The sequence below is a fragment of the Oncorhynchus tshawytscha genome, linkage group LG20, assembly GCF_018296145.1.
Source record: "Oncorhynchus tshawytscha isolate Ot180627B linkage group LG20, Otsh_v2.0, whole genome shotgun sequence".
Taxonomy (NCBI): Eukaryota; Metazoa; Chordata; class Actinopteri; order Salmoniformes; family Salmonidae; genus Oncorhynchus; species Oncorhynchus tshawytscha.
In genome coordinates this window covers 8,285,194-8,344,582 of record NC_056448.1, presented here as the reverse complement: position 1 = coordinate 8,344,582, position 59,389 = coordinate 8,285,194, and the positions used below count along the sequence as shown (strand labels likewise).

Sequence of the window (59,389 nt, the reverse complement as noted above, 5' to 3'; positions counted from 1 at the left end):
CAAGGCTATGTACTTGGTACTCTCTTATTCACTATTTATATAAATGATTTAGAAAAAAAATGTCCAAAATGCGCAACTTCATTTTTATGCTGATGATACTGTTATTTACTGTTGTGCCTCGTCTCTTACAAAAGCTTTCCAGAACTTGCAAACTGCTTTTTATACTGTTCAACATACCTTGTGTCAATTGAAGCTTATCCTCAATACTGACAAAACTAAACTAATGGTGTTTTCTAAAGCAAGAAATAGACCTCTGAACCTTTCACCTATTACTACCTATCAGGGCAAGGAGATTGAGGTTGTAACCTCATATAAATATCTTGGAATTTTAATTGATGACGGCCTCTCTTTTAAATTGCATATTCAACATCTTACAAAAAATTGATGCTGAAATTGTGATTTTATTTTAGGAATAAGGCCTGTTTTTCTTTTGAAGCCAGAAGGAGGCTAGTATCAGCTACATTTATGCCTTCCGCTCAGTGTTTGAGATCAATTGACACCCTTTACCATGGCACTTTGAGATTCATTTTAAACTGCAAAACCCTTATGCACTACTGCACTTTGTATACCAGGGTTGGCTGGCCTTCTCTAGTCACTCGTAGGCTCAGTCACTGGTATACTTTTATTTATAAAGCCATTTTGGGTTTACTACCTTTTTATTTAGGCATTTTTATTGTTCAGAAATGTGGTGGGTACTCTCTTCATTCGCTGGACTTTATCCTGCTAACTGTTCCAAGTGTCCGAACTGAATTTGGTAAAAGGGCTTTTATGAACTCTGCGCCATCGTCTTGGAACGCCTTACAAAATACTTTTAAACTGGAAGAACTTGTCCCGATGGGTATTTTTAAATTACTGATGAATGACCTTGAGACTGATTCCCTGACCTGTCAATGTTTTTAATTTGCTGTTTTTTATTTTGTTATACTCTTGTGAATTCTATGGTTTTTACTAGATTACTTGTAGTTTTTCATGTTGTTTGTCTGTAATTTTTGTAATGACTTGGCGCTGCCTATCTTGGCCAGGACGCTCTTGAAAATGAGATTTTAAATCTCAATGAGCCCTTTCTGGTTAAATAAAAATAAATCAAATGAGAAATCATAATGCAGTGGCTGGCGGTCTAAGAATATATTGACGTCTCACCATGGACTTCTCAACCACGACTTGGTTCAGTGAGAACCACCACTCATGCTTCTTTATCTTGTGTGCTGTTGACCGCTCCGTAGCTCCCATCCCCTGTCCTTAGTTTCCTGGACTGTATTGTTTCCACGGAGGCTTTCTTGCGGTTGCTGGCCAGGCCCATCCAGCACATGAGATCGATAAAACAGGTGGTGGGGTTGAAGCGCAGGCCGAACTCACTGGTAGAGTAGTCAAAGGGGAACGTGTGGTGGAAGTTATGGAAACCCTCACCTAGGAGTATGTGTATAGGGGATAGGTAGGGAGTGGAAGTACAAATGTTATATGCATTATTTTGCATACAGTTCCAGTCATTTCAGTCCATTCATCTGAATCATACGATATCAGACAAGTCAAAGCAGTAATGAAGAGTGACCCTAGATACAGCAACGTTATCGGTCACTACAGTATAAGACATTGTATAGGAGTTATAACATGTTATAACAGGTCATAGCCAGACTCACCGATGGCTCCGAAGGTGACCCAGCGGTTCTCGCGGGGGCTGATGTTCTGGTCGTACGGCCGGTTCCCGTACATGTGGGCGGCGCTGTTCACCAGCCAGGTGACGTTGAGCGAGACCGTGTAACGCAAGATGGATGCCAGGAAGTAGGAGTTCCACAGTGTCTCACCCCAAAAGTACCAGGGAACCACAGTGGGAACCAGGAAGCACATGATCAGGACTGAGGTCTTATAATACCTGGGATGAAATAGTAGAAAGGGAGAGGAGGTGAGAGGGAAGAGAGGAGAGGAGGAGAGGAGAGAGGGAGGAGAGGAGAGGAGGGGTGACGAGAGGAGAAGAGTAGAGGACAGTATATCTTAGCTCTTATTCAGAGTAACTTGTGATATATGTATTCAACTTACAGTAAAACAAGCGCAGAGTTAGGGTGTCGTGTTCTGGTCAATCAAACGGGGCTAGAGCTAGGGCTAAGGGTCCATGTGAAATGGGGCAGTGGACCCACCTTCTCTGGAACTGGACCACGGGGTCAGCCAAGAGATCAGTGACGTCCAGCTTTCTTCCCTTCTCGATGACATCGCTGTGTTTACGCACAAACAGCCAGCCAATGTGAGCGAAGAAAAAGCCTCGTGTTGCATTGTGGGGGTCTGCATCTGTCTCTGAGTACTTGTGGTGCACACGGTGGTCTCTAGCCCACTCATAGATGTCATTCTGGGGAAGAGAGGAGGAAAACGATGTGTGAAAATGTGCGAAGTGAACATTTTGAATCCTGCATTCAGGTAAGTTTTACATAAAGAGGATATTCAGTTTCTGGTGGACATTCATGATTTATTTGTGGAAGAGAGACATGACATCATCTACAGTTTTCTATTCTAGAAAAGTCTCTTAGTGCACCTGGGTAATCATGACGACACCACTATTCTTTCTGTCCAGGAGACTTCCCACAGCAGTCATTGTTTCCCTGCTTTAGAAACCAGTGCTGTAATATACACTGCTCAAAAAAATAAAGGGAACACTTAAACAACACAATGCAACTCCAAGTCAATCACACTTCTGTGAAATCAAACTGTCCAAATAGGAAGCAACACTGATTGACAATAAATGTCACATGCTGTTGTGCAAATGGAATAGACAACAGGTGGAAATTATAGGCAATTAGCAAGACACCCCCAATAAAGGAGTGGTTTTGCAGGTGGTGACCACAGACCACTTCTCAGTTCCTATGCTTCCTGGCTGATGTTTTGGTCACTTTTGAATGCTGGCGGTGCTTTCACTCTAGTGGTAGCATGAGACGGAGTCTACAACCCACACAAGTGGCTCAGGTAGTGCAGCTCATCCAGGATGGCACATCAATGCGAGCTGTGGCAAGAAGATCTGCTGTGTCTGTCAGCGTAGTGTCCAGAGCATGGAGGCGCTACCAGGAGACAGGCCAGTACATCAGGAGACGTGGAGGAGGCCGTAGGAGGGCAACAACCCAGCAGCAGGACCGCTACCTCCGCCTTTGTGCAAGGAGGAGCAGGAGGAGCACTGCCAGAGCCCTGCAAAATGACCTCCAGCAGGCCACAAATGTGCATGTGTCTGCTTAAACGGTCAGAAACAGACTCCATGAGGGTGGTATGAGGGCCCGACGTACACAGGTGGGGGTTGTGCTTACAGCCCAACACCGTGCAGGACGTTTGGCATTTGCCAGAGAACACCAAGATTGGCAAATTCGCCACTGGCGCCCTGTGCTCTTCACAGATGAAAGCAGGTTCACACTGAGCACATGTGACAGAGTCTGGAGACGCCGTGGAGAACATTCTGCTGCCTGCAACATCCTCCAGCATGACCGGTTTGGCGGTGGGTCAGTCATGGTGTGGGGTGGCATTTCTTTGGGGGGCCGCACAGCTCTCCATGTGCTCGCCAGAGGTAGCCTGACTGCCATTAGGTACCGAGATGAGATCCTCAGACCCCTTGTGAGACCATATGCTGGTGAGGTTTGCCTTGGGTTCCTCCCAATGCAAGAAAATGCTAGACCTCATGTGGCTGGAGTGTGTCAGCAGTTCCTGCAAGAGGAAGGCATTGATGCTATGGACTGGCCCGCCCGTTCCCCAGACCTGAATCCAATTGAGCACATCTGGGACATCATGTCTCGCTCCATCCACCAACGCCACGTTGCACCACAGACTGTCCAGGAGTTGGCGGATGCTTTAGTCCAGGTCTGGGAGGAGATCCCTCAGGAGACCATCCGCCACCTCATCAGGAGCATGCCCAGGCGTTGTAGGGAGGTCATACAGGCACGTGAAGGCCACACACACTACTGAGCCTCATTTTGACTTGTTTTAAGGACATTATATCAAAGTTGGATCGGCCTGTAGTGTGGTTTTCCACTTTAAGTTTGAGTGTGACTCCAAATCCAGACCTCCATGGGTTGATAAATTTGATTTCCATTGATAATATTTGTGTGATTTTGTTGTCAGCACATTCAACTATGTAAAGAAAAAAGTATTTCATAAGAATATTTCATTCATTCAGATCTAGGATGTGTTATTTTACTGTTCCCTTTATTTTTTTGAGCAGTGTATTTCAGGTGCTGGGAGGAGACAGAGCACAACGGTCAGCCACTTAATTAGATTCATTAAGCTGAAACTCAGATCAAATGGGGTCATGGGTTCCAGAGGGATGAAACTCAGCTCAGGTTTATAGCTGCCAGTTTGTCTGTTGGGTTGTGTTTTGGTCCTTTCCTCAGAGGTAATGCTGACATGACGCAGCAGAGCCTCAGAGAGACTTCGGAAGAAATAGCTTTTGATTTGTACAAGTAGATATTAAACAATTAATATCTACCTGTTTTAGAAATGTCTACATAAACTCTGACGTATTTTATGTGTCTGAAAGGGCATAAAGACCAGCAATACGATACTACATTGAAGTTGTATATTTATCCCCTGTGCTTTATGAAGGTTCTCCAATGAGTGACTCCCACCTGAACTAATTAACAAATATCTTCAGGGGATGTCAACAGTTTGGAGGGAGAGAGAGAGGAATGGAGGACATGAACTAACCTGGAAGGCCATGGAGTTGGCGGCTGCGAGGAAGACTCTGAGAGGAAGCTTGGCCCTGTAGGAGCGGTGGCTCCACAGCCGATGGGCCCCTGCTGTCACCCCCAGGGCTGTCACGATGAAACACATGTAGGCTGCAACAACACACCAGAAGAGACGACAGTCTTTTTTTTTTTTATGAATAAACATATAGGTGAATACCCTCCTGTTACACACCTGAGCACACAACAGTTTCATCTTTAAAAAACACATTCCTCTCTTTTATTTGACATTCATCTATCTGGGTTATTCTCAGTGAGATGAAATCTCTTTTGCAAGAGAGGCCTGGTCCAGGATAGCAGCAGGTTAGTAACTGTTACAGGTGGATACCAGGCTGAGAGTTTATTCTCATCCAAATCTCCCTGTTTGGCACCCAGTTCACAAAAAAAAGGTGCTTTTGAATAATGAGGGCTCATAGTCCGGAGGCTGTGCAGCTATAAATAGTGTGTGTGTGTCCCCCCCTTGTTCAAATTATTAATTACTAGACTAATGAAAAGGGTTCCACTTGGGAGAGCTGTGCTGTCTGACATCTCTGTGGAATTGATTCCAGGAACAGTGGATCACTCTGATGACTGACTGGGGCATGGTAAACACCCACCCAGAGTGGCACAGACACTGTCCATACAGGGCTGGACACACTGTGACTGGATGTGGTTCAGCTTCAAAGTTTTCCAAGAAAATAAACAAATAACAGATTATGGTTATCCCTCAATTCATATCTTAATAGCTCAAAATGATGTAGCTAATAATTATAACATGGTAATTTGGTAGATGACAACACTTGATTTTAAATGATTCTTTTTAATTTGTTTCGGATATTACCGACCATATATTCATGTTTTAGGTCATCAATACACTTTCTCACTTAACCTTTAAACAGGTTTAATTTAGAAACCCTTATAAAACACGAAGCCTGCTGTTTCTGACATGGCGCGTACTTGACGCCACTACATTTTGAAGGAACAATCTGTTCAAGATGTTCAATTGTCATCTCAATTATCTCAATGAAAGCTCTCACAGCAAAAAAATATGTACTCTAAAAAAATCTACATATTAGCTGGCGTGAATTAAACGTCTATTAAGACAATACCTTTCCAGTTATGAAATCAGAGGAATTACTCTCTCTAAAATAGTTGGTTACAGAGTAAGAAGACAGGTTACTCTGCTCTATAATACTGAAAAAACACAATGCCTTTTTTTTTAGGTCAAATTAAATTCACAGAAGCATTAAGGAGTAATTCAATTCACACGCGCAATACTAATCATTATTTATAGGGCTGGCATCTCCTTTGTTTACGCATAAATGTGTTAACATCAATAGCATACACTTTGGGAGTCGGGTAGGCTACATATAACATGCATCTCATCACGTATTCAGTGGCATCTGCTTGCACCGACCGACTGCAATGGTAATTTCCAGAAGTTGCACAAGCACGCTATGAGTGGTAGCCTCCACACGGCAAGTTATCTCCGGCAGATAAGACTTACACCAGACCCAGGTAAGGGGCTTCGCTCTGGGGATAACAAGGATGGAATACACCGCCCCGATGTGCAGAAGGGCCATGAGGATAACGTTTCTCCATACGATTCCCAGAGACCGCCACCGGTCAGCCTTCTCATCTCCAGCCCGACACCGAGCTTCCATCACCATCTCGCTGCAGTCCTCAGGTCCCATTTGCTCCTTGACTACAGTCTCCCCATCGTGAAGAACTGCGTCCGGAACACTCACCATCTCCACTGCGCAATGTGGGAATATGGTCTATGATCAGTCCGACTAGGCTAAAACGAATTTACCCCAATGGAAAATATAAAGTCACAAACTATGTAGCAAAAACGCATACATTTCCAGGTAAAAGCTCTCACACTGAATCTCTCGCCTTCCTCTGCTCTGATCTCAATGCCAGTGAGGATGAGGTGCGCTGGCTGAGAGCGTTGAAACCCCTACTGTGGCGCGCACGGGAGCTGCAGTGGCGCAGCCAATAGCGTGCCGCAGCTGAGGTGGTCCTGATGTCAGAACACTTGGAATCAGGACCAGCTGAGTGCAAGGATGATGATCTAGGAAAATAACTTATCTTGTACAGTTGAGCTTTTTACCGAAAGGTTTTCAAGCAACAGGACTGTCTGTAGAAGAGCATATTTGCCACAAGACGATCAAAGTAGGTGTTGTGTGAAAATATGTGAGTGAAAGTCCATTTCTACAGCTCAATACCTTACAGTAGCCTAATGTATCATGATAGAATATTGGAGAGCTGAGGAAAAATAGACTGCACATGATTTGTGAAAGCATTTATTATTATTTTTACAAGTTACATAGTTAAATCTAATGTACATACATATTAGGCCTAGTACATATGAGGGAGGGCAGGCAGAGATTGTTATAAAAGCTAATAGGGACTCTATTTTGTAAATACATAACATTACAAATTCAAGATACTAAAAACGCCAAGGTCAAGGCTGAAGATGGAGCTAGACAATCAAGACACATACGTTTCATTCTCCGTTCCAACACACTCGCATTGCATTCAGACACTGCATCCAGTATCAGATTAGTTAAATGTCCAGTACCAACTAATTGGCCAGTATTTGTAAACGGAAAGACAATTAGTCTATTAAAACATGACATCCAAGCTGTTTATGACAAACATTAATTAGTAACATCTGAAAGCAACTGATATTAAAACAATGAAGCAGCAGGTTTTAAATAAATACTATTTATTGAAAATATTGCATGTTGTCAATTTTAAAAAATTTCCCATTTGCAACGTAAGTGTATTTCTGATCTTACCAGGATGGAGACAAATAGACTGTTTAATCAAAAGCCTAAATCATACTGAAGACAAGAACTGAGGGAAAGAAAATGGACGCTGTCGCGTGAAATTCATGGCATGACGGACCATTATAAAAAGCTAGTTCCCTCGTTATTAAACCTGACAATAATACCCAATTAAAACAGTCTGATGATGATCCCTGGCATATTATCTTAGCATGGATTCCTCCTGTGTTTTAAAGTACAGTCTCTGGTTAAAAGGGGAGTAACCCCCATTGCACTCTGCTCTGTTTGAAAATCATGATTACACTAAAAATGAACAAGAAAACAAAAATATGATCCTCAAAACTGGGTTGTTTGGCTTTTTAACATATTATCCCAGTGACAACGATAAGACTGGCAATATCAATACATCTTGGTCCTAGGTCCCGCATGTGTATACTGTAGTGATACTGGTGGCATGGCTTGTGTTTGAGTTGTAAAAGAGAAGGGGGAGGGGTCTCTTGAGTCCAGAATCTGATGAAGAAGTTGATCGGACAGTTATGTCATAAAATCTCATGATTCTACAGGAAGTATAATATCTGCACTGGGAGCCACATGGAATTCCCACTGATTAAAACACCTGGCTCCCTACGTCTACTTCCTGGCCTCTCATGACATCTCTGACCAATCCTTCTCCATCTCACCTCAGACTGAGGAGTGGGGGAGGGTCTCTCCTGCTCAGACCCCCAGTTTGTTGGCTTGTGTCAGCACCACCTTGAGCACAGGCATGAAGGCAGACGTCTCGCTGAAGTTGCTGCTGCTCACTATATGTGTGTGGATGTTGAGGCTCTCCACGTAGGATCGAGACTCGATGCACTGCACCATGTTGTGCAGGCCCCCTATGATGGCTGGGGAGAGCTAGAAGGAAACAGAGAGAGACGAGAGAGAAAGTGTGAGAAAGAGAAATCGAGAGGGATGTGCGGTGTAAGCGCAACATTAACACGGAATTTTTGAATTGTTCCAACTCACGGTCTGCTCTCGTAGCTTGTCATAGAGGGCCTCAAGGCGTTTGTTGGCGTCATCCAGCTTCCTCTTGGTTTGCTGTGGGGAGAGAGAAATATGATGAGACACGCATATCAACAGCCCTAAGCTGAGGGAGTGTTTGAAGAGGAAGTGTGAACAATTTTACACTAATGATATAACTTGAGGAAAAGTAGTTGTACGTGACGATTTATGAACTCCAGAGATAATCTGACTCGATAGACACGCCGCACTCACAGGATCGGTGGCAGCAGCCAAGCACTTGTGGATGAGGCCCTCAAAGGTGTTTTTCAGGACCAGGTGCTCATCGGGGATGGGCTTCATGGTTATCTTCTCAGCAGGGATGGACTGCAGCGGCTGGAAGGTTAACAGAAACACAGCACATGGGTTTTAGACTAACTCTTAGGAATTGTTGTGGAGCTTTCTAAGTTGCAAATTGTACCACGTTAAGAGCTTTGAGGCCATATTGCACTACCAGTAATGTAATCCACTAGCAATATGTTTATCATAATTTCAATGAGGAATACACCAAATGTATGTAGGACTAGACCAGCACCTGTATGGTATCTCCAGTCGGGGCTCCGGGCGCTCCCTCCACACTTCCTCCACGCGTCTTGAGCATGCCAGGGTTCATGGGTGGGGGGGCCATCTGCTGCTGCATGCCCTGGTAGGGGGCCTGGTTCTGGGCCTGGCGTGGAGGCATGTAGGGGGGCTGCTGGGGGTCCCCAGCACCAAGGGGAGAAAAGATGGGGGCCATGATGGGGGAAGGAGGCGTGTAGTTCTCTGGAACCTGCAACAGTGGAAAGAGTGTGTAAAGTACACTGAACTAAAATATAAACATGTAAAGTTTTGGTCCTATGTTTCATGAGCTGAAATCAAAAGATAGCAGAAATGTTCCATACGCACAAAATGCTTCTCTCATGTTTTGTGCACACATTTGTTTACATCTGTGTTAGAGAGGAATTTCTCCTTTGCCAAGATAAGGCAGAGCCCCACCTGTTTGAGCCCCACATTTAATTGTTTTGTGGGTTTGATTACAGGCTGTAATAAAAATATACACAGTGGGGCAAAAAAGTATTTAGTCAGCCACCAATTGTGCAAGTTCTCCCACTTAAAAAGATGAGAGGCCTGTAACTTTCATCATAGGTACACTTCAACTATGACAGACAAAACAAGGGGGAAAAAATCCAGAAAAATCACCTTGTAGGATTTTTAATTTATTTATTTGCAAATTATGGTGGAAAATAAGTATTTGGTCACCTACAAACAAGCAAGATTTCTGGCTCTCACAGACCTGTAACAACTTCTTTAAGAGGCTCCTCTGTCCTCCACTCGTTACCTGTATTAAATGGCACCCGTTTGAACTTGTTATCAGTATAAAAGACACCTGTCCACAACCTCAAACAGTCACACTCCAAACTCCACTATGGCCAAGACCAAAGAGCTGTCAAAGGACACCAGAAACAAAATTGTAGGCCTGCACCAGGCTGGGAATACTGAATCTGCAATAGGCAAGCAGCTTGGTTGGAATAAATCAACTGTGGGAACAATTATTAGGAAATGAAAGACATACAAGACCACTGATAATCTCCCTCGATCTGGGGCTCCACGCTAGATCTCACCCCGTGGGGTCAAAATGATCACAAGAACGGTGAGCAAAAATCCCAGAACCACACGGGGGGACCTAGTGAATGACCTGCAGAGAGCTGGGACCAAAGTAACAAAGCCTACCATCAGTAACACACTACGCCACCAGGGACTCAAATCTTGCAGTGCCAGACGTGTCCCCCTGCTTAAGCCAGTACATGTCCAGGCCCGTCTGAAGTTTGCTAGAGAGCATTTGGATGATCCAGAAGAAGATTGGGAGAATGCCATATGGTCAGATGAAACCAAAACTTTTTGGTAAAAACTCAACTCATCGTGTTTGGAGGACAAAGAATGCTGAGTTGCATCCAAAGAACACCATACCTACTGTGAAGCATGGGGGTGGAAACATCATGCTTTGGGGCTGTTTTTCTGCAAAGGGACCAGGACGACTGATCCGTGTAAAGGAAAGAATGAATGGGGCCATGTATCGTGAGATTTTGAGTGAAAACCTCCTTCCATCAGCAAGGGCAAAGATGAAACGTGGCTGGATCTTTCAGCATGACAATGATGCCAAACACACCACCTGGGCAACGAAGGAGTGGCTTCGTAAGAAGCATTTCAAGGTCCTGGAGTGGCCTAGCCAGTCTCCAGATCTCAACCCCATAGAAAATATTTGGAGGGAGTTTAAAGTCCGTGTTGCCCAGCAACAGCCCCAAAACATCACTGCTCTAGAGGAGATCTGCATGGAGGAATGGGCCAAAATACCAGCAACAGTGTGTGAAAACCTTGAAGACTTACAGAAAACGTTTGACCTCTGTTATATACCCTTTGTTGGCAATGACAAAGTATTGAGATAAACTTGTTATTGACCAAATACTTATTTTCCACCATAATTTGCAAATAAATTCATAAAAAATCCTACAATTTGATTTCTGGATTTTTTTCTCTCTCATTTTGTCTGTCATAGTTGAAGTGTACCTATGATGAAAATTACAGGCCTCATCTTTTTAAGTGGAAGAACTTGCACAATTGGTGGCTGACTAAATAGTTTTATATACAGTGGGGCAAAAAAGTATTTACTTTTTCATGTTATTTTGTCATTAATACGTGTCACATCAGTTTGCAAACTATGTAAATAAAACTGTATATCATTGAATTAATAAAGATGCATACAAACAGTCTCTTTGTTTTCTTGAGTAAGGCAGCTCCAAAATGCAGCCTAGCTAAGTGCTTTCTGTGGTGGTGTGTACTACTCCCTTCACAGAACAGCGCAAACTGGCACTAACCAGAATAGAAAGAGGTGGGAGACCCCGGTGCACAACTGAGCAAGAGGACAAGTACATTAGAGTGTCTAGTTTGAGAAACAGACACCTCACAAGTCCTCAACTGGCAGCTTCATTAAATAGTACCCGCAAAACACCAGTCTCAACGTCAACAGTGACGAGGCGACTCCGGGATCTTCAGTTTCTTGGCAATTTCTCCCATGGAATAGCCTTAATTTCTCAGAACAAGAATAGACTGACGAGGTACGGAAGAACGTTCTTTGTTTCTGGCCATTTTGAGCCTGTAATCGAACCCACAAATGCTGATGCCCCAGATACTCAAGTCTAGAGAAGGCCAGTTTTATTGCTTCTTTAATCAGAACAGTTTTCAGCTGTGCAAATATAATTGCAAAAGGGTTTTCTAATGATCAATTAGCCTTTTAAAAAATGATAAACTTGGATTAGTTAACACAACGTGCCATTGGAACACTGGATTGATGGTTGCTGATAATTGGCGTCTGTACGCCTATGTAGATATTCCATTAAAATTATTATTATAATATACACTGCTCAAAAAAATTAAAGGGAACACTTAAACAACACAATGTAACTCCAAGTCAATCACACTTCTGTGAAATCAAACTGTCCACTTAGGAAGCAACACTGATTGACAATAAATTTCACATGCTGTTGCGCAAATGGAATAGACAACAGGTGGAAATTATAGGCAATTAGCAAGACACCCCCAATAAAGGAGTGGTTCTGCAGGTGGTGACAACAGACCACTTCTCAGTTCCTATGCTTCCTGGCTGATGTTTTGGTCACTTTTGAATGCTGGCAGGCCACAAATGTGCATGTGTCTGCTCAACCGGTCAGAAACAGACTCCATGAGGGTGGTATGAGGGCCCAACGTCCACAGGTGGGGGTTGTGCTTACATCCCAACACCGTGCAGGACGTTTGGCATTTGCCAGAGAATACCAAGATTGGCAAATTCGCCACTGGTGCCCTGTGCTCTTCACAGATGAAAGCAGGTTCACACTGAGCACATGTGACAGACGTGACAGAGTCTGGAGACGCCGTGGAGAACGTTCTTCTGCCTGCAACATCCTCCAGCATGAACGGTTTGGTGGTGGGTCAGTCATGGTGTGGGGTGGCATTTCTTTGGAGGGCCGCACAACCCTCCATGTGCTCGCCAGAGGTAGCCTGACCCATTAGGTACCAAGATGAGGAACTCAGACCCCTTGTGAGACCATAACTTGTTTTAAGGACATTACATTAAAGTTGGATCAGCCTGTAGTGTGGTTTTCCACTAATTTTGAGTGTCACTCCAAATCCAGACCTCCATGGGTTGATAAATTTGATTTCCATTGATAATTTGTGTGATTGTTGTCAGCAAGTTCAACTATGTAAAGAAAGTATTTAATACAAATATTTAATTCATTCAGATCTAGGATGTGTTATTTTAGTGTTCCCGTTATTTTTGAGCAGTGTATATACATTTTTTTTTAAATCAGACATTTCCAGCTACAATAGTCATTTACAACATTAACAATGTCTACACTATTTCTGATCAATTTGATGTTATTTAAATGGACAATTGTTTGTTTTTTTAATCATGTGTCCTGGAGAGCTATAGAGCAAGGTTCAGTGACCACAGCATGACAAAGTATAATTGATTGTGTGATTGGTCTCACCTTCTTCTTCTTTGGCACTCTGTTCAGGGTAGGCGGGTCGTTCCAGCCATTCTGTGGGCCTGTTGACAAGCAGAGAGAAAACCATCACACACACCTGTCTCTTCACTACAGTCTGGGTGCCACGGGCCCTGTACTCACACGTGCTACATTGTTAGCTAGCCTTGCTAACGCTAGTTGGGCAAGAAACAACCACAGTTCGACTGGCACCTAGGCTACTCACAGCACAACACTACATATTTCATACTGCATCAGCAAGACAATGAGCAAAGAATGTTTTATTTTTGTCATTTAGCAGACCATCTTATCCAGAGGTACTTACAGGGGCAATTAGGGCACAATATATTTTTCACCTAGTCGGCCTGGTGATTCGAACCAACCTTTCGGTTCCTGGCCCAACGCTCTTAACCGCTAGGCTACCTGCCACAGTTGGATACATTTCTTGCCATTTGTGCAAATTACCAAAAACAGCTCTTTCAGGCTAAATGTATTGGTATTTGAGTGCAGCGTAGCCTGGGCTGACCCCTAAATATAATCACCATGATCCCCCCCCTGCCTGTCATTTTCATCAGGATATTGCCTGCCCTAGATAGCCAAGCAAAGCTCCGAATCAGACCAATCTGACTAACTTACCAACCCAATCATTCTCGCTTTACGCTCCTGCCCAGAGCACCACACATCTGGGTGAACCAACTGACTCTCATATCCATGTTTACCTTTCTATCAACAGCAACAATGACGATTATGTCCTTGGTACTTCAGGTCCATGAAAAAGTTGATTATGTGATAGCGCCCGTTAAAAATTAGCTGGTTAAAAAAAAATTGCTACAGATTCCTTGATTGAACATTCACCAGAAAACAGAATTGGCAGCGCAACAGAAGCGGCAACGCATCACATTGTTGATCATCGGGGATATTGGCGAGCGCTTTTGATTAAATTGATTGGTATAATCTGGTCAGGCCGGTCATTTACAGGCAGTAATTGCATAAGGTAGCAGAGCGGTCTTTCAATTCACCTTCACCTTCCATGAAACAGGTAGTGTCTGGATTATATCCCTCTGTGGACGAAAAAAAAAAACACTCTAGAACAGTTCACCGAGCCAACAGAGCATAGGTGAGAGATGCTAATGGAGTTGATAGCTAGGGAACTAATAGCATACTCAAAATGTGTCGTTAGTGAGTGTTACTGTACCTGTAAATGTTTACAACTAATAAAGTCCCATTTCATTTAACAATGCGCTAATGCTAACAACATTAACACCCCTCACACAATTCGGACGTGACCATGTTAATAAGGACCCGCCATATTTCAGAGGAGTAACAGTGTCTCAGTTGAGAATTGTTACCTCCGCTTTCCCCACCCAGGGAGAGAGAGAGAGGTGCGAGAAATAGGCACGGAACAGCAGCAGCCATTGACAAATCTGAAGGCCGTCTGTGCTCGGCTACACTGTGCTCACTAAGCAGATAGCTAGCACACACACACACACTCCTGGCTCCGCTATGCCCTTACAGTTGGACACCGTCTAAACAGCCGCTTTCGGTCACTTACTCCATTCAGACTAGTTTAATATCCGCCATTAGCTTCCTATGCTGGTCTCTGACCCGACACTTGACATTCCCTGTCCACATTTGGCCCGGCCATTCAAACAGAACTATGGCTATGTTCCAACACCCACACTAGCATACCACTTTAGAATACAGGTCCAATACACTGCTTCTTTCTGAGGGGTATTGTAGTGTGGATCCTTCGAACAGATCCAGTCACACCTGTTCTCCCAGAGGCCGGATCAGGCTGTGTACCTGAGGATCCGGTTGGTGGGAGCGGCGGCATGTACGAGGCAGGCGAACCCGGTCCGCCATGTTGGAAAGACGCTCCAGATGACAGAGGAGGAGGAGAGAAAGGAGGAGCGGAGGACACAGGCTGGCCCATGGAAGGAGGTGGGTAGAGGGGTTGTTGGGTGTATTGGGGCATGAAGCCTGGGGCTGGGGCTTGGGGTGAGGAGGAAGAGAAGGAGGGAGGAGGAGGAGCAGAGTACTGGAGAGGTGAATAGATAGCTGGGCCACCAGTGCCAAGGTTGTACTGGCTGGCCGGAGGGTAGGCTGGGGCTTCACAGGAAAGAGAACAGCATGCATTAGTCACACTGTTACGTTAAAGACTAACTGGAACAGTGCTCTCTGGGGTCCTTTAGCAGTAGTAACAAGCATTCTAATTCTTAGCAGTTCAGGAAATGTGAAACGGAAACATTTCCTCTTAATAATTACAATCTGGTAACATTACAGAAAAATGCTTCAACTTTGTTAGAACTTCATTCAAAAGTGTGTAGACGTTTATAGATAGACTATCAGGCATGAAAGATTTGTTATTCAGAACAGGACATCATGCAGAGAGCGAGAGAGTTAACAGCCAAACATTCTCATTCTCAATTAGAAAACATGGCCATAGAAGGCTCAAGGCCGAGCTAATTAGCAAAGAACTTTCGAAAGAGAGAACACTGGGCAAACATTCTCCGCCAGAAAATGCTTGGTTTAAATGTAGAAAAACGGGGCATCGAAGTCAGACTATCTGTATGTAGAATACCCAAGGCTAGCACCTGTACCTGATTCAGAGGGGTTGGGTTAAATGCGGAAGACACATTTCAGTGGTACAACTGACTAGGTATCCCCCTTTCCCATCTGTATGTGCGAAGCCACGATTAGCTCTTGGCGCTACGCAGTGTATCCTCCAAACCGGTTGGTGGTGGCAGACACACACACACTTCTAGGTGTTCAGGCTGCCATTTCCCTCCTACACGAAGAAGAGAGTACCTATAACCTGAAAGTGGTAGTGATGTTCGAGACACTTACGCTGGTACTGATGTGAGTACATGGGGGGGTATGCAGCAGACGAGGATGCTGGGGGAGCAGCTGACCCAGAGGGAGGCATCCCATACATGGGGGGTGTCGGCTGAACCTGCAATGATCGACAGGACAGACACAAAAGATGACATCACAGACTCAAGGGCTGCCTTCCAAATGGCAGCCTAATCCCTATATATTGCACTACTCTTTAACAGAGCCTTATTCCCTGGCCTATAAAGTGCATTATATAAGGAATAAGCTTCCATTTGGGAAGCAGCTAGGATCATAACCACGACTAGGGCTGGGTTTCATTCCAGAGAGAATCTCCCTCGTCAGGTCTTGTTCACTCCCCTTCACAGATCTTAAAGTAACTGCCCAGTAATAATATATGAATATGAACTTTAACTCATATCCAAATACTGTTTTTGTATTTATACTCGTGTGGCCAAAGCATAAATTGGAGGGGGAAAAAAAGGCAAAAACACTTAAAAACCCCACCTCAGAACGTTCCAGAAATGCTTGCCATTTCCTCATAGAACATGTCATCTCCCCAAGGGGGATGAACTGGCCAATCATTGGTCTAGAGCAGAATTATCTGGCCAATCAGCAGTCTACTAGCACAAATATTTTTTGTGACCGATATATGCCCACACCTTCCAAAAAAAGAAAAGCTGCATTTTAACATAATTAGTCAGGGGGAAAATATTTCACTCATATTGTAAGTAATATTTCATAGAAAAATCAGGAAACACTGGGCAGTTATATTCAAGACAACTAGATAGATGCACAAAATAGTTTAACACAAGAGCAGTGAGTGAATCAGAAACAAGAGAAGCGGGACGCGGACTGGAGAAAGAGACATGTTTTAGAGCAGTGCCTCTTAAATCCGGTCCTGGGGACACAAAGGGATGCACTCCATTGTTTTTGCAATACACACCTAATTTAAAAATCATTAAAGCTTGACGATGGGCTGATCATTTGAATTAGCTGTGTAGTACTAGGGCAAAAACACAAAGCCCTTTGGGTCTCCAGGACCAGAGTTAAGAAACACGGTTGGATCAGGTGCTCCACACGGACGTGCATGACAAACCACACATAGAGCCAGAGTGGGTTGGGGTATGAACAGGGTGTCATGCATTACTACAGCATCCGCAGTAAGTGACCAGCTGGTGTGGGGACCATGGGAACAGGGTGGAGATTTGTCTTCCAACAGACGGGAGTCATGATGCGACACGTGTTGCAAGGAGCGGCGCAGAAAGCCGTCGCACTGTCTGGAGTACGACAACGGGGGTTGGAGCTGTGTGTGGGGGTCAGGTAGAGAGACAGACTAGGGTCATGCAGTTATGGGGAGGGGGGGGGTCAGTGGCCCTGAGGTGAGAGGTCAGGGGGTACATGGTTGTGACCCTGTGCTTGGTATACATGCCAGGTCTACGTCGTACCACAATAGCAAGAGCAGCGCTTGCAACACAAGAGAGTAGCAACGTATTGACCCATAGTAGAACCACAGCATGTCCCCCCCCCAAATTTTTATTTATTTAGCTGTTACAATTAGATTTCAGAGTTAGTCAAGATTGAGGAATATTGAACATAAGCCCAAAAAGCTGAAGCACAGTTGCTGGTGTGGTACACGTGTGTGTGTGTGTGTGGTCACAGCCATCGTCAGGGCTAGTGTGTGTGTGTGTGTACCTGGGGCTCTGTGGTGGCAGGGCCTAGATGAGGAGGAGGGACACTGGGGAGAGCTGTGGGAGTTTGGTTACTCCAGGAGGTAACTGTAGAGGCAGACCTCACCTGGAGAACACACACATACACACAGTCCGCATGGTACACACACACACACACCAATGATGAACACACAATGGAGGAGCCCCGATAAAAACAACCCCAGCTCAACACTAGAGGTCGACCGATTAATCTGAATGGCCGATTGATTTTCATAATCGCTAATCGGCATTTTTGGACACAGATTGTGGCCGATATAAAAAAATTTTTTTAAAGGTTTTACCTTTATTTAACTAGGCAAGTCAGTTAAGAACACATTCTTATTTTCAATGACGGCCTAGGAAAGGTGGGTTAACTGCCTTGTTCAGGGGCAGAACGACAGATTTTTACAGTGTCAGCTCAGGGATTCGATCTTGCAACCTTCTGGTTATCACCTGCCTTACATTGCACTCCACGAGGAGCCTGTGTGGCAGGCTGACCACCTGTTACACGAGTGCAGCAAGGAGCCAAGTTAAGTTGCTAGCTAGCATTAAAGTTCTTTTAAAAAACAATCTTAACATAAATCGCTAGTTAACTACACATGGTTGATGATATTACTAGTTTATCTAGCTTGTCCTGCGTTGCATATAATCGATGCGGTGCCTGTTAATTTATCATTGAATCATAGCCTACTTCGCCAAATGGGTGATTTAACAAGCGCGTTCGCGTTGCACCAATGTGTACCAAACCACAAACATCAATGCCTTTCTTTAAAATCAATACAAGTATATATTTTTAAACCTGCATATTTAGTTAATATTGCCTGCTAACATTACTTTCTTATAACTAGGGAAATTGTGTCACTTCTCTTGCGTTCAGTGCAAGCAGTAAATGCAGCAGTTTGGGCCACCTGGCTCGTTGCGAACTGTGTGAAGACTATTTCTTCCTAACAAAGACAGTAATTAATTTGCCAGAATTGTACATAATTATGACATAACACTGAAGGTTGTACAATGTAACAGCAATATTTAGATTTAGGGTTGCCACCCGTTAGATAAAATACGGAACGGTTCAGTATTTCACTGAAAGAATAAACGTTTTGTTTTCGAAACTATAGTTTCCAGATTTTACCATAACGACCTAAGCCTCGTATTTCTGTGTGTTATTATGTTATAATTAAGTCTATGATTTGAGATTTGATAGAGCAGACTGACTGAGCGGTGGTAGGCAGCAGCAGGCTCGTAAGCATTCATTCAAACAGCACCTTCCTGCGTTTGCCAGCAGCTCTTCGCTATGCTTCAAGCATTGAGCGGTTTATGACTTCAAGCCTATCAACTCCCAAGATTAGGCTGGTGTAACCAATGAGAAATGGCTAGCTAGTTAGCGGGGTGCGCGCAAAATAGCGTTTCAATCGGTGATGTCCCTCGCTCTGAGACCTTGAAGTAGTTGTTCCCCTTGCTCTGCAAGGGCCGCGGCTTTTGTGGAGCGATGGGTAACGATGCTTCGAGGGTGGCTATTGTCGATGTGTTCCTGGTTCGAGCCCAGGTAGGGGCGTGGAGAGGGACGGAAGCTATACTGTTACACTGGCAATACTAAAGTGCCTATAAGAACATCCAAGTCAAAGGTTCATGTTAAAAGGAACCACCAGCTTTCATATGTTCTCATGTTCTGAGCACTTTTACTTTATTCTCCAACATTTTGTTTTTGCATTATTTAAACCAAATTGAAGAGGTTTCATTATTTGAGGTTAATATAATAAATCCATAAAATCAATTTAAGTTAAAATAAGTGTTCATTCAGTATTGTTGTAATTGTCATTATTACAAATAAATATAAGAAATATATATATATACATTTGGCCGATTAATCGGTATCGGCTTCTTTTTTTTGGCCCTTCAATAATTGGTATCGGCGTTAAAAATCATAAATCGGTCGACCTCTACTCAACACCATCAGAGTCAGCGGCCGTCGGCCACACAACATGTGGGAACAAGACCAAAAGGGCACCCAGACAGCATCAGAATCAAGAGAGGATCATCAACCACTTAGGGGCTAATGAGGAGGCTGTGTGAGTGACTATCACTTACCGGCTGGTAATACTGTTGCGGTGCGTTGGCAGCGGCAGGCACAGGGGCTGGAGCGTGCTGCTGGGACACCATAGAAGGCTGGGCAGGGGTGAAGAGCTGCCTGGGCTGGGCAGCTGTGGGCTGAGGGGATGGGAGTTGGGCTACTGGGGCTGCAGCAGGAGCCTGTTGACCCAGAGCTCTGCTGAGACGGTCACGCAGCTGCTGCACCGCAACCTGGAGGGGGAAAAAAATACTGCCGAATTAGAAGCAGTAGAATGGACATTACGTTCCGGTTCTGAACGAGTAACCCGAGGCAGATTGTGGGACAAATGTATCATTCACCTGCTCTGTGTTCTGGGGCAGGTATGCAATGGCGTTGGTGAGGCTGCCCTGGGAGGCCAGCAGGCTGGCATACTGACTCATCTTCTCCCCCAGTAGAAGCCCCACAGCAGAGGGATCAGACTCCTGGTTCTGCTCTACCGCCTTGCGGAGCACCACCACCTTCTCGACCAGATCCTGCCGCAATACAAACATTACATAGAGTTGGATCCACACACACACACACACACACAAACCAGACGTACACACTCCACACACACACCCGCGTACCTGCAGAGAGAGAGGGCAGTGTCTGTCCTGTGCTCTGGTCCAGCAGGTCACCAGTTTCTCCACGTTGCCAGCGCAGATGTAACACAGACAAGCCTGAGCCTGCAGCGTGCAGTCCTCCACAGCCTCCAGTCTGCAGCCCAGCAGGTCTACAGAGACAGCAGCACAGTTGGGTTCAAAATTCACAACTGGTTCACACGGCAGCAAACGCGACAGAAATGGAAAGAAACTTTGAAAGGGAAGGCCAGTGAGGGAGAGTGTGAAAGGCTAAGAAAGACCGTAAAAGGCCCCGCATGGTCAATCCGTCGTCTGCATTGATCATGCAGCATTTACTGTGATACGGCATCTGCAGAAGTCAGGGCACTCATACTTCTTGCGCGTCGCTGAGGAGAGCAATTGTGAAGGAAGTGAGCTTGTGTTTATACAGGACCTCCCGCCCCCAACCAATCATGTACAGCGCGAAGCTATACGGAGCTCTTCGCATTGTTTCAAATGTACAAAATCTGGGAGGCGCACGGCGATGCAGGAGCAAGCATAAATTGGCTTTAAGGGAGTGTGTGTGAAAGAGGGAGAGAGAGAAAGTGTGTCCGTTCCTACCACACAGAGAGGAGAACTCCTCGGGCTGAGCGTAGGTCATGACTGCAGCCAGAGCTTCCTTCCAGTTCTGCAGCTCACAGGTCTGCAGCACGTCACGCCAGTCCCTCATCACCACCGCACTGATCAGCTGTTAATCAAAAAAAATAATCTAAATCGTCAATACCGTAGACCTCCCTCTGATCAGCTGCGAGACCCAATAACGGCCATAATCAATATTGTTCACGTCCCTCTGCCAGTTCCTCATCCCCACCAATCAGCTGCAGGAGACACTGAAAGTAAATCAGTAGCAGAACAGTAGCAAATACCACGGATCAACTACCTGATCACATGACCATGACACTGACTGACATCATGGTCACGGTGCTCGTCACCTTGGTGATCTTGCAGTGACCAGTGCTGGGTTACCTTGGTGATCTTGCTGTGAGTCTTGGTGAAGTACTTCCTCTGTGTTTTCTCCAGAAGCTCCGCCCCTCCGGCGATGGCCAGGATGATGCTGTCAGCCATGCGGTTGTCATGGAGACAGAGTTCCACTGCGCCCTGGAAGTCCCCCGTCAGTAGGGCCTGGGTGATCAGGCCATCCACGCCTGACGGGACAAACCAACAACGGTTTGCTTTTTAAAACTTCGACAAAAAACAGCAGCACGCCGTCAACCTAAAACCTACAAATAAGAGATTCAGATTGATATTGACGGATCGTTACCTTGACTGACGCGGAGTTTAATGCCTTCTGGGACTGGAGCCTCCCCTGGTAGGCTGGCCTCTGCCTCTGCTGGTGGAGCCGCCTCCTGACAGACCAGAGGGGGAGTTGATCAAATGTTATTTGACCGAGAGCAGTACCGTCCCTGGAGTGTCAGTACAATTCCAACTACTGCGTAAATCTGTTGATGTCAACGGGAGACTTACTCGGAAGCATAACGACGCAAAACAAGTGTTAATCCGTACCGCCATACCATCTACTCAGAGCTTTACATATAACCATAAAACAGCAAAGGGAAACTAAATGAACAGGTGTGAGTCTACCCCAGAGAGAAAGTTGAAGTTGAAGGAAAATAGGGGGGGTAAAAGAAATTGGGCGAGTTACTTATAGTTAGAGATGAGACACTATGTGAAAGCAATGTCACAACATAACCGGAGCAATATAATGACATAGCAGCACCAATGTAATAGGTTTACAGTTTTAGCGATGAACAACGATAACGACAAAGCAATAACAGTACGATGCGCCACTCTCTCTCTGGGATGGACTGACGGGATGAGAAGAAGGTACCTCCTCCAGAGGAATCTCTTCATTTACTGGCATCTCTTCCTGGGCGATGGGCTCAGCTCCAAGGGCTTCTGTCAGGTCTACTTCTGCTGCCAATGGTTCCAGACGTCCTGTCACTTCCACTTCTGCTGCTGGCTGGAGGTTTGTAGCAGCGATGAGGTCAAATGGATCTTCCGTTTCTGGTTCCGGAGCAGGTGTGAGTTCCACTTCTACTGCTGGCTGGAGGTTTGTAGCAGCGATGAGGTCAAATGGATCGTCCGCTTCTGGAGCAGGTGTGAGTTCCACTTCTGCTGCTGGCTGGAGGTTTGTAGCAGCGATGAGGTCAAATGGATCGTCCGCTTCTGGTTCTGGAGCAGGTGTGAGTTCCACTTCTGCTGCTGGCTGGAGGTTTGCAGCAGCGATGAGGTCAAATGCGTCTTCAGGCGGGAGTCCAGGGTCTGCTAGAGGCTGCAAGGTGGAGACAGGAGGAGCCAGGTCCAGCTGGACTGCCGACTGCAGACTGGGCATTGTTGATGTCGGGTCGAAGCCGGGTACAGCCTGTAAGTCCACCTGGTTGAACGCAGAAACAGGCTGTAAGTCGACTTGGTTGAACTGAAATACAGGCTGCAAGGGCACCGGGTCAAATTCTAAGACATGCTGCAAAGCTACCTGGTCAAATTCAGATTCAGGCAGTGAGTTCACTTGGTTGAACTCTGTTGGAGGCTGGAGGGTAAAGGGGGCAGTGGGATCAAACATGGGTGCTTGCTGCAGGTCAGCTGGGGGGCCAGAGCTGGGGGGCCAGAGTAGGGTCAGACTCTGGCAGGAGAGCAACGGGAGCAACAGGGGGAAGAAGCTGGGGTTCTGCGCTGAGGTCAAGAGTAAGAACAGGCTCCGATTGGAGGACAGGCATAGGATCAGAAGCTGAAAGGTCACCGCTGGGCGGGGGGGCAAGCTCTGGCTGGGGTCCAGGTTCGGGCTGGAGGGTGGGCTCAAGCGGCGGTTCGGGGGTGGGCTCAACAGTAGCAGCCTCAGGCACGGGAGGAAGGACCTCAGGCTCAGTGTTGAGCTGGGGAGCGGGAAAGGGCACTACCTCTGGTTCTGGTCCAGGATCAGCCTCAGGTTCAGGCACAGAGGTGGGGGCAGGAGCAGTGGCGGGCTGCATACATTCATACAGCAGGAGGGGAAAGGAGTAGGAGAGGAGAGCCAGATTCACAGAGTTCAGCAGAGCCATTCAATTGAGAGTTGTAGATAAATTATTAACAGAATCACTGACATGTTGGAAACCCAACAATATTCATAAAACATCATTGTGTCCATTGAGATATTAGTACCGTTAAGCAATGTTACAAAATATCCTTTAATTTTAGCAGTAAATAGCATTAAGAATCAGATGAGAAAATAGCATTGTCTTGCAGATAATATATATATATATATATAAATAAAAAGGTAGAATTGAAATATGTGAGGTGAAGTTCTCCAAATCATATTCAATGATGATCTATGGCAAAAGTCAGGAAAGCAATTCAACGATGTTCAGCGCATGAATAAGAAACATATCCTTTTCTTACTTCACAGAAACTGTATTGTGAAACCTAGAGTTAGTGAAGTTGGACACTTTCCCAATGACCTACCACTTCCCTGTTTGAGCAATGAGACCAAAGCTACAGAGAGTGAATGAGCAGATGTATGCTCTGCATTACCATCAACTTTACCGCATACTGAACCGTATTCCATGTTGTTCATCGAATTGTCACAACTAAGGAATTATACATGTTTCTTCCACACACACAAAGTCCTTACCTCCTCAGGCTGAATAGGTTCTCCCTCTAATGCTGCTGCAATCTGTGAACAAAGGAACAACCCCAGCGGAATTAAACCAGGCTGACAGACCGCATTAGGACCAGACAGACAACAGACTGACATGGCCTGAGGACATTCAGTGACAGTTCATTTCAAAACCTCACCTTTGCTGCTAGCTCCTCCTTCTTGTATCCCAAAAGCTCCAGGTATTTTCCACGAGCATCATTCTCAAAGTTAACCTGAAAAAAACATTTCACTTTGGTAGTTTATTATTTATTTTACCTTTATTTAACCAGGCACTTGCCAGTTAAGAACAAATTCTTATTTTCAATGAAATCAAATCAAATTTTATTTGTCACATACACATGGTTAGCAGATGTTAATGCGAGTGTAGCGAAATGCTTGTGCTTCTAGTTCCGACAATGCAGTAATAACCAACAAGTAATCTAACTAACAATTCCAAAACTACTGTCTTATACACAGTGTAAGGGGATAAAGAATATGTACATAAGGATATATGAATGAGTGATGGTACAGAGCAGCATAGGCAAGATACAGTAGATGGTACCGAGTACAGTATATACATATGAGATGAGTATGTAAACAAAGTGGCATAGTTAAAGTGGCTAGTGATACATGTATTACATAAGGATGCAGTCGATGATATAGAGTACAGTATGTACGTATGCATATGAGATGAATAATGTAGGGTAAGTAACATTATATAAGGTAGCATTGCTTAAAGTGGCTAGTGATATATTTACATCATTTCCCATCAATTCCCATTATTAAAGTGGCTGGAGTTGAGTCAGTGTCAGTGTCAGTGTCAGTGTGTTGGCAGCAGCCACTCAATGTTAGTGGTGGCTGTTTAACAGTCTGATGGCCTTGAGATAGAAGCTGTTTTTCAGTCTCTCGGTCCCAGCTTTGATGCACCTGTACTGACCTCGCCTTCTGGATGATAGCGGGGTGAACAGGCAGTGGGCTCGGGTGGTTGATGTCCTTGATGATCTTTATTGCCTTCCTGTAACATCGGGTGGTGTAGGTGTCCTGGAGGGCAGGTAGTTTGCCCCCGGTGATTCGTTGTGCAGACCTCACTACCCTCTGGAGAGCCTTACGGTTGTGGGCGGAGCAGTTGCCGTACCAGGCGGTGATACAGCCCGCCAGGATGCTCTCGATTGTGCATCTGTAGAAGTTTGTGAGTGCTTTCGGTGACAAGCCGAATTTCTTCAGCCTCCTGAGGTCGAAGAGGCGCTGCTGTGCCTTCTTCACGATGCTGTCTGTGAGTGGACCAATTCAGTTTGTCTGTGATGTGTATGCCGAGGAACTTAAAACTTGCTACCCTCTCCACTACTGTTCCATCGATGTGGATAGGGGGGTGTTCCCTCTGCTGTTTCCTGAAGTCCACAATCATCTCCTTAGTTTTGTTGACGTTGAGTGTGAGGTTATTTTCCTGACACCACACTCCGAGGGCCCTCACCTCCTCCCTGTAGGCCGTCTCGTCGTTGTTGGTAATCAAGCCTACCACTGTTGTGTCGTCCGCAAACTTGATGATTGAGTTGGAGGCGTGCGTGGCCACGCAGTCGTGGGTGAACAGGGAGTACAGGAGAGGGCTCAGAACGCACCCTTGTGGGGCCCCAGTGTTGAGGATCAGCGGGGTGATGATGTTGTTGCCTACCCTCGCCACCTGGGGGCGGCCCATCAGGAAGTCCAGTACCCAGTTGCACAGGGCGGGGTCGAGACCCAGGGTCTCGAGCTTGGAGGGTACTATGGTGTTGAATGCCGAGCTGTAGTCGATGAACAGCATTCTCACATAGGTATTCCTCTTGTCCAGATGGGTTAGGGCAGTGTGCAGTGTGGTTGAGATTGCATCGTCTGTGGACCTATTTGGGCGGTAAACAAATTGGTGTGGGTCTAGGGTGTCAGGTAGGGTGGAGGTGATACGGTCCTTGACTAGTCTCTCAAAGCACTTCATGATGACGGAAGTGAGTGCTACGGGGCGGTAGTCGTTTAGCTCAGTTACCTTAGCTTTCTTGGGAACAGGAACAATGGTGGCCCTCTTGAAGCATGTGGGAACAGCAGACTGGTATAGGGATTGATTGAATATGTCCGTAAACACACCGGCCAGCTGGTCTGCGCATGCTCTGAGGGCGTGGCTGGGGATGCCGTCTGGGCCTGCAGCCTTGCGAGGGTTAACACGTTTAAATGTCTTACTCACCTCGGCTGCAGTGAAGGAGAGACCGCATGTTTTCGTTGCAGGCCGTGTCAGTGGCACTGTATTGTCCTCAAAGCGGGCAAAAAAGTTATTTAGTCTGCCTGGGAGCAAGACATCCTGGTCCGTGACTGGGCTGGATTTCTTGCCACATGCCTCGTGTCTGAGCCGTTGAATTGAGATTCTACTTTGTCTCTGTACTGACGCTTAGCTTGTTTGATAGCCTTGCGGAGGGAATAGCTGCACTGTTTGTGTTCGGTCATGTTACCAGTCACCTTGCCCTGATTAAAAGCAGTGGTTCGCGCTTTCAGTTTCACGCGAATGCTGTCATCAATCCACGGTTTCTGGTTAGGGAATGTTTTAATCGTTGCTATGGGAACGACATCTTCAACGCACGTTCTAATGAACTCGCACACCGAATCAGCGTATTCGTCAATATTGTTATCTGACGCAATACGAAACATATCCCAGTCCACGTGATGGAAGCAGTCTTGGAGTGTGGAGTCAGCTTGGTCGGACCAGCGTTGGACAGACCTCAGCGCGGGAGCCTCTTGTTTTAGTTTCTGTCTGTAGGCAGGGATCAACAAAATGGAGTCGTGGTCAGCTTTTCCGAAAGGAGGGCGGGGCAGGGCCTTATATGCGTCGCGGAAGTTAGAGTAACAATGATCCAAGGTTTTTCCACCCCTGGTTGCGCAATCGATATGCTGATAAAATTTAGGGAGTCTTGTTTTCAGATTAGCCTTGTTAAAATCCCCAGCTACAATGAATGCAGCCTCCGGATAAATGGATTCCAGTTTGCAAAGAGTCAAATAAAGTTTGTTCAGAGCCATCGATGTGTCTGCTTGGGGGATATATACGGCTGTGATTATAATCGAAGAGAATTCTCTTGGTAGATAATGCGGTCTACATTTGATTGTGAGGAATTCTAAATCAGGTGAACAGAAGGATTTGAGTTCCTGTATGTTTCTTTCATCACACCATGTCTCGTTAGCCATAAGGCATACGCCCCCGCCCCTCTTCTTACCAGAAAGATGTTTGTTTCTGTCGGCGCCATGTGTGGAGAAACCCGCTGGCTGCACCGCCTCGGATAGCGTCTCTCCAGTGAGCCATGTTTCCGTGAAGCAAAGAACGTTACAGTCTCTGATGTCCCTCTGGAATGCTACCCTTGCTCGGATTTCATCAACCTTGTTGTCAAGAGACTGGACATTGGCGAGAAGCAATGCTAGGGAGTGGTGCACGATGTGCCCGTCTCCGGAGTCTGACCAGAAGACCGCCTCGTTTCCCTCTTTTTCGGAGTTGTTTTTTTTGGGTCGCCGCATAGGATCCATTCTGTTGTCCCGGTTGAAAGGCAGAACACAGGATCCGCGTCGCGAAAAACATATTCTTGGTTGTACTGATGGTGAGTTGACGCTGATCTTATATTCAGTAGTTCTTCTCGACTGTATGTAATGAAACCTAAGATGACCTGGGGTACTAATGTAAGAAATAACACGTAAAAAAACAAAACACTGCATAGTTTCCTAGGAACGCGAAGCGAGGCGGCCATCTATGACGGCCTAGGAACAGTGAGTTAACTGCCTGTTCAGGGGCAGAACGACAGATTTGTACCTTGTCAGCTCGGGGGTTTTGAACTTGCAACCTTCCGGTTACTAGTCCAACGCTCTAACCACTAGGCTACCCTGCCTAGTAAAAGACAAGCAACAAAAACAACTTCCGTTTTAACGACACAAGTCCCCATCCTTACCTTCAGGAAGGACCAGACGGTCTTCTCAAACTCGTTCTGGGCCGAGTCCATCTTCTCCTGGCAGAAGTCAACGAAGCTGCCAGCAGCCAGTGTAGCCTGCAGCTGGGCAGAGCGCTCCAGGAAGGTCGTCTCCGTAATCACCTGACTAATGTGAACCACATGAGCCGTGGGCTGCTGAGGCTGTTGGGGATTGGGCTTGATGTTCTCCAACGACACCAGCTTACCACCAAACTGGATTTTTTTTTTTTTGGGGGGGCAGGAAGTGAACTTATTAGCACCATTTCAACATATTGATAGAATGTCTTTAGTGAGAGAGACAAGAACCAGCAGCAAAGAGTTGCCAGGAGGAGAGATGTACATGTGTCACTCGGCAGTATCATCATACATCCATGAATACAACTTGACAAAGATAGCAAAGAATTGAAGGCAGTGACTCACAGCGAAGGAGGCCCCCACGGGCCTGCGGATCCACTTGGGGGGCTTTTTGAGGGGGGTGATGGTGGTGGAGGCAGGCGGGGCCTGGGAAAGCTGCAGGGGGGGCAGGGTCTGACCCATCCCAAATGGATCCATATTGCCAAATGACGTGCTGATCTAGAACATAGACATGCCACAGAAAGTAAAATATACATTTTTTCTCATCTTTTTTTTTAAACAGGTTATGTATTCATTCACATCAAGTGTCTCCAATGATGGGCTAAAATTGAAGCGAGTTTCCACTCCAAATCTCAGAATTCGTTGGAACTGCGTATGTAACCCGAAATGACCAACATAGAGGCCAGTTTCCAACCTCAACAGTGTTCATATGTGAAACTGTTTACCCACCGTGTCTGCCTGTGTCTGGCTGAAAGCCTGGCTGCTGCCCCCCATGATGGAGTAGATGCTGATGTGTCCGTCGAAGGCTGCGGCCGACAGCACCGCCGGGTTCCTGGGACACCACTGGATGTCAAAGCACCACTGGGTACTGGTAGGCAGCTCATACAGCACCTGGAGATGAAACAGCAGACAGGAATGCCTTTCTGGTTACATGTCTCCGTAATGATAATTATTAGCAGTGTGCTGTAGTTTGTAGTTAGGGACCATGCTAAGAATAGCGAGACCACACACACACTCACCTCGGCGGTGTTGGGGTTCCAGCAGAGGATTCGGTTGTCTTTCCCGCAGCTCAGTAGCAGCTCAGGGTCCGCCAGGCTCCAGGCGATGGCCAGGACACCTCTGACGAACACACAACCCCCCGCAGATTTAATTAGCATAATGTAATCCGATCACATTCGATCTAATGAACACTTGCAATTAGTTCTGACATGTCTTGGGTGTGCCCTTCTTTGTCACACCAGATTAGCGTGTTCTGATCACTCCTTAAATAGCAGTCATCCCCATCTCCCAGAGACCTCTAGTAACCAAGAACAGATTCATACCGCAGCCACATTCCTCCGTGATTTTCTCAGAGTTCAGCCTCAACGGCTGAACATGATTCCATCCAATACAAAAGTTTGGACCGTGACAGTCAGTGGTTTTGACATGACTTTCTCCAAGACTGGATACCAGATTCATTTGAAGTCATAATTTACCGTGTGTGGTTCTCCAGGACTTTGAGAGGGGAGGTGGCAAAACGCAGGTCCCAGATCTGGATCACTGGCATCCTGTCATCCTCCGAGGCCAGCACCAGCTGAGTAGCTACCTCGGGGTTCCATTCTAGCCCAGAGCAGTGCATCTGAACACACACAAGTTATTAATTTACTTATTATAATGAATGTGTGGTTCTCTTTCTGCCCATCTGTCACATGGTGTTAATACTATGTTTGTACCAAGGGTTGGAATCAGTTCAGGGAACAGAACCAAAAACAATTTTATGATTTGAGGAACAGAACCCGAACCGAAAGTGATCTATACTTTTCCGGAACAGAACCGTTAATTTAAAAGCTACGTTCTGGGCATTTTTTTTTCAGTTTCACAAAAATCACAACAAAGTGCCTATGCAAAGCCCTCACTGTCACTCAAATGTATTCCAGTGCCCGCCAGCTGAAAATCTTTGCCAGTGTCTGCGCGTGTAGGCCACCTGCCCTCTGAAGCATAAGTTACTGTAGCCTACTGACGACATTGCAAGCGTAATTCAGAAATTAGGGAGAGGTGTTTAATTAAAGAATGGATTTACTTTTTCAACGCTAGTTAAGGATACTACAGTTATCACGTTACACACGGCATTTATTAACTACAAAAAAGGCAAGGCGTGTTTTTAAATTCCAGTGCTGCTCTGCACACACAAGCTAGTTAACTAACGTTTGCTCTAGTCCAACGTTAAACCAACGCCGAGGTTGAAAGATATTCAAAGTTCCTCCATAGAAGCCGCTCCTCCGTAGGTGTAGCTCTGTGGGCCTGATTCAATAAGATGCCCAGCGCTTCAAGGCAAGCTTCCTCCATCCTTTCTCCTCAAAATGTATTTTGCATCTCACGCCCTACACGTTGACTGGCAGCACAGTGTGTGTGTGTGTCTTTCATTATTATTAAACCATGCGGTTATGGCAAAATACAATTTGCTCTTAACGACTTTCCTATAGAGATTAAAAATGGCTTACCCGCTCCACAGCAAGCTTCTCTATCCACACTGATTGGTGACGTAATTTAAATATTGAGGTATATGGAAAAATAAATGTATATATTTCAGAGGTTTTAAAAAGGAACAACAATGTAAATCGGAACCAGTTTATCATAACTTTAATTTGCCGGTCAGAAACAGTGGAACGAAACGAGAGAAAAAAACAAACACTTCTGGAAAATAATCTTGGTTCCAACCCCTGGTTTGTACTAATGTCAGAAGCCTCAGACCTATTCGGTTGCCAATCCTGTGTCTGTCCCAAAATAAGTGGCAAGCTTTTAACTGAAGGCGCTAGGAATACTTCCCACCCCCAAAGTTTACAGAAAGCTGCAGGCCAGGGAGAGGACTTTTAAACTGGAGATGAAAGTGGCAGACTGAGCCTTTAACAGCAGACAGACATGCATATCATCTGTTATGGTCACAAATTACAGACTGAGGCTTTAACAGCACAGACAGACAGACAGACACGGACAAACGTGTGTTTCTGGGTACCTTGTTGCTGGGTACAAAGTGGCAGACTGATCCCTAAGCAGCAGACGTGCTTTCCGGTACGTACCCTGTTGCTGTGGTCGCTGACTTTGATGATTAGGTCGTTCTTGCGGAGGTCCCAGATGGAGGCGCGGCCGCTGGGGCTGGCTGAGGCCAGGATGTGTTGGACCTGCCTGTTCCACGCCACACAGCTGATGTCCTCTAGTGGCTGAAATAAACAAAAAGGCCTGCTCACTCAAATGTTCCTCCACTATCAAATTACCTGGGTGCCGGATCCTCGTAGACAAGATAACATATGAACATTTTTAAGGAAAGCACTCCAAAAAAAAAAAAAGGTAAAATGTGACTACTTACGGTTTCCTTAATTAACCACGCAGAGACACGTTCTGGTGCCATTGGGTCTTACCTGAGTTTTAGGGCCTGGTGTCATCGGGGAGCCAAAGTTGTTTAGGTCCCAGATGTAGATCTCTGATTCATTACCTCCTGAAGCCACCAGGTTGTCCTGGGGAAGGGGAGATGGAAGTAATGCTTTATCATCACTAGCTAACATGGGGGGGGGGGACAATGTAAAGTACAGTAACGAACACAACGAGATACACTTGACAGAGTTGGCGGAACAGTCAACAAAAGGTCAGTAGACCAAAACGTTAGTATTCCAATAAAACAAAAGCAAGACGTTCTCAAGTGAGTTGAGCAATATCTCAACGTGCATATTATGCACAGAAAAGTATCATGCCAAAGCGGTTAGTGAGAGCATAGTTACAGTTAGTTCGGTGTACCTACCTGGAAGGAGTTGACATCAAGGGCTCTAACTGGCCCGCTGTGTTTGTTACTCTGAGCGATGACAACGTCACCGTGTCCAGCAATGATCTTGGCCGGGTCGTAAAGGATGACGTCGCCGTTCTCTCCCCCTGCGATGAGCACTCCAGATGGGAGACCCTGTGCATCCATGCCGTGGGGACCCCACGCCAACTTGTGGTATCTGATTGAGTGTGATAAGAGCAGTCTGAGATTTGGCGTATGTTTTCTAAACCTACCCAAGAGTTGACTTGCTCTGATGCTTGTTGTACCCTTGTCGGAAGCATTCACCAATCGTTGTTGATTGAATATACTTGTTGTTTGTTCCAGTAACCTGAGCTTTAACCACTACAGTTTTCACAACTACTATTCCCTACCCGGGTTTACTATACTACCTGAGATACCTGAAGAAATATAATTTACTAAGAATCCTGTTGAAAGAATGGGGGCTCTCGAGTGTCGCTGCGGTCTAAGGCACTGCATCTTTTGGGGCGGCAGGTAGCCTAGTGGTTAGAGCGTTGGACTTGTAACCGAAAGGTTGCAAGAACGAATCCCCGAGCTGACAAGATTAAAAAATAAATAATTTTTTTTAAATAAGAATTTGTTCTTAACTGACTTGCCTAGTTAAATAAAAGGTCAAATAAAAATCTAAGTGCTAGAGGTGTCACTACAGACCCTGGTTCGATTTCAGGCTGTATCACAACCAGCCGTGATTGGGAGTCCCATGGGGTGGCGCACAATTGGCCCAGCGTCGTCCGGGTTAGGCCGTCATTGTAAATAAGAATTTGTCCTTAACTGACTTGCCTAGTTAAATAAAAAAATAAAAACTGGGTTTGGGTTACAGCTAGTGCTAAGGTTTCACTACCTGTGAGAGGAGGAGTATGCTCCACGGAGCTTCATGTCCAGAGAAGGCTCGGCCAGGTCCAGCTCAAAGATCTCCAGAGAGGCGGAGGTACTGAAGGAGGCATCCAGCTGCTGGGCTGACGTACCTGGACACAGAGACAGACGGGTGAGCGGTCAGCAATACCTGACCAGGTAGACGCACTAACAGGACAGCTGTTCAGACAACAAATGTCTGTCAGTGCAACATGTACAGTTGGCGGTCTTGAATTATGGGATCCCTTGATGATAAGTAAAAAAGAATGTATAAAATAACACAAATACTGAGCTATATTGTATGCAAAGACATACTGGGAAATTATATTTAATACCAAAAAATTGCTCAGAGAAATAGATTGTGTAACATAATAATGGGGGGTGGGGGGTTAAAAATGATTGGATCCCGTTTTCAATATTCCCGCACCCTCCCCTTACAAGGATAACAACACTGAGCCTTTTTTATAAAATGTTTAATGAGATTGGAGAACACAGTGGGAGGGATCTTAGACCATTCCTCAATACGGAATCTTTCCAGATCTTTGATATCCTTTGTCTGTGCTTATGGACTGGCCTCTTCAATTCAAACCACAGGTTTTCAGTCGAGTTTAAGCCTGGAGACTGAGATGGCCATTGAAAAATGTTGATTTAGTTGTGTGCTTAGGGTATGGTCTTGCTGGAAGATTCACGTGAGGCCACATTCCAGCCTTCTGGCAGAAGCACGCAAGGTGTTTGGTACTTGGTCAAGTCCATGATGCCATTGACCTTAACAGGGGCACCAGGACCAGTGGAAGCAAAATAGCCCCATAACATCAAAGATCCATCACCATATTTTACAGTTGGGATTAGGTATTTTCTGCATTGCTCTTTCAAAAGTCAAACACCACTGGTGTGCGTGGCCAAATACCTTTATTTTTTATGACTATAGCACCGATTTCAATCCAAGTGCCAATGCCTTTGAGCAAACTCCAGGCAGTGCTATGGTCAGATGACATGAAAATAGAGCTCTTTGGCCACGCACACGAAAGGCCGGGTTGGCCTTCAAAAGAACGCATATGCAGAAAATACCTACTTCCGGTCGTCAAATATGTCCGAGATTCTCAGTAAAGTGTACAAAACATACCTGCTGCCAGGTACACAGGATGGTGCTGTGCTGGGCTCCAGCTCTGGATGGCCGTGCGGTTGATCTCTTTGAGCTTCATTCTGATGGGGAGAAAACAACCCAAACAAGAATTAATCAAGCTTCTAGCGCACAGAAATAACGGATCACAATAGATAATGAAATGGTCCTGAAAATGGTTAACCCTCTTCATCTACAGCCACAAAAAAAAAAGATGTGTAGGCTAGCGCCTGATAATCAACGTGCACAAATACAGAATAAGGGGACTGGATATGGTGTATCCGAACTGGGTATAGACTTATGGCTGTAAATAGGGTAGGTAGGGCAAAGGTGCATTCAAATGAAACAGACATTTTGAATGGATTTCGTGTAGTTACCGTTCCATTTTAACTGAATAGATAGCCAAGTCACACAAAAGGAACTTTCCATTCAAATTAGATGACACAGACAAGTTGTTTGTGTAGCAAATTAACCTCGATTTTTCGCTGGTACGGTAGCTAAAATAAGAAGCCACGCAGCTAATGCTAAAAATGCGTAGGTACCTTTCAGTGAGACTATGGCTCTGATAGTAGCACTTGATTCGTAAGAGAAAACCGACAGCTGCAAATAAATGGTTTCTGTCCTAACAAAATGAACTCAGTAGCTAGCTAACCAGTACAGTTATAGCGCAATCTGTGAGCTAGAAACTAGCAACATGGCCAGAAGACCTAAACGAAATACTGTCCAACAGGGTCACACATCTAGCTAATCCCAAAAAGTACTTACCTTCTCAGGTCTGTTCGCTCTTATAACACATACACAGTCGATATGCGTAAAAAAAAACGTTGATCACTCGTGCAAGGTCCTTTTTCTTATTGTGCAAGACTTAACAAACCGACAGCTCTCCGCTGCAGAATGCACATTCAATGAAATTCCACGTCCGCACTGGTCTTCGGCTCCATCAACGTGGCACAGTAATCTCCTCCTCCTCCAGGCACTTCCGGTGAACGTCGGCTTTGAACATTGTGCTGAACGTAGGCCGTATGTACATACATGTACTCAATTCATTGCAGCCCTACTGTACATGTCATTTGTAGCGAACACAAATAGGTTGCATACTTCATTAGGGAGTGCACCCTCTGCCGCAAGTGTCATCATTATAGGATATACATTGACACTTGAAAACCCATTCCATCTTGTTGCATCAGGCAAAATGTCCAACTGCTGAATAAAGTGAGTAAATCCCCCAGTAACGTTGTAAGGGAATCTTAATTTCCTCTCATTGCACAGTATTGGGCATGCAAGCTTAGGTACTGAGCACAACTTGATGCTACCATGGTTTAGCTATTCTAGTAAAACAACCAGGTTAATCAATTTCCCTACATGCATTTCAATCGAGTTTGTGTAACCTTCACCTTCAAATGTCATTCCAAAGTTATATTTCCAAGACAGGGCTACGTGAGACATTACACACATTTCTGAAATGGTCATTCAAATTACTTTGTAGGGTTTTTCCCCAAAACATTTATTGGAATTGGACAAGGGATTGTAAATGCTTATATCAATTTGTGCTGCAATTTCACAAGGTGCCATCTTTGGAGTCAATTTCACCATGAAAAACACGAGACCTTCCGGGGCACTCTTCTTGCTGAAGCCTGGAGAAAAAAACAAACTCATGGTTAGTGTGAATAGGGATGTCCTTTGACAGACATTTTAAAACATGCCTGCATACTAAATAACAATTACAACCTGGCCATATAACTGAAACATCAGACACTACTCTCATTCAAGTTCAATAATAAAATCTCCCAGGTTTGGAAGACTAGGTCAGATTGGTAGTAATAATTAAAACAGCCTGCAGGCATATCCAGATAAAAATCAACCCTATAGGATTACCTGCATCATACTTATGCAATAAGGCAGGAGGGGGTGTGGTATATGGCCAATATACCACATGCCTGGACACAGCCCGTAGCCGTACCACGAGGTGCCTTATTGCTATTATAAACTGGTTACCAGCGTAATTAGAGCAGTAAAAATATTGGTATACCTTCTGCTATACCACAGCTGTCAGCCAATACCCACAGAGTGAGTTGTTGCACAGCACTGAAGAAATCAAGAGCCTCTCCACGGTTGCTATGACCTATGCAGGCCTCCATGTTGTATCAGGGAAAAGTACTGAACTGACCTCCTGGTCCAAGTCACATCCTTTCCACCACCCCCAGTATTCTGTTGGATCAGCACCAAAATATAAGCTTAAAATACAGCACAATCAAAGCTAGTCAAAATAATACAAATTATAGGCCAATGCACGTCCTCATATTAATGTAATAATAATAATCACTTTGGTTCATGATGTGAACAGCAGATACAGATTTGAATCATAGGACAAGGAAATGGTCTGTTGGACTCCATGAATTCTTCAAGCAATTTCAAATCACTGTTCAGAATTATAGGTTGTTTGACAAGACTTGCCTATTTGATATCTTACCATGTGTCCTGTATCAGTTTGTCATCCATCCTGCAACATTGCATCGGAAGACACTAGAAAAGGTAACAAATTGATACATTGTTACAACATTCGAGTCAGGCATAGGTCAGACCACGTGCAGACTAGACTTAAAATAATTTTAAGCTAGTTACGAGTCCTCATAGTTGTTTTTTTAAAAATGTAATCAGAGGTTCATGATGTGAACAGCAAATATTTAAAATCATCGGACAAGGAATAAGAATCTCTGATATTGATAGTCAAGACTGGCTAAAGATAACAAGCTACTAACTATCAGCATGTGTTAGCAGTAGCTAGCTATGCTATTAGAGGACTGAAGACAACTTACTGCCAGATCTGCATCAAATACCCAGTCACTGCCAGGTCTGCATCAAATACCCAGTCATCATCTCGCCAACAAATGACTAAGTCATTTCTTTATCAAAACATTCAAGATAAAAAAAAATTGCATAGATGTCACACGATTTGCTAGATTTTCGCTGTACTATTAATCAAATGAAATGAACAGACCTCGTGGTAATTTGCACACGCCTTTTATGTACACCGCAAAGCAATGTGGGAAAAACCAGAGAAAGGCAGGACTTCAGTAAGATGTCTGCTGGCAACTTCTAAAATAAATACATATTTCAAATATGGACATCTGTTATAGCGTTACAATTACAAACGTGTTAATGTATAGATTTAAATCAACATAATTTCACTGTAAAAAAAAAACTGATCTGAAATCAGAAATAGGCATATTTCAGAGATCTGACAATATCCAACAGGCTTATGCATTTGTAAAATATTAATGCAATTTAGTTTACCAATTGAGAAAGAAATTCATACTTAAATGTATAAATTTAATTTGCTTCGTACTTCGCTTACATTACAGTCAACATCTTACATACTCTTTACTGAATATAAATCTGAAAATCTGAAAATAAAGTACTTTAATTCTGTGTTATAATCATGAGGATAACGTGAGATAAATAATTCTTGAACAGAAAGATGTTTACAAGAATGGTGAAAAAAAAAGTTTTTAAAAAAGAACTTGATTTCACCTAGAAAGTAATACAGGCAATGGTCACGTAACATATACAATCAACCAACCGGAATACAGAGGAGTACTACAGAGCCATTGCACATGGTCTTTGAAACATGGAGGTGCAGATTTACACAGATCAGTTCAATATAGTCTCGAAAAAGACTAAGTTCAGTACAGACTCCCGCAGTAAAAAAAAGCCTGTTATTGCAAACATTTTGAGAAGGTCCATTGTTTTGTTTGGTGTACATTTATTAGTACCAAGTTTCATGGGTTAGGTTAAGTATCTCCTGAAATACCTAGATTTGTTAAAACTTTTCTGTTCTCCAACAGAGCACAATTTAGCAGTTTAGCTTGATTGCTATTGATTGATTAATTCTGTTAAATGTCTCACTTCGTGAGAAGACAATCTAAAAAAAATAATTCCCTAACATTCACCATCCGATTGACGTAGTGAGTTTAGCACCATCACGGGGTTCTGGTTGTGCTCCTCTATTGGAAGCCCTTTGAAAATGTCCCACTTTGTGAGATGACATCGGATACAAAGGGTGTATTCAATGAGGTGAGACAAATGTTGCAGATAGACGTAAAAGATAGATGTAAAACAGAGCATACAATTCCAATCCTCTACCTAAAATACCATTGTATCGTTTCCACACGATCCATTTCTATCTGAACGTTCTGTGACATTGCACTCTGCTGAACAGGCTGCAGAGAAATGTTTATTTTCTAGTATGAATAAAGCTATTTGGGATTCATCATGTCATTCAAACACAGACCAATTGTTGATGCTGCTGCACAGCAATTTTGCAACACTTCAGCATCTAGCAAGGTCACCCATGCAATAAACAACGTTTTCAGTGCATAGGGATGATTACAACTTTGAAAAGCATGCGTGATGGTGTATAACACGGTCTTACTCAATCTCTTATGGTGAAAAACATGACACGCACAAAGGCCCTCTGTCAAACGGCTGCTGGGAAATTATTTTCTCTTCCTCTTTTTACATTTTTTTTTTTAACACGCGTGTCTTCAATAACATTGCGGGAAAGAACAATAGACAGACAACATAGTAAAAGTCCTTCGATGCCCTGAGCAGAGTGGAGAACGTAAGGCAAAGGTATCCTGGGGGGGGAATAAGGCTACAATAACTAATAACAGTATTTGTTTTAAACACACTCAATACATATAGAAAGGGATTGGCTTTGTGAGTAGGGAAATAACGGACCCAAAAGGGTCTTAAAAACATCACTTTCTTTATTCAAAACACTACCCAAATGCTGTTGAACACACACTTGATGGGTGTCATTACAGTGCGACACACAAGAGGCCAAATCATGTGTTGCCTGGTAATCCGTGATGACTTAGTAAAGCACAAAGCTACCAAGGAACAGCTTACTGTAGCATAAAGGCACTCTGCAATGCTAAAATAGTTGCAGTGCTTCGGATATAGTGATACTATGACTAGATTAATTATCCAATCGAACAATCTACCGCTGGTTCTTGACGGTTATCCAACGTGTATGTGTGTGCGTGCGTGCTGTTCTCCATGTATTTGGAAAGAGGCAAACTGATATTCACAAAGTGGTAAAAAAAAAAAATAGGGGCACCAAGCATCCAATATTCATATATCCCTAATAAAGTGGACAACTTTCATACCCTGACAATGAATTTAGAGTACCATAAGCCATGAGCACTTAAGTAGCACAAAGAACTTGGATTTGATATTGTGAAACCTTACCCTACCTGAATGTGTCAGAAACAGTACACCCCCCCAATTGAACAACCCCCCCATACCAAAATACATACTATTTAGTTGTTTAAAAATTAAAAATGGCAAATGGAATCCTAATCTGTGATAAAAGTCAAGGTGGGAATATGTTAGTTGTTCCTAGATACTTTGCAAAGCTCTGAGCACAAGCTGAAACAGAGGTTGAAGAAAATAAAGTGGGTAACGTGATATCTTGTTGGGTTACAGTAATACGCTAGTTACTGAAGAGAGATGGCCGTCATGATTAGAACCTGGGCTACTACCTGTAGAAGGCAGTCAGAATGTGACCCTTCTTTCCTCGTCTGCATCCAGAACCCTCAGAAATGATTCAAACAGAGCGAGAGGGTGAAAGAGGGACATATGCAGAGCCATAATAAGATGGAGAAAATAAATGTGATTTTAAAAAGATTTAAAAAATAAAAATCCTATGATCTAAAACACCCCCCTTCCCAAAACACAAACAAACATTTGTCTGTTCCCCCTTGCACCTTGCACCTCTTTCTCTGGCGAGTCTCTCCAACAATCCTTATTTTTTTCAGGGAGGCTGGGGGCATGGGGACAGCCCCTTCCTTCAGCCAAGGCTATGCAAAGGCTATTCCCACTAACTGTGAAGGAGAAGCACCAGCTCCAGAGAAATGCATGTCCTCCCAACACTAGATCTATGAGGGTGGGTAAACGGTGAGCAGTGCCTCAGGACTGTCCATGCCTCCTGGTGCTGGCTGGGTCTAGCTAGCTAACAATTGATGGGACTGTGCACCACTCTCCACCCTATCCAATGCTAGCACTATGGGGATGGGAGAGAAAGCACATGGGCATGGCTAGCAGTAAGTGGAGCAGACAGACAGTCCACTCCTCTCCCAATGCTTTGCCCAGAGGGTGGGCGAGAGAGACGGCGCCCATGGCCGACTCCCCTCATCTCCCAGACCCACTGCTCATCTCTGAGACTGGGCGGCTAGCTAGCCAGCCCGGGAGGCAGAGAAACCAAGGACCACTACCACTCACCAGTCCTAATGTTTAACTCTCAAGCTGGGGGAGAGAGGAGGCCACTATTCCCTTCTAGTCTCCCAGCACTAGTTTTCACTGGGCTGGGTGAGAGACATACAGACAGCGAACCCATGGACCTGGCCTAGCAGTTGATGGAGGGACAGTCAGTCTTGCCCGCTGAGCCGATGATCCTCATGAGGCAGCGTCCAAACTCCTCCAGGATCATCCTCTCTGCGGTGGCCTGGGGCTGCTGGATCAGCTCTGCCTGCTCAGCCTGCTCCAGCAGACACTCACACGTGGCCTCTGCCACCTCCTTCGTCACAAATGTAAAGGGCATCCTGGTGGAGAGAGGATGAGATCAGCCACTGTTCTACCTAAAAGATACACAGCATAGAGGGGGGAGTACAAAGCAGGATAGGCTGAAGAAGTGAGAGGGGTTGAGGCTACAGAGAATCCACCTGGAGAGGATGGGTGGAGGAGAGGGGGTGAGAAGTAGGGTTGCAAAGCTAACAGTAATTTACCAAAGTTATCAGAATAGTCTTTTCGGAAAGAGACAATCTATAGCAACAACTTTGGTAATTTATACAGGAATATTATTTACACACACACACACACACACACACACACACACACACACACACACACACCAGTCAAAGGTTTGGACACACCTACTCCTTTCATGGGTTTTTCTTTATTTTTACTATTTTATACATTGTAGAATAAATGAAATAACACATATGGAATCATGTAGTGACCACAAACGTGTTAAACATTTGGTGATTGTGGAGGTCAAGTCATCTGATGCGGCACTCCATCACTCCATCACTCTCCTTGGTCAAATAGCCCTTACACAGCCTAGATGTGCCTAGGTGTGTTTTAGGTCCTGTTGAAAAACAAATGGTAGTCCCACTAAGCACAACCAGATGGGATGGCGTATCGCTGAACGCTGTGGTAGCCATGCTGGTTAAGTGTGCCTTGAATTCTAAATAAATCACAGACCGTGTCACCAGCAAAGCACCCCCACACATCACACCACCTCCTCCATGCTTCACGGTGGGAACCACACATGCAGAGATCATCCGTTCACCTACTCTGCATATCACAAAGACACAGTGGTTGGAAGCAAACATCTCAAATTTGGACTCATCAGACCAGAGGACAGATTTCCACCGGTCTAATGTCCATTGCTCGTGTTTCTTGGCCCAAGCAAGTCTCTTGTTATTATTGGTGTCCTTTAGTAGTGGTTTCTTTGCAGCAATTCGACCATGAAGGCCTGATTCACGCAGTCTCCTCTGAACAGTTGATGTTGAGATGTGTCTGTTACTTGAACTCCGTGAAGCATTTATTTGGGCTGCAATGTCTGATGCTGGTCTCTTTAATGAACTTATCAGCAGAGGTAACTCTGTGTCTTTCTTTCCTGTGGCGGTCCTCATGAGAGCCAGTTTCATCATAGCACTTGATGGTTTTTGCGACTGCGCTTGAAGAAGCGTTCAAAGTTCTTGACATTTTCCGGATTGACTGAGCTTCATGTCTTAAAGCAATGATGGACTGTTGTTTCTCTTTGCTTATTTGAGCTGTTCTTGCCATAATATGGACTTGGTATTTTACCAAATAGGGCTATCTTCTGTATACCACCCCTACCTTGTCACAACACAACTGATTGGCTCAAATCCATTAAGGAGCAAATAAATTCCACAAATTAACAAGACACACCTGTTAAATTAAATGCATTCCAGGTGACTACCTCATGAAGCTGGTTGAGAGAATGCCAATAGTGTGCAAAGCGGTCATCAAGGCAAAGGGTGGCTACTTTGAAGAAACTCAAATATAAAATATTTTTTGATTTGTTTAACACTTTTTTGGTTACTACATGATTCCATGTGTGTTATTTCATAGTTTTGATGTCTTCACTATTATTATACAATGTAGAAAATAGTAAAAATACATTTTAAAAAAAACATGGAATGAGTAGATGTGTCCAAAGTCCTAACTGGATCTGTACGTAATTATCTTATTTCATATATTTTACATTTGATAAAATTACACATAGGGTCAGAGACTATTACAGACTACGATAGTCTGAAGTAGCAAAAAGGGCCACTAGATGTTTTTCAATAGATTACATAAAAACCTTGAAAGGAGACAAATCTGGTATTTTACTGGTAAACTTAGAAATTTTCCAGTAAAATACCCTTCCTTTGCAACCCAAGTGAGAAGCGAGAGGGTGAATCTCAGAAGGTGAGGCTGGAGAGAGTGAGTCTTTACCTCCCCCCTCCGCTGGTGATGGCCGGGGTGGTCCTTGTGAACAGGTCCGAGATCTGCGACGACAGCTTGGTCTTGGCTGCCGTCTGCTGTTGAACTCTCACCTCAGCTGCGTCGGCCAGGTGCATCAGAGTCTTCCTCTCAGGGCTCTCCTCAAAGTTCTTACAGCCAACACACTTACAGGTAGACGAGCACATGATCTTGGCCTGGCAGAGAGAGAAGAAGAAACAGCAAGGCTGAGTCTCAATGAGGTCAACCAGGGCTGGGGACGATGAGCTGAATTAGGTGTGTTACGGCTTGGTTTTACTGCTTGGCTGGAACAAAAGCCATGCGCCCACACCGACCCCTTACGGACAAGTAAGGTCTTCACTCGGGCTGTTATAGTGACCGTGTTATCACCAGTCACGAGTCGTGACCACAGTTAAATTCCATGTGACCGTTGAGTCACGATAACCAGGCTTCTCCAAGGCGCACTGATGCCGCTGATGGTCATTAGTAGCCTACCAAACTTGCTAACGGCCAGTCGCTAATGGTCTGGTACTCAGCACTCCATTATCCAGGCTGTATAATATCCGGCCCGTGATTGGGAGTCCCATAGGGCGGCGCACATTTGGCCCAGCGTCGTCCAGGTTTGGCCGGGGTAGGATGTCATTGTAAATAAGAATTTGTTCTTAACTGACTTGCTTAGTTCAATAAAGGTTCAATAAAAAAATCGAATCACTCTGACATCAATGCAATTTTTTTTTTTACAACTTTATTTAACTAGGCAAATCAGTTAAGAACAAATTCTTATTTTCAATGACGGCCTAGGAACAGTGGGTTAACTGCCTGTTCAGGGGCAGAACGACAGATTTGTACCTTGTCAGCTCAGGGGTTTGAACTTGCAACCTTCCGGTTACGAGTCCAACGCTCTAACCACTAGGCTACCCTGCCGCCCCAAATGCCATTGAATATCAAACCAAACACTTCATGAGAGCCCTGGCATTCAGAGTTTGAAAGGACCTCTGAAACAGGGTTGGAGAGCCCATAGTCTAGTGAAACATGTGATCTTATAAGCAGCCGTTGCGCAATCGTGTGTGAAAACAGAGTTTTGACTGGCCACTACTTAAAAGAGGATCCCAGCTTTCTCGTGCTGCTATTTTTATTGCCCAACTCTTAAAATTAAGCACATAAATCCGCTTTACAACCACCTGGTATATTAAAAACTTAACCTCCATTTACAGGCTACGAATTATGTTTTTTTTGTGGGCAATTCTAAATAAATAACAAATAAGAATAGATTCAATTAAGAATAGTCTGATGGGTGTGAATATTATCAAGTGCTTGTCAAATTGTGAATGAGAGACTGATGAAGTGTGTGCAGCTTGCGCAAGAAACAGAGGAGAGCGCATGCCTTTCATGCACCCCCCCCCAAAAAAACATTACAACTTTTTTAAATGTATATGTTCTAAAGGTCAGCATTGGTGGCTTGTAAGCTATGCGTGAAAGCCTGGAGATGCTAAGTACGTTTATGTTAATTAACGGTCAATTACTGTGAGACCGGCAGTTATTTGCATGACAGTTAAAGGCTGACAAAATGTCATGACCGCCACAGTTCTAGTCTTCACATCGTTTCCTACCTTTTATCTAGTGATATCAAAAGATTGGACAAGTGAAAGTAAGATAGAATAGAACAGTATAGAATACCACTTTAACTTCCACCCGTAGAAGAACAGGTGCTGGTGAGAGAGAGAGAGAGAGAGAGAGAGAGAGAGATGGAGGCCCACCTCGTAACACTCGCAGTAGTTCTTCAGACATCCCGAGCGTTTACAGTTGCAGCCTTTGCTGTGTCTGCGGTCCGACTCGCCCTCTTTACCTTTACCGATCTTCGGCTTGAATGCCTCCGGGTTACGGTCCAGACACGCCTGGAGAAAATAACACACCCCTCTTAAAACAACTCTTTACACAAGTAGTCGGTTACAACTAAATGGTTACTTTTACCACAAGACCAAATGATAACATTAATCAAGGAGTACATTCGCCATGCAAAGCTTTTCTCCACACAAAAACCAAGACAGACAAGCTGACAGAGTTGAGTCAAATCTGATTCGTCTTGTGGTGGCGGACCGTTCCTCACCTTGATGGCTTTAGCTCGCTCGGTCTCGTGTTCCAGGTTGTTGAAGCAGTTGGTACAGTTACAGCTCTGACAGAACTCCCCGTTGGCAAAGCAGTCACAGTACCTGCAGAGAGAGCAAGACCACATTGAGGTTATGCCCATCTCCATGACGTCTACACTCTAAATACAGGATTTTTCTTTTTTTTTAAAGCGGGAATTCTATTACACATGAACAGTTGAGTGGGTAAGAGCTCCCTGTAAGTTGTAGCACATACAGTTTGAGACACTGAGACTTGTTGCAGTTGCAGGGCTTCCGTGGTCTGGAGGCAGCGTCTGATGTTGATAGGCTGTGGGAGGAAGGAATACGCATACGATTAGTCAGCGCATTGAGTTTATTAACAACGTGGTCATAAAAATCTGTCGATGTGCCTTTGAGCAAGGCACTTTAAGCCCAATTTGCTCCAGGGACGCCGTACTACTGTGCCTGACCCTGTAAAACAACATTTCACTGCACCTATCCAGCGTATGTTACAACAAAACCTGAAATACAGTGAGCTCCAAAAGTATTGGGACAGTGACAAATTTGTTGTTGTTTTGCCTCTGTACTCCAGCACTTCGGATTTGAAATGATACAATGACTAAATTCTAAGTAAGACTAGAATATATTTCTAAACACTTCTACGTGAATGTTGATGCTACCATGATTACAGATAATCCTGAATAATGAAGAGTGAAAAAGTTACACACACAAATATCATACACCCCCCCACCCTAAAACAATATGCCAAACTCCCGTTATTGTAATGGTGAGAGGTTAGCATGTCTTGGGGGTATGATCATCATTATTCACTATTCATTCAGGATTATCTGCAATCATGGTAGCATCCACATTCATGTAGAAGTGTTTAGAAACATTATACTCTTATTTCCAATAAAAAGTGACTCCAAAATGGCACAATACATTATTTACCATTCATTTCTATTGGGCAAAAAAATAATAATCTGGAACACAACCAAAATAAACAGCAAATGCACCCAACAAATGTGGGTGCTGTGCTCACCCATTGAGAGGCAGTCTGGCCTGAGTCTGGATGCCTGTAGGGGTGGGGAACCCAGAGCTGCTGGCCAAAGTCACATATGCAGACTGTTGGAGCTGAAAGGGAGCGAGAGAGACGTGAGAACATGGGACACACACACGCATTTAAAATGCCTCCAACACACAACCCAGCCCTATACCTGCGTGACATAATGTGCGGGCAGCACAGTATAGCCCATGTTCCCAGACCCAGGCGCCAGCATGGTGCCCGGGGGTAGGTTGGTGAGGTTGGGCTGGATCTGGGGCAGCGGCGTGGCGGGCATGATCAACCTCTGCTGGGTCTGAGTTGTCAGCACCTGGCCCGACGACGTCAGGGGCTTGGGCACCACCTGAGAGAGGGGAAGAGGGATGAAGGTTAGTTGGGGCGGCAGGGTAGCCTAGTGGTTAGAGCATTGGACTAGTAACCGAAAGGTTGCAAGTTCAAATCCCTGAGCTGACAAGGTACAAATCTGTCGTTCTGCCCCTGAACAAGGGGCAGTCATTGGCGGTCATTGAGAATAAGAACTTGTTCTTAACTGACTTGCCTAGTTAAATAAAGGTAAAATAAAATAGTTAAATTACACTACATTAATTGAGAGTGCATGTCTGTAGCTGTTGTGGCCGAGTGAATCAATAAGGGAACAATTCCATCTGTAAGTAATGTGTGTGTGTTTCACCTGCTTCATGGTCTGTGCTGGGATGATGGGGACAGACATCCTGACTTGGGCTGTGTTGACCACCATAGGCTTGGCTGTGGAAGTAAGAGAAGTCATATGAAATACCAGCTCTATTATGGCTCTGTTTGGACCTAAAAAGACTACCCCTGCCAGTCTCTATGGATAATCAATCAATTGTAATTTTACATCAACAGATGTCTGTTGATGTCTGTCTCCTACCGGTCATGGATGAGTTGGTGCAGTGGCTGCCGGCCTGTCCCGTGCTGCTGCCCGTGGTGGCAGTAACCAGCCTGACGTAGTGGAAGCGGCTGCCGGGCACCTGGATCTGCTGCACGTTGGACGAGGTGGACAGGGGGAAGATGGTCTTAAACTGGGGGCCGCCCACCGTCACAGTCTGCACCGGCTTCATGGGCTGTGAGGAGGGGGGGGGGGAGATTGGTCAGGGTCAGCAGTAGCATGCATGATTCAAATTATCAAGGGCTTGGTGATTAACTTGGCGGCCTTGTGGTTAGAGTATTTATTTTTATTTCACCTTTAATTAACCAGGTAGGCCAGTTGAGAACAAGTTCTCATTTACAACTGCGACCTGGCCAAGATAAAGCAAAGCAGTGCGACAAAAAAAACAACACAAGAGTTACCACATAGGATAAACAAAAAGTACAGTCAATAACACAATAGAAAAACCTATATACAGTGTGTGCAAACGGAGTAAGGAGGTAAGGCGATAAATAGGCCGTAGTACCGAGTATCCGCCGTGAGATTGGAAGGTTAGGAGTACGATCCCCGGACTGAGTCATACCAAAGTTAAGATAGGAAGCGATGCGTCTCCGCTTGGCACTCAGCATTAAGAAGATGGCCCTGCGATAGATTAGTGTCCTGTCCAGGGGGAGTAATGGACAGGACACTAGGCTCATGCTCCTATGAGCAGTTCCGGAAGGCTACTTTTTGGTGATTAGTTGGCTAGTTGAATCAGGTGATCCAGTGCTTGAATAGAACAAAAAAAATGGGCAGTCCTGAGGCTGGGGTCCCAGAGGGCCAGAGAAACTGTTAGAGAGGTTAGTTTTACCTATGCAGTAGAATGGCTGGAGACTACCTTGGCTGGAGAGGTGGCTGTAGACTGTTGTACTAGTATCTGCTGTCCCAGGTGGGCCATGTTGAGCGGCAGAGACACTGACTTCTGAGGGGAGTTGGGTACCTGGGAGGCCACCGACACCATCGTCAACTGTTACACAAAAAGAAAACAGTATAGGTTTAGTCATGAAATCCAAACAGAAAATGGGGAAAACTGCAATGGGTCTCTCTCTCCCTCGCTCAAAGTGGGGTCAGAGGGATTGAGTGGCAGCGTGTCTGACTTTGCTAGGTGACTTGAGGGGGGAGATGGCAATCTTGCTGTTGGAGCTGAGGGTCTCAGAGAGAGTGATGGTCCGCGGGGGGGTCACTGGGCTGCTCGTGGACAGGACTCGACCTGGGAAGTGGGGTTGGGGGAGGGTACAGAATCACAACGATGAGGTCAGAACCAGGGATCAAAGTCTACATAGTTTTCTATGGCTCAAAGCGGCTATAACACAGTTATAACTCAGGCTGTACGTTCAATGATTACACGGCGTATCCCTGAGCGTGTGGCACATTACAAACCAAGCATTAATTCTATGAAGGGGTTAATACGACAAACACGTGACGGTGATTACCTGTAATGACATTGGATACTGATGTCTGGGCGGTCAGACCTTTGTTGTTGACAGGTTTAGTGATGATGAACTTGATTGGTCCAGCTGACGACACCTGCGTTTTCTTTGCAATCTGTTGGCAAATACATTCATTGACCTTCACTGTACGAACTACAGCAAAGAGACCTACACATGAAGCTGGCCAAATCACCAGCAAACCTTCAAAAAGGTAACCCGTGGCTAAATTCATCTCCTCACTACAAAATGTGTACACAGCTGAGCACAGACAAACAAGTCAACAAACAAGTAAACAGGTCAACAAACAAGTAAACAAATCAGGCCTCGGGCCTCTCGAGTGATGCAGCGGTCTAAGGCACTGCATCGCAATCTGTGTCACCACAGATCCTGGTCCGATCCCAGGCTGTGTCGCAGCCGGCCGCGACCCGGGAGACGGCGCACAATTGGCCCAGCGTTGTCCGGGTTAGGGGAGAGTTTGGCCGGCCGGGTTGTCCTTGTTCCATCGCGGTCTAGTAACTCCTGTGGCGGGCCGGGCGCAGTGCACGCTTGCCAGGTGTACGGTGTTTCCTCCGACACATTGGTGCGGCTGGCTTCCGGGATAAGAAAGCGTTGTGTCAAGAAGCAGAGCGGCTTGGCAGGGTCGTGTTTCGGAGGACGCACGGCTCTCAACCATCGCCTCTCCCGAGTCCGTACAGGAGTTGCTGCGATGGAACAAGACTAACTATCAATCGGATATCACGAAATTGGGGAGAAAAATGTAATAAAATTACAAAAATTATCAGGTCTCACCTGAACAGTCTTCAGCTGCTGGGCCTGCAGGGTGGATATCTGACTGGCCGAGCTGACCGCCTGCCCCACCATGACCGGCTTCATGTCTGTCCTCCCCCCTATCGTCAGCACCTTGAAATGCTGCGGGTTGGCCTTGGCTTCCCCCTGCCCTGAGCCAGGCTTGGAGCCAGTGTGGGGCAGCTGCAGCACAATAGACTGGCCTGACTTGCCTATGGCCGTCACCATGAACTTCTGGCCCCCTGGAGTGATAGTGGTGGTGCCTGGGGACCTGGTGGTGTCTGCTCCCGGGGATGAGGCCACCTTATTGAGGATGATCTGGTGGTTGGCTGAGAGCTTCTGTAAGCCCCCCGAGGTGAGACTGACCCCACCCAGGCTGGTAGTGGTTTTGGGGGTGGTGGCGGTGAGGGTGGAGGCTGTGGCGGGTCGGAGGGTAAGGGGGGAGGATGAAGCTATGGATGGGGTGAGGAGGAGCTGAGTGGCAGAGGTGGTGCTACAGAGGGTGGAGTCTGTGGTGATGGAGGTGGTCAGGGCCTGAGTCCGCTGGGTCGGAGGGGCATCCGAACACAGGCTAACGATCTCTGGGACGGCGAGAACATCTGTTTCCATGGGGATTGGTGCATCGTCGCTGGGCTGTGATTGGCCAGACGCCGCAGGGGACTCGGCGGGTGGGTCGTCATCCATGACGATGGCCTCTGTGTCCATTATCTCGTCAGGGAGGAGGATGTTCAGCTCTGGCGACACCACGTCCATGTCTCCAGGTTTACACTCAGCTCAAAACAGTCGCTGCAGGAGACAAAACAGGGAACATTAGAATGTCAGTCCAATAAGAATGTCAGTCTAAATAATTTATTAGAAGCATCAAACACCTTTTCTGGTACTTTCCTTTCGTGTCAAGGACCAGTACACAAATAAACGACAGAAATAGCTGCAGCAACTTTTGGGATAGAGTCAAAACATGCAGTTCCAAACAGAGGTTTTTAGATCCTGCTTGGTGCCAATAAGCAATTGATAGGCAACCAAGAGTAATTGCAAAAGTATTTTATATCTGGAATAAAAGTGAAATAAAGTGAGATGCCTAAAACTGAATTACCTTTTTCCAATTCCTGCATATGAACATGTGTTGATGTTGCGCACACACACACACTACTGCAACGAAAGGAGAAGGTGCAAACCCATCACTATTGATTTGAAGGATGTCATTGTCATATACAGCCCAAAACATGTACCGGTAGTGTGTGACATCAGTAAATATATTAAGATGCACAGATCTGCTATCAATAACGCAAGACTCAAGAGCAAATCCACCAAATAGTTTCAAAGACAGCGATGAATTTCATAAGAAATTAAAAAGTTGGTACACACATAGGCAATGGAACATCGAGTAACTGACGTTACAGAAATATAAAATCATAAAGTATCTATTTAAATAGCATTAGAAATGTTGGCTAGTTAAGTTAAATGCGGTAGTGTAGCCAGCCACCGAGAACACCACCACATTTGTGTTGTTTATGTAACGACATTATGACCCGAACTCTTTGATTGCAATACTACATTAAACGCTTACTTTGCAACAAAGCCCACCTGATTTCGAACGGTATAAATTAGAATTTAGCTCGCTAGCTAACTAACATGTCATCGATTGTGTGGCTAGCTAACGTAGCTAGCTTGGCTAGGCCGCTTCGGACATCCAGGAGAATAACAATCTTTGTCCTACCTCCGCCGTACTCCAAATAAGACAGATGGTACACTATACAAGTCGATAAACTACGGGGTATCGATGTTCCATCTTCTCAATTTTCTATAAGATATATGGTTGGGGGCCGATTCTTGTTTTCTCAACTAAGCAGCCTGTCAAAATCATCCATTGGTGACAGGAGCAGCACTATGAAAACGACCAGCTAGCTAGCTACGTTTCTATTTTCAGGCCGGGGTTGGATTTCGAAAGATCCGCCATTTTCACCTCGTCATCAGTTAACGAAAGAGACGAGAGGAAGATATAGCAATAGAGATGAACGCCCATGCCATGGATCTTGTTTACCAATGAAGTAATGGTGGTACCGTTTGCAATTGATCCTAACCGGGTAGTGCAACACAGTAATATTAAAATAGTACTCCCGGTTGTCACCATAACGTTACAAACCATGTGATCTATTAAATATTTACATGGTACTCTTTTACAGTCATTTGTCACAGAACAACACCCCAGAAACCTTGATATAAAAAAGGGGGGATATGACCAAGCCCGAGGCCAGCATCAGACCATTTGACAGTCGAATCCCCAGCTGCTTTCAAGCCATTTCCCCAAGCAGACAGTTGACAGACCAGGAGGGTATTTTTCCGGCTAGCCAAAATTGAATAGACAGGATAACTGCAATGGCAAGCACCCCTGCAAGCTAAGCCATAATGGCAAACTGGGCAAGCGAAATCATAAAATGAATCTCCATTTGTCAGGGTGCTGGAAGCAAGCTGCATTTGTAATATGCATTTGATGTCATTAAATATGAAATCACAAAGTTACAGTCTGAATAATCAATGTCATTCTCAAACATCAGCAAATGCAGCCATGTAACGTTGACAATAGTCACCTTTATTTGAATGAATGGTAAATAAATGTGTTATGTGCCTATGCATGTTTTCTAACTTCCTCTCGCATCTACAACAGCAGTTCTATACTAAGTTAGCTAGTTAGAATACGGTATCTTCCTATGCAGCTAGCTAGCTGTCTGCTAAATGGCCAAATGCACATAATCAGCTGTTAGCAAGCAAGCCTGGCAAGCCACCAGCTAACTCATTAGCATGTTGGCTAACATTATTTTGCCACTTTTACACAGCGAATAGATTCTTACGTGGCTTGTTTTCCCCCTGGGTGCAACACTTTTGGTGACACGAAACGTGTTAACGCACACACTCCTTCGCCGTTCCAAACAGGCGGAGCAACATCTCGATAAAACCCACAGAAACGTAGACGATTGTTCAAAATACCGCGCGTAGCACCATTTCACCCCTACCATCCCATAATAATGTCACGCCCTCCTTGACAACCACACCGCGCGTCATCGATAGCGCTACAACAAAGGAGTGCGTTCGTAAATTAACTCTGGCTATCTACTATTCCTGAGCACGCTTGTCAGAGTGTGCCAGAGCGCAGAGTAATTTATGAATTTACGAATGCGCAATACCCGTTGAATATGACGGGTTTCAGTAAAATTAGACAAAAAACGTAATTCACAGTCACCAATGATATTTTTAATTTTACCTTTATTTAACTAGAAAATTCTGTTAAGAACAAATTCTTATTTTCAATGACGGCCTAGGAACAGTGGGTTAACTGCCTGTTCAGGGGCAGAACGACAGATTTGTACCTTGTCAGCTCGGGGGTTTGAACTTGCAACCTTTTTAAGGTTCAACGCTCTAACCACTAGGCTACGCTGCCGCCCCAGCGTGTGTTCAATGTGGCGATCTAATGTGGCGATCTACTCCGATTTCAGACAACTCTCGTCTGAGTGTGCCAGAGCGCAGAATAACATGCATTTATGAACGCTGAACACCCGTTGAATATAGCCGGTCTCGGTAAACGTCGGCAAAAAATGCTAATTGTTGCCAGCAGCACAGTTACGTCACCAGCGCTCTGGATAACGTCAAAACAGCCTAACCAGCTCTGCTAGGGCTGGTAAGAAGTAGCTAGCAAGCTAGCCAACTTTGGACAGTTAGCTTGGGTGCTGGGATCACTCAGATCAACCCTACTCCTCTGCCAGAGAGTCCAGTGTGCAAAACGCTCTGAATTTAGGAATGTACAATCTTGGCAATGCTCTGAATTTATGAATGCCCAGACTGCACTCTGAGTGCACTCTGTCACTCTAAAGTGAATTTACGAACACACCCTCAGCAAGACTGCAAAGTGCACAAAAATAAAAGATTTTAGAATATAAAGGAACAATTACGTATTTGGTCACATTTTTCCGCTGATGTGACAACATGTAAATAGAGTAGTCTTAATGTAATCATTAAATCTCAAACACTGAATTCACTATACCCCCATATTTGACACTGCGGCTCTGGGACCTCTCTTCCCTGTTAGTCCTCCACGCTCTTTGTACCACACTGCTCCTGTGACAGAGATAGAGAGATGGGCCCAGGGCCGGCCCACTCATAAGGCAGGTTTAGGCGGCCGCCTATGGTCAGCAGATTGACGAGGATGGATTTTCTGAGCTAAGTTGACCAAAACGCACATCCAACAACACATAAAACCTTACAATTCTGCCCCAAACCAATGAGAATTTCTTTCAACCAGTGGCATATGGGCTTTTCAGGTGAGCTCTGATGACGTCCTGTGACATCATCAGGTTTCAAAGATGTTTCTAGAGACAATATCTCTCTCATCATCACTCAATACCTAGGTTTACCTCCACTGTGTTCACATCCTACCACACCTTTGTCTGTACATTATACCTTGAAGCTATTTTTTCACCCCCAGAAACCTCCTTTTACTCTCTGTTCCGGACGTTCTAAACAACCCATTCTCATTGCTTTTAGCCGTATCCTTATCCTACTCCTCCTATGTTCCTCTGGTGATATATAGGTGAATCCAGGCCCTGCAGTGCCCAGCTCCACTCCTATTCCCCAGGCGCTCTCTTTTGATGACTTCTGTAACCGTAATAGCCTTGGTTTCATGCATGTTAACATTAGAAGCCTCCTCCCTAAACTTGTTTTATTCACTGCTTTAGCACACTCTGCCAACCCGGATGTTCTAACATTGTCTGAATCCTGGCCAAAAATTCTGAAATCTCCATTCCGAACTACAACATTTTCAGACAAGATAGAACGGCCAAAGGGGGCAATGTTGCAAGCTACTGCAGAGATAGCCTGCAGAGTTCTGTCCTACTATCCAGGTCTGTACCCAAACAATTTGAACTTCTACTTTTAAAAATCCACCTCTCTAAAAACAAGTCTCTCACTGTTGCCACCTGCTATAGACCACCCTCTGCCCCCAGCTGTGCTCTGGACACCATATGTGAACTGATTGCCCCCATCTATCTTCAGAGCTCGTGCTGCTAGGCAACCTAAACTGGAACATGCTTAACACCCCAGCCATCCTACAATCTAAGCTTGATGCCCTCAATCTCACACAAATTATCAATGAACCTACCAGGTACCACCCCAAAGCCGTAAACACGGGCACCCTCATAGATATCATCCTAACCAACTTGCCCTCTAAATACACCTCTGCTGTTTTCAACCAAGATCTCAGCAATCACTGCCTCATTGCCTGCATCCGTAATGGGTCAGCGGTCAAACGACCTCCACTCATCACTGTCAAATGCTCCCTGAAACACTTCAGCGAGCAGGCCTTTCTAATCGACCTGGCCGGGGTATCCTGGAAGGACATTGACCTCATCCCGTCAGTAGAGGATGCCTGGTTCTTTTTTTCAAATGCCTTCCTCACCATCTTAAATAAGCATACCCCATTCAAGAGATTTAGAACCAGGAACAGGTATAGCCCCTGGTTTTCTCCAGACCTGACTGCCCTTAACCAACACAAAAACATCCTATGGCGTTCTGCATTAGCATCAAACAGCCCCTGTGATATGCAACTTTTCAGGGAAGCTAGAAACCAATACACACAGGCAGTTAGAAAAGCCAAGGCTAGCTTTTTCAAGCAGACGTTTGCTTCCTGCAACACAAACTCAAAAAAGTTCTGGGACACTGTAAAGTCCTTGGAAAATAAGAACACCTCCTCCCAGCTGCCCACTGCACTGAGGATAGGAAACACTGTCACTACCGATAAATCCACTATAATTGAGAATTTCAATAAGCATTTTTCTACGGCTGGCCATGCTTTCCACCTGGCTACCCCTACCTAACAGCACTGCACCCCCCACAGCAACTCGCCCAAGCCTTCCCCATTTCTCTTTCTCCCAAATCCAGTCAGCTGATGTTCTGAAAGAGCTGTAAAATCTGGACCCCTACAAATCAGCCGGGCTAGACAATCTGGACCCTTTCTTTCTAAAATTATCTGCCGAAATTGTCGCAACCCCTATTACCAGCCTGTTCAACCTCTCTTTCGTGTCATCTGAGTTTCCCAAAAATTGGAAAGCAGCTGCGGTCATCCCCCTCTTCAAAGGGGGGGACACTCTTGAAACAAACTGCTACAGACCTATATCTATCCTACCATGCCTTTCTAAGGTCTTCGAAAGCCAAGTCAACAAACAGATTACCGACCATTTCGAATCCCACCATACCTTCTCCGCTATGCAAACTGGTTTCAGAGCTGGTCATGGGTGCGCCTCAGCCACGCTCAAGGTCCTAAACGATATCTTATAACCGCCATCGATAAGAAATAATACTGTGCAGCTGTATTCAGTGACCTGGCCAAGGCTTTCAACTCTGTCAATCACCACATCCTCATCGGCAGACTCGATAGCCTTGGTTTCTCAAATGATTGCCTCGCCTGGTTCACCAACTATTTCTCTAATAGAGTTCAGTGTGTCAAATCAGAGGGTCTGTTGTCCGGGCCTTCTGGCAGTCTCTATGGGGGTGCCACAGGGTTAAATTCTTGGACCGACTCTCTTCTCTGTATACATCAATGGGGTCGCTCTTGCTGCTGGTGAGTCTCTGATCCACCTCTACGCAGACGACACCATTCTGTATACTTCTGGCCCTTCTTTGGACTCTGTGTTAACAACCCTCCAGACGAGCTTCAATGCCATACAACTCTCCTTCTGTGGCCTCCAATTGCTCTTAAATACAAGTAAAACTAAATGCATGCTCTTCAACTGATCGCTGCCTGCACCTGCCCGCCCATCCAACATCACTACTCTGGACGGTTCTGTCTTAGAATATGTGGACAACTACGAATACCTAGGTGTCTGGTTGGACTGTAAACTCTCCTTCCAGACCCACATCAAACATCTCCAATCCAAAGTTAAATCTAGAATTGGCTTCCTATTTCGCAACAAAGCCTCCTTCACTCATGCTGCCAAACATACCCTTGTAAAACTGACCATCCTACCGATCCTCGACTTCGGCAACGTCATTTACAAAATAGCCTCCAATACCCTACTCAACAAATTGGATGCGGTCTATCACAGTGCCATCCGTTTTATCACCAAAGCCCCATATACTACCCACCACTGCGACCTGTACGCTCTCGTTGGCTGGCCCTCGCTTCATACTCGTCGCCAAACCCACTGGCTCCAGGTCATCTACAAGACCCTGCTACCGGCATTTTTTTGCCTTTACCTCCCTTATCTGCATGCATCACCTCATTTGCTCACATTATATATAATTTTTCTACTGTATTGATGACTGTATGTTTGTTTTACTCCATGTGTAACTCTGTGTTGTTGTTCGTGTCGAACTGCTTTGCTTTATCTTGGCCGGGTCGTAATTGTAAATGAGAACTTGTTCTCAACTTGCCTACCTCATTTGCTCACATTATATATAATTTTTCTACTGTATTGATGACTGTATGTTTGTTTTACTCCATGTGTAACTCTGTGTTGTTGTTCGTGTCGAACTGCTTTGCTTTATCTTGGCCGGGTCGTAATTGTAAATGAGAACTTGTTCTCAACTTGCCTACCTGGTTAAATAAAGGTGAAATAAAATAAATAAATAAGCCGTACCTAATTTAAAGACAGAGACACAAAAATATTTAGCACGTCTATTCCCAGCGCGCCTCTCCAAGGTGCTGTTGGAGAGATGCATCGCTGCAACGATCCGAGACCAAATTGGATCGTACAATTGGTCCCGTTGTCTGGGTTAGGGGAGGGTTTGACCGGCAGGGATGTCCTTGCCCCATCGCGCACTAGCGACTCCTGTGGCAGGCCGGGCGCAGTGCATGCTGACACGGTCGCCCGGCTGCACAGTGATTCCTCTGACACATTGGTGCGGCTGGCTTCCGGGTTAAGTGGGCATTATGTCAAGAAGCAGTGCAGCTTGGTTCGGTTATGTTTCGGAGGACGCATGGCTCTCAACCTTCACCTCTCCCAAGTCCGTTGCAGCAATGAGATAAGACTGTAACTACCAATTGGATACCACGAAATTGGGGAGAAAACAGGGTTTAAAAAAAAAAAAAAAAATTAAATGTAAAAATTAAAAAGATTTTGTCAGGCTTGGACTTGATTTGACCCAAACAATTACGTCTTTTCAACTTTCATTCAGAACCGAAAATGATCCTGATTTCAAGGTCCGGAGAATACGCATTTTCAACATCCGGAATATACTTTTTATCAACTTTCATTCAGAACCTAAATTGAACTTAACTTCAACGAGTGGCGGTCGCATATGTTTAAGATGAGGGAGGACATTTTTTTTTAATGAGCATGGCCTTATTTCTATTACAGCATATTGAATGACTGTCATTCATATTCCATTCACCCAGTTCAATTTAACATCGATAGGTTTAGGCTACTACATGATACTCAAATTTTCCCTATACCCATCATGAGGTTGCTACAATCTAGCCTATGAATGAAAGTTTACAACGTAGGTGCACACAGGGTTTTCAAATAAAAATTGAGGTGACAGACATGGACAGACAGTGACACATTCAATACTTGTGCACCCTCTGCCCGCATCTAGCTAATATAGGGTGTAGTCATTACTCCACAGTTGCAAACAAGCATTTCTATTGGACAAATTCAGGTATGATTATCCCCATTTTGTTCCGTTTAATAAGCGTTTTTCAACAGTATCGGCGGAATGAATACTCCTCTGATCACACGTAAACACAGTTCACTTTCATAGAAGCCATGTTGTATTCCTTCCCGCCTCTATGCGCTATCCTCCTCTCACCTTTTCCCTTCGCTTGTGGACTTCAATGCAAAATACATCAGCTGTATAAGACCAGGCAAAAAAACTTTCCAAGCCAAATCATATAATAACCGATGCACACAGCCTACATCGTTGTCACCATATTTGCTAAAGTAACGTCATAGTCAACATAGCTAACAGAACTATCACGTTAGTAAACCCGCTGCAATCGTGAAGTAATGTTACAGTGTACAGTCAGTAAGCAGTTTAGCAGTTACACTGGCGGTCTCCAGTGGCAATACATTTGTAAAACCAAAAGCTTCCCTTGACTTGGAAGTGTTCCGGTGTTGTGTTGGATAGTCATAGCCAGCTAGCTAACATAGCATCCATCTGTTTGAGCCAGGTGTTTGAGTAGGCTAAACTAGCTAGCTGTATTTGCTAGCTAAGTAAGTGAACATGAAAGAGAAAAAAATTACAAAGCTCTATCTCTCTTTTGCTTCTCCTTAATTTTTGAAGAAATTGATTTGTTAAAATTTGTTCAACTGTTGTTTTTCTCTCTTTTTTTGTCAACTACTCACCACATTTTATGCACTGTGCAGTAAGCAGTTTGCAATGTTGCAGCGATGAGGATGTTTCTCCCCTTCCTCCTCAGAGGAGCCGCCACTAACTTAAACATCTGGAAAAATACATAATTTAGATGTCTTTTCAACATCATTTTGTTTACTGGGACTATTCTAGTAGGGGCAGACATTTTTCTGTCTGGCCTAGGGCAGTGCTTGAGGTGTCACTACAGACCCGGATTCGATCCCAGGATGTGTTACAACCGGCTGTGACCGGAAGTCCCATAGGGCAGTGCACAATTGGCCGAACATCGTCCGGGATTGGGGAGGGTTTGGTCAGGGGGGCTTTACTTGGCTCATCGCACTCTACCGACGCCTTATGGCAGGCCGGGCGCCTTCAGGGTGACTTCGGTCGTCAGTTGAACTGTGTTTCCTCCGACACATTGGTGCGGTTGGCTTCTGGGTTAAGCGTTATGAAGCAAGGTTTGGCGGGTCATGTTTTGGAGGATGTATGACTCGACCTTTGTCTCTCCTAACCCAGTTCTGGAGTTGCAGCGATGAGGCAAGATTGTAATTGGATTGCAATGTAATATCATGAAGCTCTGTCAAGTTAGTTGTTGCTCATTGCTAGACAGCCATTTTCAAGTATTGCCATAGATTTTAGGCCGTTTTAAGTCAAAACTGTAAATAGGCCACTCAGGAACAGTCAATGTCGTCTTGGTTAGCAACTCTAGTGTAGATCTGGCCTTGTGATTTTGGTTATTGTCCTGCTGAAACGTAAATTTGTGTCTGTTGGAAAGCAGATGGAACCAGATTTTCCTGTAGGATTTATTTTTATCCTTAAAAACGACCTAGTCCTTGACGATGACAAGCATACCCATAACATGATGAATTTGTTCTTAACTGACTTGCCTAGTTAAAGAAAAGTTACAATAAAACATATGTAACACATAAAGGTTACATTAACAATTATGTATAAGCTTCTTTCTTTCACTCTGTCATTTAGGTTAATATTGTGGAGTAACTACAATGTTGTTGATCCATCCTCAGTTTTCTCCTATTACAGCCAATAAACTCTGTAACGGTTTTAAAAATCACCATTGGCCTCATGGTGAAATCCCTCTGCTCTTTTCTTCCTCTCCGGCAACTGAGTTAAGAAAGGCCACCTGTATCTTTGTAGTGACTGGGTATATTGATACACCATCCGAAGCTTAAATAATAACTTCACCATGCTCAAAGGTATATTCAGTGTCAGATTGTTTATGATTATTTTTGTTTTGTTTACACATCTACCAATCGGTGCCCTTCTTTGCAAGGCATTGGAAAGCCTCCCTGGTTTATGTAGTTGAGATAGGCTAGTCATTAAAACATATTGTTAACCACTATTATTGAACACAGAATGAGTCCATGCAACTTATTATGTGATTTACTAAGCACATTTCTACTCCTGAACTTAATTAGAATACTTATTGACTCAAGACCTTTCAGCTTTTCAATTTGAATTAATTTGTTAAAA

General features: G+C 44.9%; 3 protein-coding genes across 13 annotated transcripts; all 3 read right to left on the bottom strand.

Moving 5' to 3' along the window:
- Positions 1–1,021: 1,021 nt before the first annotated feature.
- LOC112219641 (stearoyl-CoA desaturase 5-like) lies at positions 1,022–6,630 on the bottom strand. Its single transcript, XM_024381088.2, has 5 exons — positions 6,193–6,630; positions 4,669–4,799; positions 2,133–2,338; positions 1,638–1,870; positions 1,022–1,407 (listed from the first exon to the last, which is right to left on the bottom strand). The coding sequence occupies exons 1-5, from the start codon at positions 6,434–6,436 to the stop codon at positions 1,184–1,186; spliced, it is 1,038 nt and encodes a 345-aa protein (XP_024236856.2). The 5' UTR covers positions 6,437–6,630; the 3' UTR covers positions 1,022–1,183.
- Positions 6,631–6,975: 345 nt separating this feature from the next.
- On the bottom strand, positions 6,976–34,792 carry sec31a (SEC31 homolog A, COPII coat complex component). Of its 8 annotated transcripts, XM_042302124.1 has the most exons (30): positions 34,478–34,789; positions 33,716–33,795; positions 32,582–32,705; positions 31,702–31,900; positions 31,325–31,420; positions 30,986–31,126; positions 29,405–29,547; positions 28,949–29,048; positions 28,659–28,820; positions 28,275–28,427; positions 27,837–28,067; positions 24,048–24,122; positions 23,884–23,925; positions 23,174–23,239; positions 22,108–22,653; positions 21,541–21,625; positions 21,246–21,424; positions 20,841–20,967; positions 20,247–20,392; positions 19,980–20,153; positions 19,659–19,871; positions 17,560–17,661; positions 15,880–15,985; positions 14,836–15,141; positions 14,052–14,093; positions 13,039–13,097; positions 9,051–9,284; positions 8,732–8,851; positions 8,483–8,554; positions 6,976–8,371 (listed from the first exon to the last, which is right to left on the bottom strand). In XM_042302124.1, the coding sequence occupies exons 2-30, from the start codon at positions 33,792–33,794 to the stop codon at positions 8,192–8,194; spliced, it is 4,302 nt and encodes a 1,433-aa protein (XP_042158058.1). In that variant the 5' UTR covers position 33,795; positions 34,478–34,789; the 3' UTR covers positions 6,976–8,191. The 8 variants fall into 8 exon arrangements, with proteins under 8 accessions (XP_042158058.1, XP_042158061.1, XP_042158059.1 ...); XM_042302127.1 differs by lacking the exon at positions 17,560–17,661 and having other exon boundaries at positions 34,478–34,792; XM_042302125.1 differs by lacking the exon at positions 14,052–14,093 and having other exon boundaries at positions 34,478–34,787.
- A 395-nt stretch (positions 34,793–35,187) lies between these two features.
- LOC112219642 (protein lin-54 homolog) lies at positions 35,188–51,623 on the bottom strand. 4 transcript variants are annotated; one of them, XM_024381091.2, is made up of 18 exons: positions 51,409–51,623; positions 49,653–49,708; positions 48,563–49,345; positions 47,777–47,888; positions 47,441–47,553; positions 47,182–47,310; positions 46,308–46,500; positions 46,089–46,162; positions 45,573–45,761; positions 45,398–45,489; positions 44,612–44,683; positions 44,358–44,460; positions 44,008–44,145; positions 42,245–42,447; positions 36,529–40,317; positions 36,183–36,235; positions 35,742–35,920; positions 35,188–35,346 (listed from the first exon to the last, which is right to left on the bottom strand). In XM_024381091.2, the coding sequence occupies exons 3-15, from the start codon at positions 49,310–49,312 to the stop codon at positions 40,122–40,124; spliced, it is 2,364 nt and encodes a 787-aa protein (XP_024236859.1). In that variant the 5' UTR covers positions 49,313–49,345; positions 49,653–49,708; positions 51,409–51,623; the 3' UTR covers positions 35,188–35,346; positions 35,742–35,920; positions 36,183–36,235; positions 36,529–40,121. The 4 variants fall into 4 exon arrangements, with proteins under 4 accessions (XP_024236859.1, XP_024236857.1, XP_024236858.1 ...); XM_024381089.2 differs by lacking the exon at positions 51,409–51,623 and adding an exon at positions 50,277–50,622; XM_024381090.2 differs by lacking the exon at positions 49,653–49,708.
- Positions 51,624–59,389: the final 7,766 nt, after the last annotated feature.

Coding starts and splice junctions, on each gene's coding strand:
- LOC112219641 (XM_024381088.2), bottom strand. CDS start 6,436: ATGGTGAGTGTTCCGGACGCAGTTCTTCACGATGGGGAGACTGTAGTC. Junction 2,339..4,668: donor CCAACTCCATGGCCTTCCAG/GTTAGTTCATGT, acceptor TCTCTTCCCCAG/AATGACATCTATGAGTGGGC. Junction 1,871..2,132: donor GTGGTCCAGTTCCAGAGAAG/GTGGGTCCACTG, acceptor ATTTCATCCCAG/GTATTATAAGACCTCAGTCC.
- sec31a (XM_042302124.1), bottom strand. CDS start 33,794: ATGAAGCTCAAAGAGATCAACCGCACGGCCATCCAGAGCTGGAGCCCA. Junction 29,548..30,985: donor TCAGCGACCACAGCAACAGG/GTACGTACCGGA, acceptor GTGTGTGTTCAG/ATGCACTGCTCTGGGCTAGA. Junction 8,852..9,050: donor CGACTGGAGATACCATACAG/GTGCTGGTCTAG, acceptor TTAACCTTCCAG/CCGCTGCAGTCCATCCCTGC.
- LOC112219642 (XM_024381091.2), bottom strand. CDS start 49,312: ATGGACGTGGTGTCGCCAGAGCTGAACATCCTCCTCCCTGACGAGATA. Junction 47,554..47,776: donor AGTATCCAATGTCATTACAG/GTAATCACCGTC, acceptor CCCACTTCCCAG/GTCGAGTCCTGTCCACGAGC. Junction 44,684..45,397: donor GCCAGACTGCCTCTCAATGG/GTGAGCACAGCA, acceptor TTCCTCCCACAG/CCTATCAACATCAGACGCTG.